This window comes from Grampus griseus, assembly GCF_964374135.1.
Source record: "Grampus griseus genome assembly, chromosome: 5".
NCBI lineage: Eukaryota > Metazoa > Chordata > Mammalia > Artiodactyla > Delphinidae > Grampus > Grampus griseus.
Window position 1 is genome coordinate 50,002,066 of NC_138998.1, and position 72,089 is coordinate 50,074,154.

The 72,089-nt window shown below is 41.7% G+C and overlaps 2 protein-coding genes across 2 annotated transcripts in view; both read right to left on the minus strand.

Moving 5' to 3' along the window:
* GHSR (growth hormone secretagogue receptor) overlaps positions 1–2,495 on the minus strand; it is a gene marked incomplete at both ends in the record, with an annotated part of 3,274 nt that extends 779 nt beyond the window's left edge. The window contains one exon of the mRNA XM_082655054.1: positions 1,700–2,495. Coding sequence (XP_082511180.1) covers positions 1,700–2,495 — 796 coding nt within the window. The remainder of the gene's footprint in view (positions 1–1,699) is intronic.
* A 31,762-nt stretch (positions 2,496–34,257) lies between these two features.
* On the minus strand, positions 34,258–50,506 carry TNFSF10 (TNF superfamily member 10). Its single transcript, XM_082654933.1, has 5 exons — positions 50,356–50,506; positions 43,746–43,883; positions 40,792–40,834; positions 37,173–37,274; positions 34,258–35,561 (listed from the first exon to the last, which is right to left on the minus strand). Exons 1-5 carry the CDS (start codon positions 50,485–50,487, stop codon positions 35,110–35,112), a joined length of 867 nt encoding a protein of 288 aa, XP_082511059.1. The 5' UTR covers positions 50,488–50,506; the 3' UTR covers positions 34,258–35,109.
* Positions 50,507–72,089: the final 21,583 nt, after the last annotated feature.

Genomic DNA, 72,089 nt, shown 5'->3' on the forward strand with positions numbered 1-72,089 from the left:
GTTTTACAGAAGACTGAATATGCAGTCAGGATTGAGAATCACTAAGATGAATGAGCTTTTCCACCTAAAATAGACATAAGTAAGGTAGAAAAGGCCATAAAACCGACTAACATTAATTATCATCCATCCAGGCCTTAATTTTGCCCATGTAAGGTTGCTTTCTTCAAAACCTCTGCATTTTTAGATTAAGTTTTTAAAATTCAGAAATCAGAGGAAAAATAACAGAAAATAATAATTTAGGACTTGTACCACTTTAGTGATTCCCTTCCAACTGTCAAGGCAAAAGAGAGTCACCAGTGAGGATAATTAACAGCTTAAAAATAAAATCAGAGGAAATTATTAAACGTATTCTCAAAACTAATTTGTATAGTAGCAACTGACTGCCCCAGGAGCAACATGAATATTAGAGTCCCCTGGGGGGCACTAGCAGGTTTACAATCTATTAGTCATATTGTGAGAATCAGTGGTCTAAAAAATTTAAAAAACTTGACATTCTTTGAATAAACTCTATCACTTTAATATACAGGATTTCAAGAATTGTAAAATTACAAATCAAAATTATCCTAGAATAACTTCTAAGAAGTACTATATATGCAAATAAGTACAAACTGTTGACTACAATGTCCAGATAATAAAATGTGCAGATTCTGGTTTTGATAAAAGCAAGGAGAATTAATATTTTGCTTGGATGTGAACACAGTTTGTATTACTTCACTTGTACCAAACACATATACTTAAAGAAGCTGAATTTATGCAATAACGATTCAGCGTACTCCAGTGTGACACTGCACCCAGATGTTCTCTGAAGGACCATTTGGGGAGGGATAGTAAGTTCTGTCAGCTCCCACAAATTCTCCTTTTCTCAATTTGGAAGCCTGCCTATCCTAGCTTATCTAGCCTGTCCTACTTGGAGAGAAAAGTAAACATGAAAACAGAGACCCTGACTTGTCACTGATTTCCTTACAAAACTGTATAAACAGCATCAGGGTAAACAGAATTGATGCAATTATCTGGGAAAAAAATGCAAGTCAGAAAGCAAATCACAATGTTGAAAGAAAAATGAATCTTCTCTGATAGAATTATCCACGATGATCACATCTTTGGTTACATTTACCAATGAATACTTCCTAGAATCAATGCCTGCTCTTTTTCACCCTTAACACCAGCTTTTCTTAATGCAACTTAGATATCTACAAATTGAGGCAGGAAGCTTAACATCACCTTTAACACATTTTAACACCACAATATACTCTTTAATGAAAGATCTCATTCTGAAGCAAAGTTTCTGGGCCAAAATAAAACACATTTTAGAGAAATACAAAGGCGGGACATTTTTCCATGAAAGAGAGAAAGGTGAGACCAGGAGAAAGAGACACAAAGAGATAGAAAGAGAACAAAGAGATAGTCAAGGGGTGGGAGGAGGGAAGGAGAAAGGAATGGAGAGAGCGAAACATAGATATAGAGAGAGATAGAGCGAAAATGTAAAACAAAAACAAACAAAAATAGAGAGAGACAAGACAGTGAAACTAGAGACCAAAGACAGAGCTCAAGACGGAAAAAGGAGAGAATAATTGAGAAACTTACAGGGAAACAGAGACCTAGAGAAACTGGGGAGAAAGGCAGACTCAGGAAGAAGGGGAAGGGCAGGGGAAGAGGAGGGGGCCCGGGAGAGAGAGCTCAAAGGCGCACCGAAACCCACCCAGCATCTTCACGGTTTGTTTGTGGTTCTGGTCCCTGAGCGAGGCGCCCACCGCTGCCTCGCCGCGTCTCCTCCTCCACAGCTTCCTGCCGATGAGGCTGTAGAGCACAGTGAGGCAGAAAACAGGGAGGAAGAAGAAGACGCTGGACACCCACACCATGACGGTGAGCAGTCCCGAGCGCACCGCGAACTCCGTGGCGCGGCACTCGTTGGTGTCCCGAGGGTCGGTGCCGTTCTCATGCTCCACCCCGACCAGCACGAAGATGGGCCCGGCGCTGCAGAAGGCCACGGCCCAGATGACCAGGATGACCAGCTTCACCCGGCCCTTGGTGACCACCACCTTGGCCCGCAGCGGGAAGCAGATGGCGAAGTAGCGTTCGACGCTCAGCGCGGTGATGGTGAGCACCGTGGCGTAGGTGCAGCTCTCGCTGACGAACTGGAAGAGTTTGCAGAGCAGGTCACCCAAGTTCCAGGGCCGGTAATGCCAGAGGCGGACGAGGTCGAGGGGCATGCAGAGGAAGATGAGTAGGTCGGAGAAGGCCATGCTGGACAGGTAGAGGTTGGTGGTGGTACGCAGCTCGCGGAAGCGCGACACCACCAGCATGGTGAGCAGGTTGCCCGCGATGCCCACCACGAAGAGCGCCACGCAGGTGGCTGTGACGCCCGCCAGCAGCGGCGCGGGGAAGAGCGGCAGCAGCTCGTCGACCAGCGAGTCGTTGTCAGGCGCAGCGTCCCAGCCCAGGTCCGGCAGCGTGAGGTTGGGCCCCGGCTCCTCGCTCGGCGTCGCGTTCCACATGCTGCCGGCCCTGCTTAAACTGGCTTTGGGATGCGGCTGCACTGAGAGGCTGGATCGGGCGCTGGTCCCGGAAAAGGTCTCCTTAGGCGCAAGAGAGTGCGAGGGAGGAACAGGAGCAAGAGAGTGCGAGGGAGGAACGGGTGCAGGCTCTCAGGGAGGATGCTTGGAGAGGAAAGAGAGGGGAGAGGCAGCAGCTGAGGGAAAAGGTGAGACTGAGAGTCTGGGGCGGGGAGGAGGGGAAGAGAGGGAGGCGGGAAGACACACACACACACACACACACACACACACACACGCACGCACGCACACACACACACACACACACACACTGGTGGAGAGAGGGACCGAGTGACCCACCGCTCTTTCTGGCACCTCCCCTTTTCCCCGTCCTCTCCCCCAAAGTCCTTCTCTCCCAACCCAGCCTTTGGCCGGCCTCCACACAAGTACCAGTCACCGAGGAAGCTCCGCCAGCCCTGCCTCGCCTTTGCATTCTGTCTCCAGATGCATCTCGCACTTCCCAAAGCGTCCCGGCGCGTGGGCACAGAGGAGACCCGGCACTGCGAAGCTGGAGCGCGAGGGGCCTCTCCCTAGCCTTGGGTGCTGCCTGGCTAGGGTGGCCCAGAAGGGCAGATTACACCCGGGGTTGGGGCCGGGCACGGTGGGGAGAACACCTTCAGTTCCCGGGACGTGAGTTCTTCCTCAACAAGGGATAGAGTTGGCTACGGACCTGGTGGGGAGAAGTAAGCGTGCACAACCGGGCTTGGAAAAGGGAGGTAGGGAGTGTTCCGACCTGAAAGGAGACCAGTGCGCACCTGGGAAGAGCCTCACTCAGTCCTAGAACCTATCGCCGTGTTAGCGAGGAGAAGCAGGTTCAGAGAGGTGTGGCCACTTGTCCAAGGTCACACAGCGAGTTGGGGGCTCAAGAGCTAGACTTGGCTATCCCACCCGGTGGACTACTGAGAGCGAAGGGGCAAGATGTGTGAATAAATTGTGTTCGGATTTCCAGCCCTTTGTACTGTTCCCCAACTCGGCGGTGGTAGGGGATATGCTGTGTAGGAGATTACTTTTGCCTGCTGCAAACCTCGGGGGAAGAGGAAGGGCTAAGGAGCGTGTTAGCGTGGCAGGGCGTGGGGGGTAGCTGTCAAACGGGGAGCGGCAGAGGCTGTAAGGCTGGCACGTCGAGGGCGCACAGTAAACATTTTCTGAGGCATGGACGAGAGATCAGCCTTTGGGTAGCTGTGTTCACTTGGGCAAGGCATCAACCTTTTTGTTTTAAATTTCGAGGATGTTGTGATGACCACTGGGAATGGATGCCAAATGCTGGGGACAGAGTTGGAGCTCCAGAAATAAATATAGGCGGCGTTGCTGTTACTAGGGTTGCTATTGAGGAATGGGTCGGAGGCTGCCCCTACGCTCGCAAGGTGACTCCTGGACACGGCCTGTGCGTCCCCTGCCCGGAGCCAGGAATCGACAACCGAAGGCGCGAGACTGGCGGTTACTCGCTAACTCACTCACCAACACGCCGGGCCTCTTCCCGCGGGCCACCCTGGGGGCAGCCCGGGAGCGTGTTCAGCACCGCGGCCAGCGACCGGCCCTTTCTACCTCGCCCCACAGCTCTCCCTAGCTGAGGCTGCCCGCCCTCACCTTTTTCAGTTCTTGCCTCAGCACCACAGTCCTGCTCCACGAGGGAGCCGGGGAGATTCCTCCCAAACACAGACCCGTACTAAGCGGCTGCGCTGGCCGCACCTATTCACGCTTACTTACCTGTGGCCTAAATTCACTGTGTATGAGAGAGGGCTTTCCTGAAGTATTTTAGTAGGTTTGCACATGCCTTTGCCAGACGGTTTATGTCAACTCTGCCAACTAAATTGTTAATGCTCAGAAGTCCACAAAAACCTAAGGATGAATATATGCACACGTGCATGAAAGATTCCACACATAGTGGGAGACTGAATGAGGAAGTTTAATACAGGCAACTTACTGGAAAACACGCTACATAGGTTACCAGGGCTGTGTGACAGAAAGTGTACCAAAAATCTGTTTCAACTACTTTTAAAAAAAAGATTACAACTAAGTCAAGCCACCAGTCGCTAACAAGTTTTTTTTTAATCAATTATTTGACTTTAACACTTCCCATCCTACATTATCAATAGATTTATGTGTGCAGACAAGTCTCTAGGGGGAGAAAACAGACTGGGATAAATAAAAATACCGTAGGAAGCTATTGTTTAAGAATAAGAATCAGGAAAATATTATGGGACATATTTCTAGTCTACTGAGTGCTAAAGCAATAAATAAGATTTAGCAGCAAGCTAAAGCTGATACGTGGGAAAAATCTTCTAAAAAATCTATCATGATACAAATTTGGCATGTTGGCTAAAATAGCCAGATATTTAACTGCATTCAATTATTTTCCAAAATAAACACAAATCTGTATTGTGTCATGAAGAAAAAACAGGGGATAGTATTGAAATTGATTCATTCATTTACAACCCATAATATAAAAATATATAAAACTGTCTATTAGTATGTGTTAGGCACTGGGAATAACAAAATAAATAAAAGTCAGAAAGGTCCTGTATTGCAATTCCAGTACTTTTTTTTTTTTTTTTTTTTTTTTTTTTTTTTGTGGTGGTCTCTCCCGTTGCGGAGCACAGGCTCCGGACGCGCAGGCTCAACGGCCATGGCTCACGGGCCCAGCCGCTCCGCGGCATGTGGGATCTTCCCAGACCGGGGCACGAACCCGTGTCCCCTGCATCGGCAGGCGGACTCTCAACCACTGCGCCACCAGGGAAGCCCTCCATTACATTTTGATATGTGCATTTAAAGAGGCATGTACAATGAGCTCTGTTGAAATATGGAGAAACAATGAATTGCATAGAGGTTCTGCCACCTGAGCTGGATCTTCAAAGTTGCGTTCCAAAAGGTGAAGCAGAACATACTAAACTGTTCAGATGGGCACATAACCACATTGGAGGGCTTCCCTGGTGGCGCAGTGGTTGAGAGTCCGTCTGCCGATTCAGGGGACATGGGTTCGTGCCCCGGTCCGGGAAGATCCCACGTGCCGCGGAGCATCTAGGCCCGTGAGCCATGGCCGCTGACCCTGCGCGTCTGGAGCCTGTGCTCTGCAACGGGAGAGGCCACAACAGTGAGAGGCCCGTGTACCGCAAAAAACAAACAGACAAAAAAAAAAAACACACATTGGAGCCTAAAAGCCCAGCATGCCTTGTCCTATGAATGGTATGAGGAGTGTTATTATGGATTCATGGATTTTTATATATTCAATGAGTACCAACCAAAATTATGGTTATTTTTTCTTTTTGATGCTTAAATTATCCTAGCTTTGTCCAATGAGATCCCCTCCAAGCTGGCTCCAGAGTCTTTTGACATGACTTACTTAGATTTTTTTATTTTTATTTTTTGGTTGTGCCGGGTCTTAGTTGCAGCACATGGGCTCCTTAGTTGCAGCAGGAGGGCTTCTTTGTTGTGGCTTGCCGGCTCTTTAGTTGTGGTATGTGAACTCTTAGTTGCAGCATGCATGTGGGATCTAGTTACCTGGCCAGGGATCAAACCCAGGCCCCCTGCACTGGGAGCGTGGAGTCTTAACCACTGCACCACCAGGGAAGACCTAGACTTGCTTAGATTTTGAGAACTTCCTTGCCAGAATTTGTGGCAGTGTAAGATACCCCTTGCTCACCTTGGAAGTTCCCTACTCTATACCTGGGAGCAGCCATTTCTCCAATAATCCCTGGTACCTTATAGTGGGGAATGGCATTTAGAAACGTAAATTTGGGAAGTAGGGGTGTTTATTGCCCCTGTAGTATTATGGACTAGACCCTGTCAGTGGACAGAGCTAGGGTATATGATTTTTGAAAAAATCATGAGATATTGATGATGATACAGTAGATAAATCAGACACACCCTTAGCAAATGATCAAAATTAACATCACCAGTGTGATACTCTGGGAAGGACACAAAGTCACTTACATGGTATTCCAGCTAGGAATGCACAACCTCAATCTAATTGCAGCAAACATCAGACAGACTCAAAAGGAAGAATATTCTATTTTTAAAATTCTTCCCCCAAATGTCGACGTTATACAAGACAAAAACTGGGAAAAAGTTCCAGACTAAAGGAAACCAAAGAGATGTAACAGCTAACTGTAACTCCTAATCCTAGACTGGATCCTAAACTGGAGGAAAAAGACTTCTATAAAGGACAATATTGGGTTAAGTGACCAACTTAGAATATGGATGGTAGATTAGATAGAAGTATTGAATCAATGTTAAGTTTACTGCAGTTGATAACTGTGTGAAAGAAAATATTATTATTCTTAAAAATACACACTTAACCATGATTTATGCATCTGTTTCAGAAAAATAATTATGTGTGTGTAGATAAACAGAGCCAATGACAAAGCAAATGAGGCAAAATATTAATAATAAATGAATCTAGGAAAGAGGTAGAACGATTTCCTTTGTACTATTCTTGCAACTTTTCTTTGTTTGAAATTATTCCCATACAAAAAATTAGAAGTCATAAGTTTATAGAGGTATTTCAACTCAACTTCCAATTATATACTTAATGTACTTGATTTATTATTTTTTTCTTTTATAAAATTTTTTTCTTCTTTTTTTTTAGAAATTTATTTTATTTATTTATTTATGGTTGCATTGGGTCTTCATTGCTTTGCCCGGGCTTTCTCCAGTTGCAGCGAGCGGGGGCTACTCTTCATTGCAGTGCATGAGTTCTCACCGCGGCGACTTCCCTTGTTGCGGAGCACAGGCTCTACGCACGCGGGTTTCAGTAGTTGTGGCACGTGGGCTCAATAGTTGTGGCTTGTGGGCTCTAGAGCGCAGGCTCAGTAGTTGTGGTGCACGGGCTTAGTTGCTCCATGGCCTGTGGGATATTCCCGAACCAGGGCTCAACCCCGTGTCCCCTGCATTGATGTGGATTTTTAAACACTGTGCCACCAGGGAAGTCCCTGTACTTGATTTTACATTCCTACTGAACATCCTGGCTTCTAACAACATAAAGATAATTATTTATGTTGTAATATGCATTAAGTAATTTCAAACTAATAATGGCATTACCATTAATAGTAAACCTGACAAATAAAGCTTGAGATTTTCTTGCCATTCTCTTTGTCCTTAAAATATACCCCACTGTGTACAACTAGGTGTTCTAAAATTAATTGAAATAATGCTTTTTTATGTGCGATTATGTTATTAATTTGATATATGGTTAGATTTGTTTCAGGTACCTTAAATTTTAGGAATTATTTTAAAATTTAAATTTATTTTTGAATATATAAATCATTCATGTGATTTGACAGTTAAAACTTTAAAATAAAGTATAGTCCTAAAGTTTTTTTTTTTTGTTTGTTTGTTTGTTTTTTGTGGTATGCGGGCCTCTCACTGCCGTGGCGTCTCCCGCTGCGGAGCACAGGCTCCGGATGCACAGGTCCAGCGGCCATGGCTCACGGGCCCAGCCGCTCTGCGGCATGTGGGATCCCCCCGGACCGGAGCACGAACCCGCGTCCCCTGCACTGGCAGGCGGAGTCCTAAATTTAAAATGAGAAACCAAAGAATATTCAGGAAAACCTTACACCTTTTTTATACTCCTCAAATGCATTATTAAAAAAAAATTTAGCCTCTGGTTTCTCTATCCTGTGTGTGTTTCCGTAAATACGTGTGTGTGTGTGTATGTGTGTGTGTGTGTGTAGCCTACATAAAGGGTAATATACTATATACACTGTTTACTATCTTGATTTTTTAATGTAACACTGTATCCTGGAATTCTCTTATATCAATATCCGTTTCTTAAATGTTTCTGTAGTACTCCATCTTGAGAAAGTTACATACTTTTGGAATGTAACTTAGTTTTATTCAACCAATGTTTTACTGTTTTTATTTGTTTGTATGTTTTAATAATCTTTTACTGTTATAAATAATGCTGCATTTTATATGCCTACAGGTATATTACAGAATAACATAAAAATAAAATTACAGTTTAATAAAAGAAGAATGTCCTCTTCCCAGCCCTGGCAACCACCATCTATTTTCTGTCTCTATGAATTTGACTCCTGTAAGTACCCCATGTCAGTATTTGTTCTTTTATGACTGGTTTATTTCATTTAGCATAATGTCCTCAAGGTTCATCTATGTTGTAGCATGTGCCAGAAGTTTCTTCCTTTTTAAGGCTAATATTTCATTGTATGTATGTAGACCACACCTTGCTTATCTGTTCATCCGTCAATAGACACTTCAGTTACTTCCACCTTTTGGCTATTGTGAATAATGCTGCTATGAACATTGGTATACAAACATCTGTTTGTGTCCCTGCTTTCAATTCTTTTATGTATATGCCCAGAATTGGAATTGCTGGGTCATATGGTAATTCTATATTTAATTTTTTGAGGAACTGCCATATGGTTTTCCACAGCAGCTGCACCATTTACATTCCCACCAGCAGTGCACAGGGTTCCAATTTCTTTACATCCTTGCCAACACCTATCCTCTGTTTTTTCTCCTGTTGTTTGTTCTTCTGTTTTGTAATAGTCATCGTAATGGGTGTGAAGTGGTATATCATTGTGGTTTTGATTTGCATGTCCCTAATGATTAGTGACGCTGGGTACATTTTCACAAAGTTATTGGCCATTTGTATATATTCTTTGGAGAAATGTCTATTCAAGTCCTTTGCCCATTTAAAAATCAGTTTTTGGGGGGTTTTTTGGTGGGATTTTTTTTGCTGTTGAGTTGTCCTTTTGACTCTTGAGATTGTTTGTTTTCTTGTCAATTCATCTTCTAATGATTCTGAAAGCATTGGAAAATAAATAGGAAGAAGACAAGTTAGTAAAAAGTAGTATTCCATTTTAATGGATATGATTGTAACATGCAAGGCAGTTTCAAAGCTTCGACAGATGGTGCACAGCAATTGTGCTTTACTGATAGAGTTACAACAAATTCTATTAAATTAAAAATCCCACTTAGCAGATGCCTTCAACAGTTGTTGTCCGCTCTGAAGCTAATCTCTGAAGCAAAGACATTTTTTTGTTGTTGTTTGTTATTTGTAGTGTGTTTGGACCTTTGAAATTCTAAATTTTCTAAAAAATACTCTATTGGTATTTAGGTGGTAGTTTACCTTAGAAGTGTTGAGGGGTAGGAGGATGGAGGGATAAAGAAGACTAATCTCTGACGAAATGTGGGTTATTAATAAACTAGAGAAGATTTGTAAATGAGACATGAGTATATGAGTTTCTTTATAAAGTATATCCTGAACCTGTTTTGCTATAGATTGCAGTGTATATTAATTTTAATGGAGGGACTTCCCTGGTGGCACAGTTCTTAAGAATCCACCTGCCAATGCAGGGGACATGGGTTTGAGGCCTGGTCCAGTAAGATCCCACATGCCGTGGAGCAAAGAAGCCCATGAGCCACAACTACTGAACCTGTGTGCCACAACTACTGAAGCCCGCATGCCTAGAGCCTGAGCTCTGCAACAAGAGAAGCCACTGCAAGGAGAAGCCTGCGTACCACAACGGAGACCCAATGCAGCCAAAAATAAATAAATTTTTAAAAAAATTTAATGGAAGTTAAACACTATAAATTATTTATCTCATGAAGCTCACTAAAATAGGAGTCTACCTCTGGTTCTAATTTCCTAAAAATCCATAATTACTTATTAAAGCTGGTAAAGAATACAGAAAAATCTATGACCGGGCTTCCCTGGTGGTGCAGTGGTTGAGAGTCTGCTTGCTGATGCAGGGGACACGGGTTCGTGCCCCGGTCTGGAAAGATCCCACATGCCGCGGAGCGGCTGGGCCCGTGAGCTATGGATGCTGAGCCTGCGCATCCGGAGCCTGTGCTCCGCAACGGGAGAGGCCACAACAGTGAGAGGGCCACGTACCGCAAAAGAAACAAACAATCTATGACCGTCTGGGCAATTCAATTTTGTTATGGCAAGATATTATTTAATATGCAATTAAGATAATGTATAAAAATATTTCATTTTGTAAAGTCTTGCCAAGTGCTTTAGAAAGGAGAACTTTTCCTTTGTACAAATCATGGAACGTTCCTTTTGAGAACGCTAATGTGGAAAGACAAGCTGGGATTGTAAGCAGTGCAGAAGAATGCAAATAAAACCACCCAGCCTCTATTGCCTACTGGACATTTATTACTGGAGAGCTCATCACCATTTCAAGCTCATTTTATGTCTAAAGCAAATTCATCATCTCCTATCCAGTGAATGTTCCTAATATCTGTCCCTCACCTCCATTCTTTAGTTTTTAATTCTAATACAAGTTTTAAAGGTTACTTTCCCTTTACAGTTATTACAAAATATTGGCTATATTCCCCAGGGTGGTACAATACATCCTTGAGCCTTTTTCACACCCAATAGTTTGAACCTCCCACTCCCCCACCCCTATACTGCCCCCCCACCCCACTGGTGACCACTAGTTTGTTCTCTGTATCTGTGAGTCTGCTTCTTTTTTCTTATATTCACTAGTTTGCTGTATTTTTTAGATTCTACAAATAAGTGATATCATACAGTATTTATCTTTCTCTGATTTATTTCACTTAGCATAATGCTCCCCTAGTCCATCCATGTTGCAGCAAATGGGAAAATTTCATTCTTTTTTATGGCTGAGTAGTATTCCATTGTGTGTGTATATATATATATATATATATATATATATATATATATATATATATATATATACCACATCTTTATCCGTTCATCTGTTGATGGACAATTACATTTCTTCCATATCTTGGCAGTTGTAAGTAATGCTGCTATAAACATTTTGATGCCTGTATCTTTTTGAGTTAGTATTTTTGTTTTATTTCAGTTAGATACCTAGGAGTGGAATTGCTGAGTCATATGATAGTTCTAATTTTAGTTTTTTGGGAAACTTCCATACTGTTTTCCACAGTGGCTGCACCAATTTATATTCCCACCAACAGTGCAAGAGGGTTCCCTTTTCTCCACATCCTCTCCAACATTTGTTTCTTGTATTCTTTTTCATGATAGCCATTCTGACAGGTGTGAGGTGATACCTCATTGTGGTTTTGATTTGCATTTCCCTGACGATTAGCGATGTTGAGCATCCTTCCATGTGCCTGTTGGCCATCTGCATTTCCTCTTTGGAAAAATGCTTATTCAGTTATTCTGCCCATTTTTCAACTGGGTTGCTTGTTTTTTTTTGATGTTGAGTTGCATGAGCTGTTTATGTATGTTGGATATTAATCCCTTTTTGGTCATGTCATTTGCAAATATTTTCTCCCATTCGGTAGGTTGTCTTTTCATTTTGTCGATGGTTTCCTTTGCTGTGCAAAAGCTTTAAGTTTAATTAGGTATCATTTGTTTATATTTGCTTTTATTTTCTTTACTATAGGAGACAGATCCAAAAAACTATTTCTGCGATTTACGTCAAAGAGTGTTCTGCCCATGTTTTCCTCTAGGCCTCACCTCCTTTCTTAATTGTCAACAGCTAAGTCCAATCCCCTACTCAACAACCATGCAGGCAGCAAGTTCTTCTCCGCCTAATTAACCACAAGAATTTGGTAAAACTAAACTTCTTTAAAGCTTACTTTCGTTTGGTTTCCTTCTTATGTAAAATACCTTTAGTGGCTCATTCTCATCTCACATCAAGTCTTTCAAATTCTGACCTTCTCAAGTTCTCATAATTTGGCCTTACCCTGCATATCCAGCAAGATTTGTTCTTCATCCCATTGTGCCATCTCTGCTCCTCCCCTCACTGCCCTGCCTCTTGCCACCTCTTTCCTCTGGCCTCTCTCTCTCCAAATCCTAACCATTGGAGTCCTGGCCCATTTCTTGCTCTCAATTCCTATGTCCCTCAGTTGATCTCCTCAGTTTACTTCCTAATTATACACTGTTGCTGTGACTTTATACCCATGAATTGCCTCTTCAACTACATTATAAGCTCCTTGAAGGCAGCTGAAGTGTTTTGTGGGGAGCTCAGTGAGTTCAGATGTGTTTCAGCCACTTCTCACCACATCCTCCATGAATGCCCTGGTCTGAGCCTCCCTAAACCCCACCAGAACTGCTGCAATAGCCAAAGGACTGCTCTCCCTCTGCTTATTCTCCCCATGCCAAGATCCTTGTGCCTCTGCAGCCACAGATCTTTTGAAAATACATATTTAATCCTGACACTCCTGTGCTTAAAACCCTTCAAATGGTCCCCCATTGTTCTTGAGCCCACAATGGCTGGCAAGTTTTTTCAGGATCTCTTGGAAAATATTAGGTTGGCCAAAAAGCTCATTCAGGTTTTTCCAAAAACCCAAATGAACTTTTTGGCCAACCCAGTAGATTTCCCTGGAATATAGATTTCAACTTGGAACTCTTTCCCTCTTACTCTCTGCAACACAGATGGGTCAGTTCCCCATGCTTACAAAGATTTACATTTCTTTCCTACTGTTCCGCTGTTAATTTTGTACTCATTTATGTGATTATTTGTTTAACATTTATCTTCCTCATTAGATTGTAAGGCTTATGTGAGCAGAGCCCAGGTCTTTTGCAAGTCATTGTTGCCTGGGATTTAATAGATGCTTAATAAATGCTTGTTTAAATGAATGAGTGCACTTTTTATTAAGGCAAGTCTCTCCAAACCTAGGGCTTCCCTTCGGATCCCAGTGAACACTACACTCACTCCAGAACAAAGTGAGAATTCAGAACACTTGATCCTTGTACACTGATAGCTATATTCCTCTTTATTCACACACAAGTGGTTTACATAAATTATAAAATATAAATATGCTTGTAATTTCAGATAGTTTAAGGGGAAGATATTTTGCTTTCATTTATTTCATCTGTATGTTTCATCTAAGAGAAATATTTACTTAGAAAAAAACCTATACAAATCAAAAGCTATGTAACACTTAAAACACAGGCTACATTATCTCATTGCAAGAGGGATTTAACTGATTACTTCAGATTACAAATCATTTGAAGCTGAATGTATTGGTAAAGCCCCGATCACCATTGGCATTCTCTGTTATGCAGTTATAGAGCAGAGACAGGTGTGTGTAATGGCTGGAGCCATGGTGTGCTGGTAAATATTTAACAACCAGATCTTCAGGAAAAAAAAAAGAAGAACAGCGAACAATCTCAATTTAAGTGTCTGCCAATTTCTGTGGTGTACCTACTCCCCACCATGGTCAATTTCACACCACCAAGGTCGCTGAAGGCAGAGTTTGAAAGTCATGCTAGCAAATAGCTCTTACAAGTCAGTACAAACTGGGTCCAACACGCCACTGACTGGATCCTGTATAAACAGCATAAACCTGTTGGGAGAGTCATTGACTTGACTTTATGTAGGTATCTTATGTAGACTAGGTGTCTTCAATTTAAAAACTCACAAAGGAAATCGATAAAATATATCTAATCATACAACTATGGATAAGATGAACATAGGTTTCACTCTGTAATAGGGTTCTCCAGAGAAACAGAACCAATAGGGATAGATAGATAGACAAATAGATAGATACAGTATATATAAATGAGAGAGAGAGTGAGAGAGTGAGAGAGAGAGAGAGAGAGACAGAGAGACAGAGAGAGACAGAGAGAGACAGAGAGAGAGACAGAGAGAGAGACTTATTATGAGGAAGTGGCTTATGTTATTATGGAGGCTGAGAAGTCCCACAGTCTGCCATCTGCAAGCTGGAGACCCAGGAAAGTCAGTGGTATAATTCAGTTTGAGTCTGAAGACCAGGGAACCAGGGGAGTCAGTGGTATAAACCTCAGTTTGAGTGGAAGGAAAGGATGAGATGAGATGTCCCAGCTCAACAGTGAGGCAGGAAAAGGGGGTAAATTCCTCCTTCCTCTGCCTTTTGTTCTATTCACACCCTCCCTCAATGGACTGGATGATGCCCACCAACACTGGGGAGGGCAGTCTTCTTTACTGATACCACAAATACAAATGCTAATCTCATGTGCAAACACCCTCACAGACACCCGCAGAAATAGTATTTAATCTGGGCACTCCATAGCCAGTCAAGGTGACATAAAATTAACCATCACACACTCCTTCCTAGAATAATAAAATTAAAAGTTGCCACTTTCAGAAGGTAGGATAAAGCAAATAAAAGAAAGTACTGCAGTTAACTTTAGATCAGGGTAGGCAAACTTCTGTAAAGAATCACATAGAAAATATTTTAGGCTTTGTAAGTCATATGGTCTCTGTCACAACTGAAATGTCATTGTGGCATAAAAGCAGCCATCAACAATACATGGAAAACAAGGGATGGGGCTGTGCTCCAATAAAACTTTAAAACTTCAAATATGTGCTGGGCCGATTAGTTTGCTGACTGCTGATATAGATTAATTAGATTAATTAGAGCTATAGAGGTAAGGAATATTGATTATTCCAACTACAGTGAAAACCAACTTGCAGTTGGAATCCTCACAGCCTAGATGTTTATTTAGTCAGCTCTCCAAGCAGTGATGGACTCAGGAATGGACATGTGACCTAACTCTGGCCAGTGAAACAGGAGAGGAAGTATGCTGAGGGGCATCTGGGGAAAGTCTTCCCATTCCTCATGGGCAGCTGTCATTCTGCCCCTTTTGGACTTTATCTTGACTAGCTGTGACACCTAGAATCACTCCAACCACCAACCTGAGGATGAAGCCAACACTGAGGAAGGCAGGGCCAAGAGGTGGAACGAGCCAGATCAACCGACCCTGGAGCCTTCCCTACCTCTGGACTTCCTGTGATGAAAGATGAAGTTTCCTATTGCGTATGTCTGTCACAGATGGGTTTCTGTAAATTGAACTAAAAGATTCAGTTTTGTTCCTCCTTCCCCCCAAATTTCTTTTAGTTACAAATGTAATACTGAACCACTGACTCCTCCATGTAGGGAATTTCTTGTCTCTTTTAAAAGGCATAATCACAACATTTTCTCTTTCCCTGAAAGTCATCAGGGGTTGAGACTGCCATGTCAAATCAGAAAAAAAGGGATAATATTATCTGGTTATTCTTCAGTATGTATTCTCCTTCCACAAGGCAAATACCTGGAAGGTCCCAGCCCTGCTTTGGGAGCCATTCCTTCTAGGGTCTTCCTGACTCAACATGGCGGACACTGTCGACCACTTACTTTGCAGCAGTTCCACACACTCATCCTCCCTGAGATCAAAACTTTGACATTGTTCAGTTGTCGGGAGATTGCATACTTTAGAAAAGGCTGGACCTTTCCCCACCCCTAGGGAGGATAATCTTAGTTTATCTCAGCCAATCATGGAAATCCCATTTTCCTTGCCAGTGGATGATTTAGGAATGGGCATGTCTATAATTCTGAACAGTGAGTGTGGAAGAGTTTTTCTTACTCTTAAAAAGGGATACAAGGGAGCCTTTAATGTTGTGAAGTACTTACTTAAACTTGCTGCAGTCATCCTGCAAGCCCGTGGTCAAAAGTCTATATTATGAGCAAAGCACAGCAGAAGAATGAAGAGACCTGGCTCCTCAGTGATGGCAATGAGCCACTGACTTAACCACGCCTGGAATCACCCTACCTCAGGCTTTTTATTCTATTGGTGCCAACTGAGTTGATCTCTTAAAAGCTACTGAAAACACACCGACTGGAACCCTCACTAAAAAGTTGCTTTGGGCAGATTTCATCTGGTTTCCTCCACTTGCCTAAACAGTTTAAGAAGGAAGAGCATGATGTTACTTCTGCACTGATCTCTCTCTGAGAGATGCACTGGCAAGTGATTTTAGGGAATCTATGAAGACTGTATGGCTGCAGACTTATTTTAAAATATTAGGCTAGGGACTTCCCTGGTGGCGCAGTGGTTAGGAATCCACCTGCCAAAGCAGGGGACATGTGTTTAAGCCCTGCTCCTGGAAGATCGCACATGCCGCGGAACAACAAAGCCCATGCGCCACAACTATCGAGCCTGCTCACCACAACTGAAGCCCAAGCGCCTAGAGCCCGTGCTCCACAACAGGAGAAGCCACCGCAATGAGAAGCCCACGCACTGCAATGAAGACCCAACCCAGCCATAAATAAATAAATAAATAAAATATTAGGCCAGCCTAATAAATAAGCCAGAATGTTTTATACTTCCAGGACAAATCCACATTTGTATATACTTTAGAGTACAGGCTGTTAAATCAATCACTTTAAAATTTGCACCAGAGATTATATTAAAATAATGATGTCTCTTAATAAATTTAGAAAATTTATTACGAGATAATTTTGTCATTGCTTCACTCACATTTTCAGGTGATTTGTTGTTACTTAATTCAGCATTCCTTAACTGTCAAGTCAAAATATGAGAACCAGTTTTTGGTAAAGTAGTTTTGTGTTTATTGTCCCATCTATACCAGCAGGAAATGTTTTCAGTTTGTTACAAAGCCTCTTCTCTCATGCTGTAGATGTCAAATACTTGCTTTTATTCTTTTTTGTTTGGACACGTTTTAGAGTCCTTAGAATGTGGTGATTATGACTTCATATTTCATTGTCACAAAGAATAGTAAAAATAATTATTATCTCATTAGTATAAAGAATATGGAAAATCAGATCTATCTGATGCCAATGTATATGCTAGCCCATTGCACTAAACAGCCTATTTTCTAAGAGATAATATTAAAGGACTTTGTTTTTGACTGGGGGCAAGTGTCACAGAAGTAGGTTATGCTCATCGTCGAGTTGGTGGAGCTTTGCTAACACTGCTTTTTGTGTGTTTCCCAGAATTACATTGAGACGCTCATCTTCACCTAACCCCCTGCTTCTGTTCTAACATATTCCAGCCCAGTGGCAGTTCAACACTTGAGCTACGGAATCAGACCAACCTAAGGTCAAGACTTGGCTCTTTCACGTACTAGTTCTGTGCCCTCAGTTTCTTCATATGTAAATGAATAATTATCCCCATCCTTCCATCACAAGGTTTCTGTGGGAAATAAGTGAACATGCAAACAAGAGTACCCAGAATAGAGAAAATGTTTAATAAATGGTTCCTCATCCTCTTCCACATTATTATCTCCCTAGAGTGAAAGCTGCCCCCAGTGAGAAGGCTGCCCAAGTGTAAACAGCTTTTGCTTTTGTACTGTATTTCCTCCAGGGCTTTTGTACTGTATTTCCTCCCAATCTTCGTCTACTGTCTGCACCTCTCCTGAGGGAATCGGGAGACAGAAGCATGGGAAGCGTATAGGAAAGGAGAAAATCTACAGAAGGGGAAGCAAAGGATGCAGAAGGCAAATGACCAACTTCACAATTGATTCTGAGGATACGTTCAGTTCACAGAGCAGTCAGGAGCAAATTAAATTTAGTAAATTGAATCAAATTCTTAAGGTAGAAAGGAAACTTATCTTTTAAGGAAGTTTGTGATGAGTCTCTTTTTAAAATAAAGACCCTTTTGCAATCTCTTGAATTTATCCATTTTGTAAATTTGGGGGTTTTGTACATTGATTGATTTTCACTCAAAAGAGGAAGTATTTGAACCCCGTTTTCTAGTTACATATCTATTTTAACTAGGTCATTTTTAATTTTGACATAGATATGACTTTGTAGAGGATTTTAAGAAAAAACAGGAACTGAAACGGAACTCAGCATAAAAACAATTAAGATGAGGTTATAATACTAGAGGTTTTCTTTCACTTTTCATATTTTAAAAGAAGCTTACTGAGTCCTTAAAACCAGCTAGGCAGGGTCTCAGCACTTCACATGTATTAAGCATTTCCTCACAACTCCCCCTGCAAGGTGGGTGCTCTCATCTGAGACACTGAGAGTCTGCCATTTGCATCCTTGCCCCCTTCACTTTTGGTTTTATCCAAGTTGAGATTTGAAGTCATTTATTCTCTCCCACCCTTAAACACTTTAGGCTTTGAGGAAAATAAGAGAACCTCGCCACCTGGTGGCTGCTCCTGGTTTGTGGCAATAAGGCAGCCCCTTTCTGGTCTCAAGGAGAGAAGAGAGAATGACTCCGCCTTTGCTACTCAAGTCTCTCAAGGCACCTCTCAAACAACTGTGCTGGCCTCTCCTTCAGAGTCACTGTCTTTAACAATCCCTTGCCTTGCTCTGCCCAGATACATCCTAATAAAAACTGAAGTAGCAGGGTTTTTTCTCTATTCTTCAAGTGAGGAAGTTCCATGAGACAGAGTTCAGCAATGATGGGCCAGAACACCCCTAATTTTCTTTCATTTTCAAAAAGATCAGACATTCAGTATTCATGCTCTTTAAGAAGGGATTCACAGCTGGCCAGGAAATTGTCATTCTAAAATGTCCAATTCATAGCTGCCTCCTATCTTGGGCTTTAATCTCTAAAGCAAAGAAAGGTACATGTAGGTATCCCTTGTTTTAAACAATTCATGGAATTAAAATGTTGTATGTAAATTGAATTTTTGAATTTCTAACCATAATGATTACCTGGGTACATTGTTTTCTTAAACACTTAACTAATAAATTGCAGCTTTTGAAGTTTAGGTTTCTCAGTTCTAGATAGAGGTTCTATTCATGATTTCCAATTGCCTGTCGATGGATATGTGCCCAGCTATATCAGAGTCACTTGGGGAAATTAAAACACAAATACAAAAAGATTCCTGGGCTACTCTCCAAAGATGTTGATTCAGTAGGTCTGTGGTGAAGCCCAGGCATCAGCATTTCTAAATGCTCCCCAGGAAGTACTGATAAACCTTGAACTCTGCTTCGCTGACCATAATAAAGAGCGTTGGTGCTTTACACACAAATTAGATAGTTTTCACTCACCAGGTCGGCAAACAAGAGGAGAAGTAGTAAATATCCCCTTCTAATGATGACGTGGGGAACAGAGCATTCTCGTTCCTGCTGCCCAGACTGTGAACTGCAGCAAAAGATTAAGAAAGTAATCAGACAGTTATTTTTAATATCTAAAATGTTAAATCAGCCTAGTAATCCCAATTTAGGACCCCGAATATAAGGACCAAGGACAAAGAAGTTCATTGTACCATTAGGTGTAGTGAGAAACAACTGGGAACAAACTGATGGCGGACTAAATTAGGATCTAGTCATTCAATGAGGTATTATGCAGTATTTAAGAAGAATCGACTAGACCTGAATGTTTTTACATAGAAAGGGGTCCAAATACTGTTAAATCAATGAGTAGCTGAGTTTTATACACACACACACACACATACACACACGCACACGTGTGCACATATATATAATTATATATATTCCCATTTATAAAATAAAAGAAAAAATTAATAAAGCTGGAATATTGACTATATATGCTTGTGTCAGCAGAAAGATGTAAAAGGACACATCATTTTATCATTGGAATCTTCATGGTGGGAGGAGAGAGGGAAGATTTTTAAACTCTCCTTCATACATTTCTACATTTCACTCATCACAACCAACATGTTTTTTTTTGCTTTTGCAATTCAAAAGGCCCAATAAAGTGTGTATTTTAAAAACACATTGGGAGGCTTCCGGGAAGATGGCAGAAGAGTAAGATGTGGAGATCACCTTCCTCCCCATAGATACACCAGAAATACATCTACACGTGGAACAAGTCCTACAGAACACATACTGAGCGCTGGCAGAAGACCTCAGACCTCCCAAAAGGCAAGAAACCCCCCACGTACCTGGGTAGGGCAAAAGAAAAAAGAATAAACAGAGACGAAAGGATAGGGACGGGACCTGCACCAGTGGGAGGGAGCCGTGAAGGAGGAAAGGTTTCCACACAGTAGGAAGCCCCTTTGCGGGCGGAGACTGCGGGTGGCGGAGGGGGAAGCTTCGAAGCCGCGGAGGAGGGCACAGCAACAGGGGTGCGGAGGGCAAGGAAGAGAGATTCCCGCACAGAGGATCGGTGCCGACCAGCACTTACCAGCTCGAGAGGCTTGTCTGCTCACCCGCCGGGGCGGGCGGGGCTGGGAGCTAAGGCTCGGGCTTCGGTCTGAGCGCCGGGAGAGGACTGGGGTTGGCGGCGTGAACACAGCCTGCAGCAGGTTAGTGCACCACGGCTAGCCAGGAGAGAGCACGGGGAAAAGTCTGGACCTGCCGAAGAAGCAAGAGACTTTTTCATCCCTCCTTGTTTCCTGGTGCACGAGGAGAGGGGATTAAGAGCGCTGCTTAAAGGAGCTCCAGAGACGGGCGCGAGCCGCGGCTAAAAGCGCGGACCCCAGAGACGGGCATGAGACGCTAAGGCTGCTGCTGCTGCCACCAAGAGACCTATGTGCGAGCACAGGTCACTATCCACACCCACCTTCCGGGGAGCCTGTGCAGCTCGCCACTGCCAGGGTCCCGGGATCCAGGGACAACTTCCCCGGGAGAACACACGGCGCGCCTCGGGCTGGTGCAACGTCACGCCGGCCTCTGCCACCGCAGGCCCGCCGCGCACTCCGTGCCCCTCCCTCCCCCCGGCCTGGGTGGGCCAGAGCCCCCGAATCAGCGGCTCTTTTAGCCCTGTCCTGTCTAAGAGAAGAACAGACGCCCTCCGGCGACCTACAGGCAGAGGCCGGGCCAAATCCAAAGCTGAACCCCTGGGAGCTGTGAGAACAAAGAAGAGAAAGGGAAATCTCTCCCAGCAGCCTCAGAAGCAGCGGATTAAAGCTCCACAATCAACTCGATGTACCCTGCATCTGTGGAATACATGAATAGACAACGAATCACCGCAAACTGAGGAGGTGGACTTTGAGAGCAAGATTTATGATTTTTACCCCTTTCCCTCTTTTTGTGAGTGTGTATGTGTATGCTTCTGTGTGAGCTTTTGTCTGTATAGCTTTGCATCCACCATTTGTCCAAGGGCTCTATCCGTCCGTTTTTTTCTTAATAATTATTTTTTTATTTGAATAACTTTATTATATTTTATCTTAGTTTATTTTATTTTACTTTATCTTCTTTCTTTCTTTTTTCCTTCCTTCCCTCCTTCCTCCCTCTCTCCCTCCATCCGTCCCTCCCTCCCTCCTTTCTTAATTTCCTTCTTTCTTTCTTTCTTTCTTTCTTTCTTTCTTTCTTTCTTTCTTTCTTTCTTTCCTTCTTTTCTTTCTTTCTTTCTTTCTTTCTTTCTTTCTTTCTTTCTACTTCTACTAATTCTTTCTTTCTACTTATTCTCCCTTTTATTCTGAGCCGTGTGGGTGAACTGCTCTTGGTGCTGCAGCCAGGAGTCAGTGCTGTGCCTCTGAGGTGGGAGAGCCAACTTCAGGATACTGGTCCACAAAGGACCTCCCAGCTCCACATAACATAAAACGGCGAAAATCTCCCAGAGATCTCCATCTCAACACCAGCACCCAGCTTCACTCAACAACAAGCAAGCTACTGTGCTGGACACCTATGCCAAACAACTAGCAAGACAGGAACACAACCCCACCCATTAGCAGAGAGGCTGCCTAAAATCATAATAAGCCCACAGACACCCCAAAACACACCACCAGACGTGGAACTCCCCACCAGAAAGACAACATCCAGCCTCATCCACCAGAACACAGGCACTAGTCCCCTCCACCAGGAAGCCTACACAACCCACTGAACCAACCTTAGCCACGGGGGACAGACACCAAAAAAACGGGAACTACAAACCTGCAGCCTGCAAAAAGGAGACCCCAAACACAGGAATATAAGCAAAATGAGAAGACAGAAAAACACACAGCAGATGAAGGAGCAAGATAAAAACCCACCAGACCTAACAAATGAAGAGGAAATAGGCAGTCTACCTGAAAATGAATTCAGAATAATGATAGTAAAGATTATCCAAAACCTTGGAAATAGAATAGACAAAATGCAAGAAACATTTAACAAAGACCTAGAAGAACTAAAGATGAAACAAGCAACAATGAACAACACAATAAATGAAATTACAAATACTCTAGATGGGATCAATAGCAGAATAACTGAGGCAGAAGAACGGATAAGTGACCTGGAAGATAAAATAGTGGAAATAACTACTGCAGAGCAGAATAAAGAAAAAAGAATGAAAAGAACTGAGGACAGTCTCAGAGACCTCTGGGACAACATTAAACGCACCAACATTCGAATTATAGGGGTTCCAGAAGAAGAAGAGAAAAAGAAAGGGACTGAGAAAATATTTGAAGAGATTATAGTTGAAAACTTCCCTAATATGGTAAAGGAAATAGTTAATCAAGTCCAGGAAGCACAGAGAGTCCCATACAAGATAAATCCAAGGAGAAATACGCCAAGACACATATTAATCAAACTGTCAAAAATTAAATACAAAGAAAACATATTAAAAGCAGCAGGGGAAAAATAACACACAAGGAAATCCCCGTAAGGTTAACAACTGATCTTTCAGCAGAAACTCTGCAAGCCAGAAGGGAGTGGCAGGACATATTTAAAGTGATGAAGGAGAAAAACCTGCAACCAAGATTACTCTACCCAGCAAGGATCTCATTCAGATTTGATGGAGAAATTAAAACCTTTACAGACAAGCAAAAGCTGAGAGCGTTCACCACCACCAAACCAGCTTTACAACAAATGCTAAAGGAACTTCTCTAGGCAAGAAACACAAGAGAAGGAAAAAATCTACAATAACAAACCCAAAACAATTAAGAAAATGGTAATAGGAACATACATATCGGTAATTACCCTAAATGTAAATGGATTAAATGCTCCCACCAAAGACACAGATTGGCTGAATGGATACAAAAACAAGACCTATATAAATGCTGTCTACAAGAGACCCACTTCAGACCTAGAGACACATACAGACTGAAAGAAAGGGGATGGAAAAAGATATTTCATGCAAATGGAAATCAAAAGAAAGCTGGACTAGCAATTCTCATATCAGACAAAATAGACTTTAAAATAAAGACTATTAGAAGAGACAAAGAAGGACACTACATAATGATCAAGAGATCAATCCAAGAAGAGGATATAAAAATTATAAATATTTATGCACCCAACATAGGAGCACCTCAATACATAAGGCAAATACTAACAGCCATAAAAGGGGAAATGGACAGTAACACATTCATAGCAGGGGACTTTAACACCCCACTTTCACAGATGGACAGCTCATCCAAAATGAAAATAAATAAGGAAACACAAGCTTTAAATGATACATTAAACAAGATGGACTTCATTGATATTTATAGGACATTCCATCCAAAAACAACAGAATACACATTTTTCTCAAGTGCTCATGGAACATTCTCCAGGATAGATCATATATTGGGTCACAAGTCAAGCCTTGGTAAATTTAAGAAAATTGAAATTGTATCAAGTATCTTTTCCGATCACAATGCTATGAGACTAGATATCAATTACAGGAAAAGATCTGTAAAAAATACAAACACATGGGGGCTAAACAATACACTACTTAAAAATGAAGTGATCACTGAAGAAATCAAAGAGGAAATAAAAAAATACCTGGACACAAATGACAATGGAGACACGATGACCCAAAATCTATGGGTTGCAACAAAAGCATTTCTAAGAGGGAAGTTTATAGCAATACAATCCTACCTTAAGAAACAGGAAACATCTCGAATAAACAACCTAACCTTGTACCTAAAGCAATTAGAGAAAGAACAAGAGAACCCCAAAGTAGCAGAAGGAAAGAAATCATAAAAATCAGATTAGAAACAAATGAAAAAGAAATGAAGGAAACGATAGCAAAGACCCATAAAACTAAAAGCTGGTTCTTTGAGAAGATAAACAAAATTGATAAACCATTAGCCAGACTGTTCAAGAAAAAAAGGGAGAAGACTCAAATCAATAGAAATAGAAATGAAAAAGGAGAAGTAACAACTGACACTGCAGAAATACAAGAGATCATGAGAGATTACTACAAGCAACTCTATGCCAATAAAATGGACAACCTGGAGGAAATGGACAAATTCTTAGAAATGCACAACTTGCCAAGACTGAATCAGGAAGAAATAGAAAATATGAACAGACCAATCACAGCACTGAAATTGAAACTGTGATTAAAAATCTTCCAACAAACAAAAGCCCAGGACCAGATGGCTTCACAGGAGAATTCTATCAAACATTTAGAGAAGAGCTAACACCTATCCTTCTCAAACTCTTTCAAAATATAGCAGAGAGAGGAACACTCCCAAACTCATTCTATGAGGCCACCATCACCTTGATACCAAAACCAGACAAGGATGTCACAAAGAAAGAAAACTACGGGCCAATATCACTGATGAACATAGATGCAAAAATCCTCAACAAAATACTAGCAAACAGAGTCCAACAGCACATTAAAAGGATCATACACCATGATCTAGTGGGGTTTATTCCAGGAATGCAAGGATTCTTCAATGTACACAAAACAATCAATGTGATAATCCATATTAACAAATTGAAGGAGAAAAACCATATGATCATCTCAATAGATGCAGAGAAAGCTTTCGACAAAATTTAACACCCATTTATGATAAAAACCCTGCAGAAAGTAGGCATAGAGGGAACTTTCCTCAACATAATAAAGGCCATATATGACAAACCCACAGCCAACATCGTCCTCAATGATGAAAAACTGAAAGCATTTCCACTAAGATCAGGAGCAAGACAAGGTTGCCCACTCTCACCACTCTTATTCAACATAGTTTTGGAAGTTTTAGCCACAGCAATCAGAGAAGAAAAGGAATTAAAAGGAATCCAAATTGGAAAAGAAGAAGTAAAGCTGTCACTGTTTGCAGATGACATGATACTATACATAGAGAATCCTAAAGATGCCACCAGAAAACTACTAGAGCTAATCAATTAATTTGGTAAATTAGCAGGATACAAAATTAATGCACAGAAATCTCTTGCATTCCTATACACTAAGGATGAAAAATCTGAAAGTGAAATCAAGAAAACACTCCCATTTACCATTGCCACAAAAAGAATAAAATATCTAGGAATAAACCTACCTAAGGAGACAAAAGACCTGTATGCAGGAAATTATAAGACCCTGATGAAAGAAATTAAAGATGATAGAAATAGATGGAGAGATATACCATGTTCTTGGATTGGAAGAATCAACATTGTGAAAATGACTCTACTATGCAAAGCAATCTACAGATTCAATGCAATCCCTATCAAACTACTACTGGTATTTTTCACAGAAGTAGAACAAAAATTTCACAATTTGTATGGAAACACAAAAGACTCCAGATAGCCAAAGCAATCTTGAGAACAAAAAACGGAGCTGGAGGAATCAGGCTCTCTGACTTCAGACTATACTACAAAGCTACAGTAATCAAGACATTATGGTACTGGCACAAAAATAGAAAGATAGATCAATGGAACAGTATAGAAAGCCCAGAGATAAACCCACGCACATATGGTCACTTATCTTTGATAAAAGAGGCAGAATGTACAGTGGAGAAAGGACAGCCTCTTCAATAAGTGGTGCTGGGAAAACTGGACAGGTACAAGTAAAAGTATGAGATTAGATCACTCCCTAACACCATACACAAAAATAAGCTCAAAATGGATTAAAGACCTAAATGTAAGGCCAGAAACTATCAAACTCTTAGAGGAAAACATAGGCAGAACACTCTATGATATAAATCACAGCACGATCCTTTCTGACCCACCTCCCAGAGAAATGGAAATAAAACCAAAAATAAACAAATGGGACATAATGAAACTTCAAAACTTTTGCACAGCAAAGGAAACCATAAACAAGACCAAAAGACAACCCTCAGAATGGGAGAAAATATTTGCCAATGAAGCAACTGACAAAGGATTAATCTCCAAAATTTATAAGCAGCTACTGCAGCTCAATAACAAAAAAACAAACAACCCAATCCAAAAATGGGCAGAAGACCTAAATAGACATTTCTCCAAAGAAGATATACAGACTGCCAACAAACACATGAAAGAATGATCAACTTCATTAATGATTAGAGAAATGCAAATCAAAACTACAATGAGATATCATCTCACACCAGTCAGAATGGCCATCATCAAAAAATCTAGAAACAATAAATGCTGGAGAGGGTGTGGAGAAAAGGGAACCCTCTTGCACTGTTGGTGGGAATGTATATTGATACAGCCACTGTGGAGAACAGTATGGAGGTTCCTTAAAAAACTACAAATAGAACTACCATATGACCCAGCAATCCCACTACTTGGCATATATCCTGAGAAAAACCATAATTCAAAAAGTCATGTACCAAAATGTTCATTGCAGCTCTATTTACAATAGCCCAGAGACGGAAACAACCTAAGTGTCCATCATCGGATGAATGGATAAAGAAGATGTGGCACATATATACAATGGAATATTACTCAGCCATAAAAAGAAACGAAATTGAGCTATTTGTAATGAGGTGGATAGACCTAGAGTCTGTCATACAGAATGAAGTAAGTCAGAAAGAGAAAGACAAATACTGTATGCTAACACATATATATGGAATTTAAGAAAAAAAAATGTCATGAAGACCCTAGGGGTAAGACAGGAATAAAGACACAGACCTACTAGAGAATGGACTTGAGGATATGGGGAGGGGGAGGTGTAAGCTATGTCAAAGCGAGAGAGAGGCATGGACATATATACACTACCATACGTAAGGTAGATAGCTACTGGGAAGCAGCCGCATAGCACAGGGAGATCAGCTCGGTGCTTTGTGACCGCCTGGAGGGGTGGGATGGGGAGGGTGGGAGGGAGGGAGACGCAAGAGGGAAGAGATATGGGAACATATGTATATGTATAACTGATTCACTTTGTTATAAAGCAGAAACTAACACACCATTGTAAAGCAATTATACTCCAATAAAGATGTAAAAAAAAAAAACAAAACACATTGGTAGATCAAAGAGTAGTGTATTCTCCCCCCAGATCTCTGGTTTGGCATGATTAACAATACCATTCAGATAAATTATACTTAAATTATAAAATATTAGTAATATATGCAATAGGTATGAAAAATTATGCTAAAGAGAACCCACACAGTGAACGCACGTCCAGATTAAGAAACAAAGCATTATTGTTACCTCTGATGCTCCCTTGAGATCCTCCGCACTTCCATCCCCTCCCTTCACTCTGAAATTATGTCTTTTTCATACTGGTAATTTTCTTTATGGATTCATACATATGCACCTTAAACAATATATATCTAGCTGAGTAATATTTCATTGTATGTATATATCACATTTTGTTTATTCATTCATCTAAATAAAAATGTGTATTTGGATTTTTTCTTCCTTTGATCTATTGTAAATAGTGCTTCTATGAACATTCACGTCCAAGTATTCGTTTAAGTATCTATTTTCATTTCTCCTGGAAATACACTCAGGAGTGGAATTGCTTGGTAATATGGTAATTTTATGTTTAACTTTCTGAGAAACCACCAATTTTTTCACAGCAGCTGCACCATTTTTAATTCCCAACAGCAATGTATGGTGCCAATTTATTCATATCTTCACCAACACTTGTTATTATCTGTTGCTGTTGTTTTTCAATAGTAGCCATTTTAATGGGTATAAATTGATGTCTCATTGTGGTTTTGATCTTTGTCCAATTTTTAATTGTGTTGTTTGTTTTTTTGTTGTTAAGTTGTAAGAGTTCTTTATGTGGTCCTGCTGTTAAGCCCCCAATCAGATATGTGAATTGCAAATATTTTCTCACATTCTATAGGTTGGCTTTTCACTTTCTTGATAATGTTCTTTTTATGTACAAAAGTTTTTAATTTGATGAAGTCCAGTTTGTCTATTTGTTTCTTCTGTTGCTCTTACTTTTGGTGTCATATCTGAAATCCATTGCCAAATACAAGAGAAGAATTACCTCTATGTTTTCTAGAATTTTATAGTTTTTGATCTTATATTTAGGTCTATAATCATTTTTGAGTTAATTTTTTATATGGGTTAAGGTAGAAGTCCAAGTTCATCCTTTTGCATATGGATATTCAGTTGTACTAGTACCATTTATTAAAGAGGCTATTCTTTCCCTCCTTGAAGGGCATTGACACCCTTGTCAAAAATCACCTGGACAAAGATGTATGCATTTATTACTGGACTCTCAGTTATCTTTTTGTTATTTTGTTTTGTTTTGGTTTTTTTGCAGTACGCTGGCCTCTCACTGTTGTGACCTCTCCTGTTGCAGAGCACAGGCTCCGGACGCACAGGCTCAGTGGCCATGGCTCACGGGCCTAGCTGCTCCGCGGCATGTGGGATCTTCCCAGACCGGGGCACGAACCCGTGTCCCCTGCATCGGCAGGCGGACTCTCAACCTCTGTGCCACCAGGGAAGCCCTGGACTCTCAGTTTTATTCTATTGGTCCACCTGTCTATCCTTATGCCAGTACCACAGTGTTCTTGGTTATTGTAATATATTTTGAAATCAAGAAGTGTGATGCCTCCAGCATGGTTCTTCTTGCTCAAGATTGCTTTGGCTATTCAGCGTCTTTTATGGTTCTGCATAAAATTTAAAAAATATTTTTCTATTTCTGTAAAAAATGATATTAGGATTTTGATAGAGATTACACTGAATCTGTAGATCACTTAGCATAAAATTGACATTTTAACAATATTAAATATTTCATCTCTTTGGTTAATTCCTAAGTATTTTATTCTTTTTGTTACTATTGGGAATGTAATTGTTTTCTTAATTTCCACTTTGGATAGTTTGTTGTTTTTGTATAGAAATGTGACTTACTTTTTTATGTTGATTTTGTATTCTGCAAATTTGCTGAACTCTTTTATTAGTTCTAAAAGTTTTGTTGTTGTTGTTGAGTATTTAAGATTTTCTACGTATATGACCATGTCATCTGCAAACAGAGAAAATTTTACTTCTTCCTTTCTAGTTTGGTTGCTTTTTAATGTTTCTTTTTCTTGTTTAATTGCTCTGGATAGGACTTCCTGTACTATGTTGAATAGAAGCATTGACAGGTGTGAGGTGCTATCTCATTGTGGTTTTGATTTGCATATCTCTGATGATTAGGAATGTTGAACATTTTTTCATGTACCTGTTGGCCATCTGTATATCTTCTTTGGAAAAACATCTATTCAGGTCTTCTGCCCATTTTTAACCAGGTTGTTTAGTTTTTTTAAAATATTGAGTTGTATGAGTTGTTTATATAATTTTGGATATTAACCCCTTTTTGGTCATATCATTTGCAAATATTTTCTCCCATTCAATAGGCTGTCTTTTCGTTTCATCATGGTTTCCTTTGCTGTGCAAAAGCTTTTAAATTGAATTAGGTTCCATTTGTTTATTTTTGCCTTTGTTTCTTTGCCTTAGGAGACATAACCAAAAAAATATTGCTGTGATTTATGTCAAAGAGTGTTCTGCCTATGTTCTCTTCTAGGAGTTTTATGGTTTCAGGTCTTACATTTAGGTCTTTAATCCATTTTTGAGTTTATTTTTGTATATGGTATGAGGAAATACTCTAATTTTGTTCTTTTATATGTAGATGTCCAATTTTCCCAGCACCCTTTATTGAAGAGACTGTCTTTTCTCCATTATATATTCTTGCCTCCTTTATTATATATTAATTGCTCATAGATGTGTGGGTTTTTTTCTGGGCTCTCTATTCTGTTCCATTGATCTATGTTTCTGCTTTTGTGCCAGTACCATACTGTTTTGATTACTGTGGCTTGGTAGTATAGTCTAAAGTCAGGAGTGTGATACTGACAGCTTTCTTCTTTTTCTCAAGATCTTTTTGGCAATTTGGGGTCTTTTATGGACATTTACATTTTAGGATTATTCTAGTTCTGTGAAAAATGTCATGGGTATTTTGATAGGGATTGCATTAAATCTGTAGATTGCTTTGGGTAGTGTGGGCATTTTATCAATATTAATTCTCCAATCCAAGAACATGGGACAACTTTCCATTTCTTTGTATCATCTTCAATTTCCTTCATCAGTGTTTTGTCAAACAACAGTCAGTTGTTTCTTTATTGATTTTCTGTCTAGGTGTTCTGTCCATTATTGTAAGTGGGATATTGAAGTCTCTACTATTATTGTATTGTTGTCAATTTCCCCCTTCAGATCTGTTGGTATTTGCTTTATACATTTAGGTGTTCTGATGTTGGATATGTACATATAATTGCTATATCTTCCTGTTAAATTGACCTTCTATCATTATATAATGACCTTCCTTGTCTATAGAGACAGTTTTTGACTTAAAGTCTATTTTGCCTAATATAAGTGTAGCCAACCCTGCTGTTTTTGGTCACCATTTGCATAGGATATCTTTTTCCGTTCCTTCACTGTCAGCCTACATATATCTTTAAATCTAAAGTGAGTCCCTTGTAGAGAGCATATTGCTGGATTTTATTTTTTAATTCATTCAACCACTTTTTGTTTTCTGACTGGAGAATGTCTTAGTCCATCTGGTCTCTTATAACAAAGTGCCACAGATTGGGTGGTTTATAAACAAAAGAAATTAATTTCTCACAGTTCTGGAGGCTAGAAGTTAAGATCAGGGAGCCAGCATGGTCATGTGGGGACCCTCTTCTGGGTGACAGACTTCTCGTTGTATCCTCACATGACAGAAGGGATAAGGTACCTATCTCAGGCTTTTTTTTATATAAGGACATTAATTTCATTCATGAGGGTGGACCCATCATGACCTAATCACTTTCCAAAAGCCCCAGCTCTAATACCATCACATAAGGCATCAGGATTTCAACATATGAATTTTGGAGGGAAATAAACATTCAGACCACAGCATTATGTCTCTGGCTCCCCCAAATTCATGTCCATTTTGCTTACAAAATATGCTCATTCCATCTCAACAGTCCCCATAGTCTTAATGTCTTCTAACATTAACTCAAAAGTCCAAGTTTAAAGTCTCATATACATATCCCCTGAATCAGATGTGCATGAGACTCAAGGTACGATTCACTCTGAGGTAAATTGCTCTCCAGCTATGAACCCATGAAATGAAACAAGTTATGTGCTTCCAAAATACAATGGCAGGACAGGCAATAGGGTAAACTCTCCCAGTCCTAAATGGAGAAATAGGAAAGAAGGGGGTGGCAGGGCCCAAGCAAGTCCAAACCCAACGAGGCAAACATCAAATCTTAAGGCTTGAGAATAATCTTTCACCCAATACTCTGCCTGCCAGAGCCCCTGGGGTATGGGAATGACCTCTCGTGCACACTGGGGCATCCCTGCCCCACAGCTTTGCTGGGGGCCGTCCAGGGAGCAATTCTCACTGCCTTGATTTACATGCTTGCAGCTCTCCCTGTCTGGAATTGCATACCAGTGGCTCTACTGATTTGGGGTCATGGGAGCAGCCACACCCTCATGGCTCCATTGGGCATTTCCCTGGCAGGGGCTCTCTGCAGTAACCTCATCCACTCTGTGGTCTTCTGCCTAGGCTGGATGCCCACGGCTCTAGACGGCTCCATTCTTTGACATCTAGGCAGAGGCAGCCTTGCCCAAGGGCTCTGCTGGGCAGGGGTCTGGCCTCCATAGCTTTGGTAGCATTGCTCCCATGGCTTTGGGTGGCACCACTCACACAGCAATGGGCAAGAATTGGTCTGTTAAAACTGAAGTGATAGATTCCCACCTTTTGATACCAAGGAAGAAGGCTTAATGAGCTCTAAATCGTCTTTGGGGTCCTTCCTCCCTTGTCTTAAAGAATATCACATATCCATAGCTCAATAGCTCTATGAGCCCGTCCTATAAAGTCTAAGAAGTCTGACTGCTTTCCTTCATTCCTTCCTATCTCCTTCCCCGTTAGTTCAAACGGGCTGTTTTCCTTCTGGGTGGCAATAGTCATTATTCAGACTGTTCAAAAAGCTTACACGTAGGGACTTCCCTGGTGGCGCAGTGGTTAAGAATCCGCCTGCTAATGCAGGGGACACAGGTTCAAGCCCTGGTCTGGGAAGATCCCACATGCCGCAGAGCAACTAAGCCCGTGCGCCACAATTACTGAACCTGTGCTCTAGAGCTCACGAGCCACAACTACTGAGCCTGCGTGCCACAACTACTGAAGTCCGTGCGCCTAGAGCCCGTGCTCCACAACAAGAGAAGCCACTGCAATGAGAAGCCCACGCACCACAATGAAGAGTAGTCCCTGCTTGGCGCAACTAGAGAAAGCCTGCGTACAGCAACGAAGACCCAATGCAGCCAAAAATAAATAAACAAAATAAATTTATATTAAAAAAAAGTTTACATGTAGTTCTGACACTGTATCAACTGTATTTGGAATGTAATTTGAGGCTTTTCCCAGAATATTTAAATTGCCAGATGTAACTTTTTTCCTTCTAAACTTTGCCTGAAAATGTCATAATGAAAGATACTTATGTTGCACAAAGTTTGTGAGTTAAAAACCAAAATGCCCATGCTATTTTGAAACAGAGGACTAAAGAAGAACATACATACAAGACATCAAGATTTATAGAAAAGCAAATAGCAACCACTAAAGCCAGAGTATGATCAACAGATAAATGAATAAACAGGATGTGGTATGTATTTTCCAACAATGCAATATTATTCAGACTTAAAAAGAAATGAACTGCAGAAATTAACATAACATTGTAAATTAACTATACTTAAATTAAAAAAATTTAAAAAAAGAAATGAAATTCTGATACATACTTCAACATGGATTGAACCTTGAAGACATTATGCTAAGTCAAATAAGCCAGACATAAAAGAACAGATATTGCATAATTCTATTTACATGAGGTACATAGGACAGTCAAATTCATAAAGAAAGTAGTATGGTGATTACCAGGGGCGGGAGGAAGGGAAAATGAGGAATTATTGTTTAATGGTTATAAAGTTTTAGTTTGGGATAATGAAATGCTCTGGACATGAATAGGGGTGATGTTTGCACAAGAGTGTGAATGTACTTAATGCCACTGAACTGTACACTCAGAAATGGTTAAATGGTAAATCTTATGTTATTTATATTTTATCACAGTTTTTAAAAATGGATGGTATGGGTGCAAGGACGGACAACCAGGCCAATAGGAAAAGAAAGTGAGCACAGAAACAGACCCCCTGGGATGTTGGTATATGATATTAAACCTTAAAATCAGTGGGGAAAGAGTGGACTAGCCAATGAACAGTGCCGGACAACTGGTCCCTGATATGGTAAAAGATAAAATTCCATCCCTAGCTCATCACACATGAATTAAATTACAGTTGAATCCCACTATCAAACTATGAAAGGCCAAATTTAAAGATTTCAGAAAAAAATATAGATGGTGATATCTGTGCGCATCGGTAAAAATAGATCTCTTGAACATAGCGTACAAAGCTGTATTAGCTTCCTCGGGCTGCTGAACCAAAGTGCCACAGACTGGGTGGCTTTCAACAACAGAAATTTATTCTCTCACAGTTCTTGAGGCCAGGAGTCCAAAATCAAGGTGTCGGTAGATTTCTGAGGCTATGGGTAGAATATTTTCTTGTCTTCTGAACTTCTGATGATGGCCGTCAATCCTTGGAGCTCCTTGCTTGCAACTCCCTCACTCCAATCTCTGCCTCTGTTGCCACATGGAGTTTTCCCTGTGTGTCTCTGTTCCTGTTTCCAAATTTCCTTCTTTAAATAATGAGGACACCAGTCACATTATACAATATTAAGGACCCAGCCTATTCCACTATGACCTCATCTTTACTAATTATATCTGCAACCAACTTCTTTCCAAATAAGGTCACATTCTGTGGTACTGGGGAGGAGGACTTCTACATACCTTTTGTGGGGACACAATTCAACCTATAACAAAAGCATTAACTATAAAGGAAAGGACTGATATATTTTTATCACATTATATAAAAAGTGAGCAGTTTCTTTCTTTCTTCAGTAACACATGTCAGATAAACGATACCATGAAAAAGAGATTAGAATTCCTTTTCCCCATCATTAGTAATCTTGTTACTATAAAACATAAGTACGAGATACACAAAAACTACATATTTTAACGTCATTTTTATTGAAAAAGAAACATGTATTTTTAAATTTTAGTATAAAAATATAGAGTCATAATTAATTCTTGCCCATCCTTAAGTTACACTATCAAACAGTTCTTTTTTTTTTTTTTTCCCACTTTCCCAGTTCTCCTGCTCACAAGGGGCCAAATTCCCGATTTCTGATTAGCTTATCATTCATTTTAGAGTCTTTTATCAAAAATACCTTCAGTGCTTTCGGTCAGCCTGACTTCTGGGAATGAAAAGCACAAGCCATTCAGAAATATCGGGTTGGCCAAAAAGTTCGTTCGGATTTTTACATATGATTACAGAAAACCCGAACGAACTTTTTGGCCAACTGAAAATAGTTCCTTGTTCACTGAACATAACTTTAATTTGTTTAGTGAAATGATACGATTTCGAATGGAATTTTCTTACTTCCAAGAGTACGAGGGTACAGGACAACTCCCACAAGGCCCCACACTGCACCAACTCCCCTGGCACACTGCATACCCTGACCGTGAACTTTCAGTCTTCTGGTATCTTCGCAAGAGTAGACGGTTAAGGCGGAAGACGTTAATTGCTACGCAAATGTTTGTAAACTGAGAACCTTCTAGATTTCTGCTAGCAAGCTGATATCAGGTAGAGTCTCAGAAGGTCTTTTGTCAGTTTCTCTGTCTTGGAGTACGTTGGTCACTTTTCAGAGATACCAAAAAAGCTTGTGTTGTAGAGTCTCGTGATTGAGGCTGCTCTGCTCAGGCTGCCTTATTTTGTCAGCTCTTTTGCAGTCTTTTCACAGTGTATCACTCTGAAAAGTGAAAGGTCTCTCTGGGGGCACTGTTTTTTCTTTGCAGATCATTTAGCCAATTAAAAAGGCCCCGAAAAAACTGGCTTCTTGGTCCATGTCAATCAATTGCTCATTAGTGACAGAGACAAAAATTCGATCATTTTCCTTAAGCTCAAATATTCCACCTTGATAGATGGAATAGAGTCCATATTCTGAATCTTTAGACCAACAACTATTTCTAGCACTTTTCATCAGCAGTATGGGGTCAGGATAGCTCGTGCATTTGTAAATATATTGTACCATTTGTTTGTTTTTCTTTCTGTTCTCTTCTGTTGAAACTGTTCCCAAAACCTCCTCAGTTTCCTGAAATCGAAAGTATGTTTGGGAATAGATGTAATAAAACCCTGTTTGGTGGATAACCAGCTCTCCATTCCTCAAGTGCAAATTATTCAAGAATGAATGTCCTTTTCTTGACGACTCCCAGGAATTTATTTTCTGGCCCAAAGCTTTTTGATTCTTGGAGCCTGGGATGAAGTTTAGAGAAAAATAAAGTTAGCTTGTAGCAAAACAAGAAGTTTCCCAATAGCTGTGGCTAGCCAATTCTCGGTTGGGATTGTAAAGAATTTTAATCTATTATAAAACTTCTTGCTCCTTCGATCTTCCAAGGATTCTAAATTCTAGTCATATAGAAATCTGGAGGCTCCCATATCACTGTGATCTGTTGGAAGTCCCATACTTTTTTGTACCTCATCTACTTTGAATAGTAGCACGGGAATGGTTCACTAAGATGGCAATCTTTACTCCTGCGAAGAATTTCTGTCCAGAACCCCTGCCTCCTTTCCTGTGCTGGTGAGCTCAGATCAACGATGTAGAAGGAAACCAAAAGAAACATATCTATTTCCTCAAGTCTAGAGCTCATAAATTCCTGCTATTCTTTTAGGTCTTTTTGGATTCCTCCTTGGTCTTTCTCTAACCCAGTGTCAAAAGCACCATCCAAGCAGAAGGCTAGAAATGACTGTCCAATAAGACAGGGTACAAGGTTTGGCAAAAAGAGCCCAGATTTAAAGATCTTCAGATCCCAAAGACTTTGAATGAAGATGGGCCTTACTAAGATATGATACTTTTTTAAACTTTGGGCTCATCTCCATGATTGACGCAAAATTGAGTTTTTCAAGAGTTGAAAACAACTATCATATTAATTGATGAATAGTAAACAGGAATAGTGAAATAACGATCTCACTCATAGGCAGAACATGTCAATGATTTACAAAACATGAGTTCAGGAATACCATGAAGGTAACTGCCCAGAAAAAAGGAAACAAAAACCAACCAAGCAACAAAAACCCCCAACAACCTTTCATTCATTAACTGATGACTGAAATTTCTTTAACCTGGGACAAAACTTTTTACAAAAATAAAAGCACTACTTATTGAGTACTTACAGTGCAACAGCATTTTGCATTAATCTTCACTCTTTTATGAGTTAAAGATTATCTCTACTTTGAATATGAAGAAGATGAAGCTTGATTGTGTTAAGTAATTTGCTCAAAACAAAGAACTAGGTAGGGAGTAGCTGGGATTCCAATGTGGGTATTTAGATTACAAGACCCATGCACTAACCACAGCAGTATATGGACACCTGTTCTACACCTAATAATTAGGCATAACCTATTTGGTTAAACCATATGAAACTGACATTTCTGTAAATGCAAAGTGGTCAAATATTGGCCAACTTTTTATAGTTCAACCTAATACAAATGCCGCTGGGAGGCCTTGGTGACTCATGGGGAAAGTAGATGACTGATTTAGAACCTTTGAAGTGGAGAAAGATTTGAGGAAAAAGAGAAAAATTACTTTTAAAAAAAAAGAAGAAAAGCAAAGATGGGGGCATGGGAAACTCAAAGTTCTCCCACTTCCACTTCAGAATTTTCCTGAAGCCAGTTATGCCAGGGCGGTAACTAAGCTATTCATCTTGTAATCTTGCTTCTGAAAAGAGTCAATCTGAGACTTGATTACTACTGAGCATTTTGTAGATAGCCATATAAACATTTCCGATACAAGTTCAAAGAATAAATTATCTGGAACAAATTCTTCCATTCCCTTCTTTTAAACCATATATTCATTTTTTCTCTTACTTAGAACTGAGAATGTGCTTTTCCGATTGGTCCCAGTTATGTGAGCAGCTACCCTCTGAGGACCTTTTTCTCTTTCTAGGTGAGGAATATTTTGTTGCTTTTCTAAAAGAGAAATGACAAAGAATCATCAGCACTTGTCAAACACATCTCAGATACATTGCTGTTCACAGCTCTTATCAATCTTATCATTGTAAGCACACTGGGCTCCCAAAGTTGATTATATGGGTTTTCATAAAACCAATTTACATTTTAGTATTATAATCAGTCCACTTCAGCCTATGTTGAATTTGAAAAGTACTTTAGATGGGAAGGATAAGCAGTAACTTGGGCTAAAGTTTATCGGCATCTCAGCGGTAAGGTTCAACTAGAATATAACAAAGTGAAGATTCTGACCCTTTTCCTAAACTACAATAATAACAACAAAACTGTGGACTTATAATATTCCTGCTAAGGCATTTACAATGAACTAATGGCAAATTTCCACTTTGAGTTATATATAGAAACAGAGTGATACCAATTTTTATCATCTCAATTATTTTTTCCTCCTGCTAGATACTACCTACCCTAAAGGAGTAGCCGTGATAACAATTGTCCAGAGATGCTACAAACTGGTATCCAACAGTCATTTCCCTCACCTCCCAAAGGGAATATGAAATGACATAATTGTCATGATAACCAGTATATGAGCATAAAAATCACTGATTCACTAGATCATAACAAATAAATAACATTTATTGACCACCATCCGAAGTACTTTGGAGCAGACTGAAAGACTAAAAATTCAGCAAACTACTCTTTAAAAAAATCAGCTCAAACTTCCCAGGATGTTTACATTGGTTGTTGAGATAAACTATACATCTTCATCAAGCAAATACGTCCAGGGACAAGGCAGTGCTCCGCAGGAACTTCAAAGATTAATCACTAATTACACTGACTGAGCCCTCAAGGGACTTACAGTTTTTAGGGAAGACACAAATTAGAAAGTGAAAATTAACCTATAAGAAATAGAAATGAAGGGTGATGGGTGTTCAGGGGAGGGAAAAATTCCTATTTGTTGGAGAGCTGAGGTCAGGGGAGGGGGTTTGGACTAAGGCCCTTTCATTCACATACTCCAGCAAACCAAAGTGCCCATCACATCTATACCTGACACTCTTCTAGGAAGATGGAGAAAGAACTATAAACAAAGGAATGCAAGAAAGCATTTGAGGGGCAGGACAATTCTCTGAAATGGGTGGGGCTGGGGAGGCTTGGGACCCACAGCAATGGGAAAAGGGCATTCCCAGAGATCTAGAATAGTGTCCCCAAGGCAGGATGCACAAAGCATTCCTGGGATACAGGCATCAGATGAGTTCAGTTTCAGGCTTGAATGAGGATTTAAACTATAGAGGATTTGAATGTTAGACTAAGAGATTTGAATTTTTACAGACATGGGAAGACTCTGGAAGGTTTTGACCAGGGAAGCAAAAAGATATGTGTTGTGCTTTAGGCTAAACTACCTCATAGTAAGGTTTGATGGGTAGAAAGTGAGAGGGCTGGAGACTGGCAAGTTAGCAGATAGCTGTAATTGATCAGGTCTGAGAACAGGAAGCTTTAATCTAGGCTAGTAGTAGAAGAAACTGAAAGGAGGTGATAAAATTTCATAGGCAAGGAAGGAATGCTAACGAGTCTCTCCATCTATCTGGTGTTGTTACTTATTCAGGATAGGTTGGTGTGTGCAGGATACTGAAAACCAAACACAGTTCGGAAGTACATGTTACTCTCAGAATGCTCAGCTTTCAAGGTTTACTTTTAACCACCATTGATGAATAATTCATAATGCCTTGACTGCCCCTAGACCATAACACTTTATTTTAAAATATTCAGTAATGGAATCCAGTGACAAATATCTTGCATTTGAGATCATTGCAAGTATATGGGAAAGCCTAGCTTTAAAAGCAAATTCTGAAGAGAGGACATTTCCTACTGGCTATAGCAAACAGCTCCTGGAAAAGAAGTCTGTGAATATGTATATTTGGGTGTCATGGATACATCTTGGTATACTGAGGAGTATATGATTTCTATGCCCCACTGGGATGAATAAAAAAGAGTATTTTTCTTCCAACAGTGAAAATAGTACATGCATCTACTGTAGACCACGGATCTGGTGTTCCTCATTAGAAGAGAAGTAGTGTTCAACATTCCTAATACTGTTTTTGCCTTCGGGGAAATGACCAGAAAGAATGCTTAGACCCTGGGACCAGGTCTTGCCTTCATATTTAATAAAGCCCATTTAATAAAGGACGGTGGGTATTGTCAAGTGATGAGGAAGCTTATTGTAATGGAAAAGGATAGCTGAAAATTAGGAAGACATCATTAATAAAATATTTATTAAAAAACTGATTCTTCTCTGCCAGGCTGGTGTACCCCAGGACTGTAAGTCTCTGGTACACGTATGCAAGCTGGTATGATTATTAACAGGGGAAAATGGGGCTATGGTGAGCCAAATGCAAAGCAGCAGTAAATTTAATTCATCAGTTGTATTTACTTATGTATTGATTTAAAAAATATGTATTAAGAACTTTCTGTGTAGAGAGGGATGGTGGCACAACAATGTGAATGTACTAAAGGCCACCAAATTGTGCGCTTCAAAATGGCTAGTTGTATGTTATGTGAATTTCATCTCAGTCAAAATACACACACACACATGCACATGAACACACACACCAAAGGCAGTGCAGGTAAGGACCAGGGGCATAAGAGAGAATCTACTAGGCTTGAGGTGTACAGTTAAGTCTAGGAATAGAGAGGTAAGAGAAAGAGGCATGTTTTCTGTCTTTGTGGATCTTTAATCTAGTAGGGAATCAGACAGAACAAACAGAATATTTATATATTTTCCTTTGATTGATATATATATCAATCAAAGGAAATGAACAAGGTAAGTGTGATAGAAAAAACAGGATGTGGGTGAACTTACTTAGAAAGTTGGTCAGGGAACTTCTCTCTGAGAGGTGATGAGTAGGTGATGAGGATGGAGGATGAGAAGGAGGTGTTTACGTGAAAATCCAGGAATGGAAGAAGCCAGTTGCAGGACTAGAGAAGCCGGCCTGGGCAATAACAATGAAGGGCGTTGTGGGTCAAGAGCAGGCTGGTGACCATCAGTGGAGATAGCCAAGGTGTGAGGACTACAGGATGAGGATTTCGGGGGCGTAGAAGGATTGCTGGGAAAGAGATGATGGAGCAAGAGGCTTTTGCATAAAGAAAGCCTTCGAGCCTAGGGGCGGTCTGAAGCAGAGAAGATGGGTAACTTTGGAGCCCTTTTTTTCCAGCTATGCTCCAGAAAGCTACCCACATTAGAAGGTAAAAATAAATAATCGAAGAAGTTGAGGTGAAAGGAAAATCCACATTGGAAGAATAAAATTCAGATGAAACGAAGTTCAGACCATAGGTGGGTCACAGATTTGCTTCTGAGCTTTCTAGCTGCCAATGCAAAGAGGGAAATAGAATCAAGCAGCTTGAGACACTGAGCAGTGGTCAGAGGTGGGATGTGTGGATGGGAGCAGAGAGAAAGAGGATGGAGAGCTATTCACCCTATCACAAGGCTGACAGTAGAAAATTAAAATAACAACAAAAAGAATACTACCTGGAATTGAAGGAATGGTTTCCTCATAGGTTCTCAAAATGATCTGCAAATAGTATTGAATAAAGCTTGTTAATTTCCCTAAGCATTTAGACTGACTATAGAATGTCTGTGGCTCTTCTTGCTGATGTCTAACAGAAAATTTCCACCTAAGATATCAACCTAGGCAGCTTTAAGTTGTCCAAGCATAGTGTGTGGGGCAGGGTGGGAGCTGGGATGAATATGGAGGCAGCTGTCCCTACTGTGGATGGAAGGATGGTCCTCTGTCTGGGAGACTTCTGTTTCTGGATGAAGTCTTTGAAAGGCCACACCTGGAGCAGCACAGGAGCAATGAGTTATCCTTCTCCAAGTTAGGTCAGCCTAATGTTCTCCAGGTCTCCTTCTGGCTGACGGATGCGGTAGCCATGTCACCGCACTTTCTGAGTGTGTGTGTCTGCATGCACGCATGTGTATAAGTGCATTGTCTGTGTGTGTCTGCATGTATGTGTGTGTATAGTGCATTGTGTGTGTAGCTGCATGCATACGTGTATAAAGGCACTGTGTCGGAGTCCAGGAGCTTTAAATTATCGGACATACCCAAGACTCAAGGTGTAAGGCACACTCCCTCTCTCTCATGGTGCCCACAGACGCGCACAGCCCATCCAGCGGTGACCTGGTAGCACCATGTCACTCTCTCATTTCTGAGAATGTGGCTGAGACATTCTCAACATAAAGATATTTTACCAAATTCCCATATCTTACTAAACACTTCATATCACTTTCTTTGTGCTAACCAGTGGGGAAAACCAGTAATAAAGAACGAAATCTAGCATTTCTGTTAAATGAGCCGACCCTGACGTGACCCATCCATGACTCATCTTTAAATGCCTCTCCACTCAGTTCTGTCACCCCTGGGGGTTTTGCCCATCATTGCCCACCTTTCCCGTCACTGTTGTTAATTATACAACCGTCAGAAACTCCCTTCCTCTGCACTCCTGCTCCAAATCAGAAGCTCTCTTCTTTTTCCTCTGTCGAAAGCTCTGACCCCAGATAATGGGGGGCTGCCTGTAGGGCAACGGACACTGGCGTGTGGGAAGGGAAGCAAGGGGTGGCCTCAACACATTAGCTCTCTCACTCTCATTCTGGGCCAGAAAGGAAGGAAGGAAGGAAAAAGGAGGAGGAGGAAAGGGAACAGGGTAAGTCCTACAGTGTGGTCCTTAACACAGTGCCACCAAGAAAAAAAAAAAAAGATTGTAGTACAATCAGATGGACTGGATTCAAATCTGTTCATTAGCAGCCCTGGGAAACTTTACTCAAGTTACTTAACTGATATGAACTACTTTAATTTCTTCATCTATTTGTTTAAAAAAAGAAGATAATAATGATTCCTTCCTCACAGAGCTGTTTGAGGATTAAGGGAGATAATACACATAACGGGCATAGGATGTTTATGGGAAATTGTCTGTTCACTTCACAGTGCCTGGAAAAATGGGGAACTCTTTTCCCCTCCTACACTCTCATCCACCGCTGTGCGCCCTCTCTTTTCTAGTCAGTGGCAGGATGTGAGAATGGGGGGGACGGAGGAAGAGCAGGAAAGAGACCTGTAAAACCCACCCACACGGCTTCTCTCATCTCCCCACTCCCAGGCCCAGCATCCAGCCCCCTCCTCGGTCTCCAGATTTCTACTCTAGTTCTGAGTTTCTCTCCTCTGCCACCAGTGGGTTCGCCATCCTCCCTCTAGTCCTAGGAACCATGGGGACCCATTCCTCAGGTTCCTCAGGACACTTCCCCAACCCTGGGTCTTTCCTGGTGTTTTTCACTTGGGGCAGTGGAGTCCCAGCTGCTCCAGGACAGCTTGTGCGCAGCAGGTATCCTGCCCACGATTCCAGGGCAGCCGTGAGGCACATGTGTTTCTAGGACAACCAGCTGGAAGTCTGATTTCATTTCTCATAGGAATAGCATCGCAGGTGATGCTGGGCTTTACTGCGAGGACTGCTTAGGGTTATAAATCAGAGCCTAACCACCGACACAACACTGTTTCTATGGAAGGGCACACTGAGTACCAGACAATAGACTTACAATCATTTCTTTAAAACACATCCTCCTCCTACCCTGGGAATGTCCCCAGTAATTTTTTTAAACAATGAAGTTTACAGTTTTCATGTTTGTGTTCACAGCTGGCCTTTCCGGATACGCAGAAGGTAAATGTTATTAATGCCATCTTACAAATAAGGAAGCAGCCTGAGAGAAGAAACTATATTTGACATGTCCTGTCACTGAAAGTATAATTAAGTAATCATATTTAGTGAAATAAACTGTTAGCTAACAAAGTTTCTGCTGGAGATCCTATTTAAGCAACTTTCACAAACAGAAAATAATATTTCGTAATGTGTCATTTATTAACTGTAAATTGAGATGTCATCACCTTCAATTTCTCAAAGTATCTCTTTCTTCCCTCTTCCTTTCCTCTTTCTTCATCTCTATATGCACAAAAATAAATAGACTTAATTCCAGAGAACAACAATGTGGCGACACAAGGGTTTGTAAAAAAAAAAAAAAGAAGAGAAAAAACAAAAATAACAGAGAACAACAATGTGGGAAGAATATAAAACACCATTGTTTGGTTTCTTTTGTCTTCTGAATAAAAAAAGAAATCACACACGTCCTTTATCGTCGTGTGACCTTGAACACATTGCTCTGTCCGTGCCTCAGTTTCCACAAGGTGAGATAAAAAGTTTAGACTAGATGAAGGAGGTCTCTGGAGGAGAGGAATAAACTCTAGACCACGAGTTGATCAGGACCCACTGTTTGGTGCTGTCCCATCTTTTCCTAGTTCAGTGAATTTGGGGACAATCACTTAAACACTCTGGGCCCCCGTTTCCTCCCTTACAAAATAAGGACTCTAGACTTTATCTAAAATAGTCCTTCTCCTCTGACCTTCTATGCCTGCTGGTAAAGCGACCCCGTGGTTCACTTACCTTTCTAACAAACTGACGGAGTTGCCACTTCACATGCCAGCAGGGGTTGATCATACTCTCGTCATCACTGGCATCCCAAGAACTGTCATCGTCCTTTAAGAAGCAAGCTATGCCACTTTTGGAGTACTTGTCCTGCATCTGGGTTGAGATGAATATAACACAATATTATGCACAAGTGGTTTTTCTTTTTGTTCATTTACAAGTTAAAACAACAGAAGCTGGTGACGGGTTCAGAGAAGTCTTAGCACCTTGGAAAAGCTCATTGCCTGAAGTAAAAGTAAGCATGCCGTCCTTTGTCCTTTGAATAAAAGTAAGCAGTTCGATGTGGTGGAAGGGAAACAGGTGTGGGCCAGGCATCCAGGGTCACAATGCCCTTTGCTGCCCCTGCCCTTGAGCACTCGTATGTCCCTCAACAAATTGCTTCTACTCTTCGACATCTCTTCTTCATCTGCATTTGAGCTGGCTCACTGTGGTGATCTTTGAGGTTTCTTCCAGCTCTGACATAGCGTGACTCCCATCCTACAGCTAGAAACCCACCAGGTACAAAGTAAGCAGTGGAGTTTGTTTACATTCCAGGATCCTAAATAAAAAATTAGCCAAAGCCTTTAGGGTGCAGGTAATGTTCTGTTTCTTCATCTGAGCTTTGATTGTCTTAGTAGATTCTAGTTATTGTTGTGATTTCTACTCCTCTGGACGGCAGAAGCCAGACTACGTTACCACTAGACGTTTGAATGTCCACACCAGCTAGGGATTTACCTGCAGAGACTCGAAACACCATTTGAAGGTTTGCTCCCTTCTGATTGAGGGTAAACATTTACAATGGCTAGATCCTTGCCAACAAAGTCTGTGCTTGATGTTACACACACACACACACACACACACACACCCCAAACCACCCAGAGCACTCTAGAATGACAACTGATTAATCTTACGAAGAAAAACAGGATGTTCATGCAAGGTCAGATTTTTTTTTTTTTTTCCTGTTTTCATTTTTAACAACTGGGATTCAGGAGATGTTATTTCTCTCTACAAGTCCATTGAATTGCCTTTCTCTGGGGAAATAAATGGGAAAATAGCCATTTTCTTCTGTTATTTGAACTTAGGGGACTTCAAAGCTTGAAGGAAAGATCAAACTTAACGATGATCTGCTCCCTCCTATAGAAAGATGATCTCATTCCAAATCAAAATAACTTAAATATTTACGAGAGCTTTCAGCCAGAATCATGCAGGTCTGTACTGTCAGCCATGTACTCCCTGGACGTTTGATCAGGTCTCTCAAGCATAAAAGTGACAAACCTGAGATAATTAATTCCTTCCCCACACTCTGGCATAGAACATTCATTTACTTTTAGGTAAATGTTTCTTTTCTTTCTTCCTTTTTAAAATTCCAAGAGTAAAACATTCGCCTCGTAGATGTAGTGGGGGTGACAGCTGGGACCACCTGAGTTATGACTGGCGATGAAATTAGACACCATTCCTTTGATCCTACCCACCTCCATGTTCTTCTACTGTAGACATTAATTTTCATCTGCAATTTATGTGAGCTTAAAAAGCCTTTCCAAGGAAGGAACTCAATTTAGAAATAGAAGAGCATGTCTAGCAAACTGAGGGGAGGATCAGGGAAGAAGAGCTGGATTCACCAACGAGGCCTGAGGGTAGTTCCAGGAAGAACAGTTGTATTTGCCATTTCCCAGCCCAGCAGGACTGGGTGTGCCTTGGCCGGGCGTTGACTGATGAAACTGAATAAACAGGCTTAACTGATTTTCGTAACCTGTTGGGACCAAACAATGTGCATGACACAGAAGGGAGGGAGCAACTTGTCATCTTACTTCACAGCAGTTGGACGCTGTCTCAGCATGAAAGGGCTGAGGCCCTGGAGGCTGAGGCTGGGGACAGGACAGGGCAGAGTTGAGAGGTGCTGGGATCAGGCGGTCAGGGTAGCTGCCAGCCCCTGTGAAGTCAAGTGGAGTTTGAGAGAGTGGAAGAGAGCAGGAGCCAGCCCAGGTCAGGACCAACTGCTGGCCTCTGGAGACCCTCTGGAGATTTTCCAGAAACACTTTCAGGAGGTGGGGAGGGAGAACCTTGAAAACTAAGGTCCTAACTAGACGTGGGAGGGAGTCTGACAAGCTAGTGAGACTCCAGTGTTAACCCAGATTGAATGAAGCCTAAAGACGCTGAGGATACACAGGCAGCCTGGAAAATATAGAAAATTATAGAATACTTTTCTAAAAGTAAAACAAATAAAACCCTCCAATGCACCCTCATTCCACCTCCTAGTTAACCTTTGGATGATCTCTCTTTTTTTTTTTTTTTTTTTGCGGTATGCGGGCCTCTCACTGTTGTGGCCTCTCCCGCTGTGGAGCACAGGCTCCGGACGCGCAGGCTCAGCGGCCATGGCTCACGGGCCCAGCCGCTCCGCGGCATGTGGGATCTTCCCAGACCGGGGCACGAACCCGTGTCCCCTGCAGGCGGACTTTCAACCACTGCGCCACCAGGGAAGCCCTGATCTCTTTTTTTACAGGGTTGAGATTAGACTGGGTGTGGGCAATTTTGTATATGGTTGTTTTCTCTTAAGACTATTCAAAAATGGCATGCTCTTTAGATCTGTATGAAAATCATATGGATAGCATACATGTTTTTACAACATTAGCTGTAGAAATTTGATAAAATATAGAAAAATTAAAAAGAGGCACCCATAATTCTACCCTCTAAAGATCACAACTTATTTCTCCTTCTAGATATTTTTATGCTTCTATTGGGTTGGCCAAAAAGTTCGTTCGGGGTTTTCCACAGCAAACCCTGAACGAAATTTTTGGCCAACCCATATTGACTTCTGAACAACAGAAAGCCCCAGCCACTCTGCATCCCATCCCACATGTTTCATATTTAGCAGTTTCTTCTACAGACCTAGGCCAACACAAGTAACTGACACATGGGCAAGGTGGTGCTATGGTTATTCCAAGAATGAGTAATGATGATTAATATGATGTCTCTCTCCCCCTTTCATTTTCACATCCTTTCACACTTTGAGGCTGAATTTCCTACAGCACTTCTCAGGCTGGGGCTGTTCTCTTGCTAACCACATCTGGGTGTTGGGTGCAGGGGGATGAGTGTGCTGTTTTTATCTGGACAATTCTAGAAGGAGAGAGATGGCTATTGCCCTTGGTTCTGAGAAGTGGATTCCACTCAACTGCTGCTGTTGCCATCACAAACAGTGGGACTGTCTAGGCCAGGGCCAACCAGTCCTTGGCAGGGCTTGAAGTCAGCAGGGTGGACTCCTTTGCTGGTTGGCTGGCTCAGAGACTTCAAGGTGGCAGCCCTGACCCTCTCTGCTGCCCAGACATTAGCCTCTGACAATCAGTTTCTGCAAACACAAATAGCATAAAGGATCATTTATGGACATCAGTGGATTAGGGTCTCCTTCTCCTTTGTCTTCCCCGTCTATAATGCCACAGCAATAGGTAGTCCCCTTGTCATAAAACTTTCTCAGAGTCATAGACTTTAGAGGCTAAGCCCATATTTATTGTTCATGCTCGCAGATCTACAGGCTTAACTGTGAGGGTCCAATCCAACATCCCTCAGCCCAGCTCAACCCACACTCCCTATAACCCTTGCCCACTGTTATCTTCTGCAAATTTTTGCTTGCCAGAGTGAAACCTGTGATCTGATTTAGAAAATTAATACTTGTGTTGAATATGCTTTTCCAAACTCTACACAGTCACCCAAAGGATTCAGATTCATTTTCCCTTGCATAAATTCCTGATGAAGAGGGTGACAACTCCAAGAGACTTCTCAATGCTGATTACAATGGTTACCATTTACTGAGCCCCTATTTAATGCCTGGGTTCAAAATTTTACCTAACTTCCCTGAGTCTTGGTTTGTTCATCTATAAAATGGGATAATTGTATTTACTTTACAGAATTGTTATGAGGATTAAATAGGGCAGTATTTTGAAAGTTTCTGGAACAGTTTTTGCTCAGTATCTCTTAATTCTCTTCTTTCTGATACTCTTAATAAATTCTTCTGCATGTCTATACAGAAGTGTACACATATAAACATGCAATCAGGAAAAATGGGTGCAAGTGGGGAGATGTTAAACTTTGAAATTTTCATTTTTATAGAATTCAAAGAAACTTGATCATGTACACAGACAATTGCATAACTCAGATCAGTAAATAATGAGTTGCTTCAGTCTTAAAATGAGGCCAACTTGTGACGTTAGCAAATTGAGGGAACCTCTTGTATATGGAGACACAGACTCACTATTTATACTGCAAAGTTAACAAAGCTTAGGACATGCTGGCTCCAAACTGGGAAACACAGCAGCATTCCAGTCTCTCGGGCAGACGTAGAACTAAAAGGCATGATTATAATCACGTTGATTTTTTTTTCTTACAAATACAGGCTCTTTGAAATTGCCCTGTAACAAAGCTGACTTTACTGGCCATCTAATGGTAGTGATCATTTGTATAATTACTTGTTGACTCTTGTTTTATTCACTTCATTTCCAAAGGAAATTCCCAACCAGTTGAGAGCAAAGTTTATACTCCACAGGATATGCAAACTGCATTTATTTCCTTAACAGATAAACACTATTTTATATTTGTCCAAGACCCTTAGCCTTTCATTTCCTGCCCAGCTGACAGATCTGATGTTTCACCATGCAGCAGGGTGCTGTTCAGCACAAGGGGGAGATAGGTTAACCCTGCTGACACCCTGCTGTGATGGGAGAAGCATTCCCTATGAGCTGAGCTGGGTCCAGCTCTGCTTCCAAATTTCTGCCTGAGCTCGGATAAGTCATTTCTCTGGCAGTTTCTAGTCTCATTTATACAACGAGGGGTATCCAAAATTCCTTCCAGCTCGAAGTTCCCTACTATACAATATACAGTTAGTCAAAATATACACCGAAACTCCTATACTGTTGGTGAGAAAAAATTGATACAGCCACTATGGAGAACAGTACGGATGTTCCTTAAAAAATTGAAAATAAAGCTACCATATGATCCAGCAATCCCACTCCTGGGCATATATCTGGAGAAAACAATTATTTGAAAGGATACATGCATCCCAGTGTTCATTGCAGCACTATTTACAATAGTCAGGACATGCAAGCAACCTAAATGTCCATCGGTGGAGGAATAGATAAAGAAGATGTGGTACTGTATACAATGGAATATTACTCAGCCATAAAAAATAACAAAATAATGCCATTTGCAGTGACATGGATGGACCTAGAGATTGTCTTACTGAGTGAAGTCAGACAGAGAAAGACAAATATCATATGATATTGCTTATATGTTGAATCTAAAGAAATGGTACAAATGAACCTACTTACAAAACAGAAGTTGAGTCACAGATGTAGAAAACAACCCAGGGGGGAATGGGGGGGAGGGATAAACTGGGAGACTGGGATTGACATATACACACTACTGTATATAAAATAGATAACTAATAAGAACTTACTGAATAGCACAGGGAATGCTATTCTATACTCTGTAATCACCTATATGGGAATAGAAATCTAAAAGAGTGGATAGGGACTTCCCTGGCAGTCCACTGGTTAAGATTCTGCCTTCCAATGCAGGGGGTGAGGGTTCAATCCCTGGTCAGGGAGCTAAGATCCCACATGCCTTGTGGCCAAAAAACCAAAACATAAAACAGAAGCAATATTGTAACAAGTTCAATAAAGACATTAAAAATGGTCCACATCAAAAAAAATCTTTAAAAGAAAATAAAAATTAAAAAAAATTTTAAGAGTGGATATCATTCTATTTGAGTAGAACCAGTTTTGCTAATTTTTAAAGAGTCATTAAAGAAAGATTTGTAAACCCTAAAAAAGAAAAAAAGAGTGGATATATGTCTATGTGTAACTGACTCACTTTGCCATACAGCGGAAACGAACACAACATTGTAAATCAACTATGCGCCAATAAAAAAAATTAAATGAAAAAAATATGTACACAGAAAGCCAAAACCTGGGGTTGGCTTATTTTCAGTCATTTTGCATTCAAAATCCACTGGAATTAGCCACATTTGGAACACAAAACAGCATTATTACAAGTGGTTTAGAGCCTGGCTTTGGGTTAAGCCTCAACTCTACCCTACTCCCTGTATCCTGGCAGTACATTGGTGTAGGCTGGTTATTCATTCAACAGGTGTTTAGTGAACACCTACTATGTGGGAGCTCTGTGCTAGCACCTAGACGTGTCACAGAAAGCAAAAGCAGATACAGTCCTGCCCTGATGCAGTTACTCTCACTCCCAAGAATTTGAGTCAAGAACTATAAAGCATTAAGCAGAAAGCACTCAGTGAACGGCAGCTGTTAATATTATAACATTCTGTTGAAGACAAAACTACCTCAGGAGTTTTGTTGCCCGCATCTTCTCGTAACTGGTGGAGCCAGTTCTGTAACTGCACTTTGTGCACAGAGTCCCTTCAATTCGCTTTTGCAAAGTCCTCAGTAATGATATGCATTAGCAGTTGGGGTCCCCAGACAGAGAAAGAGAGGATTCTCTTCCTCTGTAAAGTCTTCCCAGAGGAGCCAATAAAGGCAGTTAACCGGAGGGTTGCCCAGAGCCTCTGTTCAGAGAGCGTGCGCATCGTACTGACCTGCTTCAGCTCGTTGGTGAAGTACACGTAAGTCACGGCCACACAGAGGGCCTGCAGGAGCACGGTGAAGATCAGGATCAGTGCGCAGGTCTGCCCAGGGCTGGGGCCCCCTGGAGCCTGCATCAGGGCCATGGTTCTGTTAGAGTCTGACTGCCACAGAGTGAACGAGGCAGCAACTTATGGTTGGCGCGAGAGGAGAGGTGGGTGGGGCGTGGAGTCTGAGCTTTGCTTACTGGAAAAAGAATCAAAACGAAACTGAAAGTTAAGACAAACGGAGGAAACAATACATGTGAGGATTACACAACTGCAAGCCTAGGAATCCCAAACCACTAGAAGTTAGCAAGAGGCAAGGAATGTCCAAGTACAGGCTTCAGGGGGTGCATGGCCCTGCTGACTCCTTGGTTTTTGACTTCTAGCCTCCCGAACTTCAAGACAACACATTTCTATTTGTGCTGCTTCATTGTGGCAGCCCTAGTAAATGAATACAGCTTCTATTTGATTAGAAAGGTGAAAAAAATCTAAGCGTTGCAATCACAATAACTACAATCCATTAATCAAAATAAGATTTGGGGGACCTGCCTGGTGGCGCAGTGGTTAAGAATCCACCGGCCAATGCAGGGGACACGGGTTCGATCCCTGATCCGGGAAGATCCCACATGCTGTGGAGCAACTAAGTCTGCGTGCCACAACTACTGAACCTGTGTTCTGGAGCCCGCGAGCCACAACTACTGAGCCCGCGTGCCTAGAGCCCGTGCTCCGCAACAAGAGAAGCCACCTCAATGAGAAGCCCGCGCACCACAACCAAGAGCAGCCCCCACGTGCCGCAACTGGAGAAACCCCGCACGCAGCAACCAAGACCCAACACAGCCAAAAATAAATAAATAAATTTATTTTTTTTAAAAAAAGGCCGAGATCTCCATTTAAAAAAATAAAATTGCTTTGAAAGGGTCACTGTCAACAAGGTCATCAGCTCATCAGAAGTGAATCCATGTTTCTATGAACTACCCCATTCATTCACTACCTAGGCTAGAGGGCTATCTAGGTCACCAGGTTTTATAAATACGTGTCTTTACATCATTTTCTAATTGCACAGTCATCATGTTCTTAGTTTACGTCTTATTTATTCTGACTAAGTAGTTATTGGGCTGCACCCTACAGGTCTGCAAGCCTTGTAGTTGCCCAGCCTCCAAACTGAAGAAAGAGGCTGGATACAGCAACAGGGACATCAATGGTTTATTGGACAGGGGATCCTACATATCTGAAGCAAAAAGTCCTGGAGTGACATCCCACCATGTGCAGCAGACGGCTGGCAGGACATGACAGCAGACTTTACTACTCAGCGGAGGAGGCTATCATTTATGGGGGAGGGGGACTTGATGTCAGGTGGGCTCATCAGTTGCCAGGGAACCAGGGGCTGGGGCAGGGGGCAAGCATGCAGGCAGTTACTAATTAAGCCCTATAATTAAGAGGATTGGAGAGTCATGTGAGTGAAGCAGGGCCTGGTGGAGCAGGGGATGGACAGAGAGCAAGAGAACAGCCATGTTGAGTGGCCTGACCATACCCTCCACCCCTACAGACCCTGCACCACCCTTGCAATATTGGCCCACCTCTCTTCCGTGATACCCCTGGGGTCAGGTACAGAGAGGGCGCTGCAACCAAATACCACAAATGCGATACAGGCAATAGCAGCTAAGGAGTATCGAGAGTCCAAGAAGTGGGCAAACTTTGGAGCCCGCTGCTTCTAAGGTCAGTTTTTCATGAAAGTCCAGAGGAGAATGACAATGGCATCTCGCTGTCAACCCAGCACTCAGACTCGTTTTGCAGTGAGGCCACCACTGTGCCCAGTTCGTGAACAGATTCCCTCCACTCAGATCAGGGACAAAATGTAAGATGTTCATAACAGGCACAGTGCAGGGAAGATCATGACCATTAAACAAAATACAAGCAGTAACAGCAGCCTGAGATAGTACCACCCCTGTCTGTGGCTCCTGTCCCGGGGGGCAGTACCATCCCGCCTCTCCACCCTCAGTCCCTACAGCCAGTGCCGAATCCTGGAGAGGCCCACGGGGTTAATATGATGGTGCCTTCCTTCAGTCAGGGCCTGGATTCATTACCTCAGTGGTCTTAGGTGGGGCCGGGCAGGAGACAGGTGAGATCTGTAAATCCCTTTCTAATCCTATTCCCGACGAGGCAGCAAACCCAAACCCGCGGGGACTTACCTGCCAGTCTCAGGGCCGGTTTTATAATGTGTTCCCTGGGGGTAGATGCCGTGGCCAGGGCGAAAGCGACTTATCGTCCTGACCGATAGTTGGCAACATCCCTCGGTGGTCAACAGCTGAACTCGGCTGACGTGGACTAGCGGCCTCTGGGTTCACGTGGCATGGGCACTGGGCCCATTGCTCCTGGGCTGTGTCCACACGTTGAGAGCGGCTTTCCCATCTCACCTGCTGCTGACGCGGCCCACTCACCCTCTGCATTAGCCCGGCAGCAGTGGGGCTGTAAGGCACGTGGAAACGCCAGCACGTTTCATTTGCATCGGCCCTTTCCTGAACCTCACGGCCAGTAATGTGGGTTCCTTGGTCACTATCGACGTCCGTGGGTCCCGTAGGTCCCACACACAGCTGTTCTCAACCCCGAAGAGTGGTGTTTCGCGTTGCTCCCTGACTCGGGTGGGCCTTTTGGTATCTTCCTCTGCCTGTTGCCCGGCATTGTAGATACACGTCGCTACTGTTCCATCACACTGTGTCAGGGCTCTGCCTCCTTCCTTAGGTGGGACCAGAAGCCCAAGGGCACCTTATGATTACGCCGTTGCCACAGGCCCAAGCAGACCCTCCGGGTAACTGGCCACTCCAGTTCCCGATCCTGTCCCTCAGTTAACATCCCTAAAGCCTGTGCCTGTAGTCGTTGAGCGGGGGTGGGTCGGGGGTATGCTGCCATTTTGTAGATAATCCAGGTCCTTGCGTTCTGTCTGCATTCACCAGCCATCCCCGTGTAGTCAGATGAGCCACAAGTGCGGGGCTGCTACTTTTAAAGTGCAAGGAGACTCTGAGGTTAACAGGATATCGTCACTCTAATGGAAGAGAAAGACATCTGTCACGGTAGACAGCTGCCACAGGGCCTCACAGGCTAGTGGGCGGCCACCCCAGGATCACATCTGCAATTTTCCGTCCCCTGTCCTCATTTCTTCACATCTCTGCACTCACGAGAGTTTCCTTGGCCTCCTGGCTGGCTCATCAGTTGCTGGGCTGCACCCTGCAGGCCCGAAAGCCTGGTAGTTGTCCAGCCTTGAGACCAAAGAAGGAACCAGGAGACAGTGATAGAGACAACAACAGTTTATGGGACAGGGGATCTTACGTGTCTGAATCAAAAAGTCCTGGAGCGACATCCCCACTGTGTACAGCCGACAGCAGGCAGGTCATGGCAATAGTCTCTGCTACTCAGGGGGAGAAAAAAGCTACCATTTATAGGGGAATTGATGTCAGATGGGCTCATCAGTTTCCTGGGACTAATTAAGCCCTATAATTAAGAGGATTGGGTAGTCATGTGAGTGAAGCAGGGCTTGGTCAAGCAGACGATGGACCCAGAGCAAGAGAACAGCCATCTTGAATGGCCTGACCATACAGTAGTACATATACATAGTAATGGGATACAAAGTATTTCACCCTCACCTGTCCATGAATCATCCTGTTCTCCACTCCAAAGACAGCCATTACTAACAGTTTTTTATGTATGTTTCCACTGATTCCATGCATTTATAAAAATATTATGTGTGTATATATATATCATGTATATGATAGACGTAAATGGAAGCATACTCTATATATCAGTGGTCCCCAACTTTTTGGCACCAGGGATCAGTTTTGTGGAAGACAATTTTTCCACGAACCGGGGGAACGTGGGGGGATGGTTTCGGGATGATTCAAACACATTGCATTTATTGTGTGCTTTATTTCTATTATCATTACATTGTAATATATAAGGAAATAATTATACAACTCACCATGATGCTGACAGGAGGCGGAGTTCAGGTGGTAATGTGCCCGAAGGGGGCCGGCTGTAAATACAGATGAAGCTTTGCTCACTCGCCCGCTTCTCACCTCCTGCTGTGCACCCCGGTTCCTAACAAGCCACAGAGCAGTACCGGTTTGTGGCCTGGGGGTTGGGGACCCCTGCTATACATCATTCTGCACCTTGTTTTTATCACTTCATATATCTTGGGAGTTCATTTTGTATTTGTAGGACCTTTTTTGTTTGCTATATAGTATTCTACTATATAGATGCATCATAAAATATTTAACCAATCTCCTATAGACAGATATCTAGGTTGCTGGCAATATTTATCTTTATCACAAATGATGCTCTAATGACTATATTTTTATTGTCTTTTCATCCAGCCCTTTCTTTGCCATCCTATGTATAACTGCAGTCTGCTGTTCCCTGCCCTGGCAGTCCCCATCTTGCTTCCATGCTTTACTTTTCCTCACAGCACTTTAAGTTTTCTGTCATTCGATATATTTTACTCATTGATTGCTTGTCTCCACCAACTAGAGTTTAGGCTCTATGAAGACACATATTTTTGTCTCTTTATTTTGCAGCTGAACCCCTAGTACCTGAGTGCCTGGTGCATAGCTAGTGCTCAGGAAGTATTTATTGAGTAACTGAATGTTTTCATTAAATCTCACAAAAGAAAAGCATACATGGTAACTAAAAGGTACATATCTTCTCTTCAAAGCAAAATAAGTCATAGTGTAACAGAGCAGGACCCTATGGGGCCTTCCCAGAACAGACCTCTCCACCCATATGTCCTCCGTCTGCCTTTTGTCTGTAGAAAAACTTTGGTTAAAGAATAAATTTAATCAGAAAAGTGAGAAAATGCAGAAAGGAAAACAGTCAAGCAAGACAAGATAATAATACTTTAGCCATTAAACAAAGTCAAGGACATTCAGTTGCTTTTCAAGGGCTATAGATAATATTCTGAGCCAGGTCCTTTAGCTGTTTTGCAGATACTGAAAAAAACACCAGGAGGAAGAAGTTAACTGTATGCTGTCCACAAGCACCTAGATCCCAGACTGGTTGGAAGCAGAAGGTTGATGACGTTGACTCCCAATTATCTCACCACCAACCAATCAGAAGAATGTCCATGAGCGGATCACACACCTCAAACCCTCCCTCCCTCACCCTATCTTTAAAAACCTTTCTCTGAAAGCCTCGGTTGGGGTGGGTTGGGGGGTAGGTTCAGGCCTTTTAAGCACTAGCTGCCTGGACTCCTTGCTTGGTTCTCTGCAATAAATGCTGCACTTTTCTTCGCCACAAGCCGGTGTCAGTAGATTGGCTTTACTGCATGTAGGGTAAGCGGACCCAAGTCTGGTTCAGTAACACTAATTCCCTGACTGATCAGTCATTTGTCCTCTTTGTCTTGTATTAATCTTTTACATTGTGTCAAATGAGACTGCTTTAGTTTGATCCGGAGTTGATATACTCTGTGAACCCAGGAAGGTGTCAATTAAATTCAGCCTATTTGACCAGGGATAATGTTTCCTGATCTTTCTGAATTATTAAGCCGAATAATGGGTATTTAATTGAGTCTCTGCATTCTTGTATATGGTGGCCCTCCTGCACTGATAATATCATATATTAACATGCAATTTCTTCTGCAGCTGTGCATTTTCAATTACCAGAAGACTGAGTCACTGTAGTATTATTTCTGGTAATTGCAAAGGGTGCAGAAATCTCAGGTTATCTTGAGAAAGTCAATACATGTTTAATTTGTCCCAATTACCTTCATAAGGAGTTAAGATGTGGTAACTTGCATTCTTCTCTTGCAGAGGGATTGGTCTGCATTTCAATCAGTGCTTCAACTCTACAGAAAAATAAAGAAAAAGAGACTGAAACAACATGCTGGGTTGGCCAGAGGAGCACTAGTGAAATTCCTGGAGGTTCTCTCCAGTCTACAGCAATGTCAGGGACCAAGGAGGTGAACACACCTCAAAAACTTCTTCAATATCGGAAGGGCTATGTGAGGCTTACGCCAAACAGCCCCTTCCCCAACGCTCAGGGCCTTTTGGGTCCTGCGGATGGGCCTTTGCCCAGTGGCGGTGCGAATTCCTAGGCTCTCACGTCGCATCTCACCCCAGCAGCCTGTTGCGGGGAACATACCACAGCTCTGACCGCTGTCTGAGGCCACACTGGTCCGGAGATGCCCGCTGCATCGGAAAATCATCTTTTGTCATCTCTGCAAGGGTCACACCCTGGCCCCCACACACCAGCTCAGCAGCGTGCCCGGGGTCACTGGTTGGGAGGCCACCTGGTGTGGGGATTAAGCAAACAACCTCAGGGGCTCCCACTGCTTGGGATCAGATCTTCGCTCTGCTGCTTCCTGCTGCGTCACTCTGGCTGGTGGCACATCAGGGCTCTATTCTGACTTTAGCATCTGGGAAGTGGGAATGATAATAACACCTATTTCACAGGTCATTGGTAGGATGACTGGCTTCCTGGGTGCAATTAATAAATGCATGCTGTAACCTTTCTAGTCATAGGCAGTGGGCAAGAAGGTGGAACCACAGCCTACTCATCCACTTAAAAATGAAATCCTAGTTAGTCCTAAGTAAGATTTTACTGCCAGTGATAGATATGGAGTTCCAGAATGTGTCACCCAGAAAGACTAAAGAAATGCACCTGAGCGGTTTAGACAAACTACACTCATACCCAAGGATTAATGAGATAAGGAATGTAAAGCATTCAGCACGTCCCTGACATGTAGAAACCCCCCAGAATGGCAGCAATTACTAAGGTCAGGAAAAAATAACAGGAAGTGGGTGAAATTAATTTTAATTATATATGTATATTAGCTTCATCTTCTTTGTCTATTTAGGTTATCATTTACATACATAAAAATGTATCAATTCTAAATGAACAGTTTGATTGATTTTGGTAATTATATACAATGTGTAACCATCACCATCATGATATAGAATGGTTACTGTGCCTTAAAAGTTTTCCATCCCCTTTGCCTGAGTTCTTTTTTTTGGGGGTGTTTAGGACTATTTATTCTCCCCTTAAATGTTTATTTAACACCTGTTACATGGTAGGCAGGGTTCGGGGTGCTATGGGAGACATCACTGAACAAACCAGACAAAAATCCCTGCCCTCCTAGAGCTTATCTTCTAGGGAGAGGGGGCAGGCAATAAACAAAATACAATGTCATCAACACCCCCATCCCAATTCGACAGGTGAAGATTCCGGCTTACAGGGAGGGGAAGGGACTTAGCCAAGGACACACAGATAATTAAAGTTCAGTAACACAAAAACGGGGGGCAGCTCGGGGCTGTAGTGGACCGGGCATGCATGTGTCAACTAAGAAAGGATCACTCCCTCTCAGCCCTGGACATTTATTGCCAGAACTCTGCAGAGGAAACCAAAGCACACCTAGATTCAGCTTGTGGGCCATTAGTTGGGGACCCCTGGAAGAATGGTGAGGGTTATAAAAAACCACTTTACCTTTAATGCATTTAGACACACTTGAATATCATATTTATAGATTTTTGAAAAGGAATTCTCCTCTCCCCCCCCAGCCCCCATTTTTGGTTCCAAGGAAAAAATTTGATTGCTATGTTTTTCTTTCTTTTCATGTGCCGTGGAAGATCCAGGCCGTGAATGGCCCTTTCCTGAGTTCTGTTTGGAGACACTTGATTGCCTTTCGTGGCCTTTCGAACATTGACTCTCTGGGTGGTTTTAGGAAAGTCACATTACTTCTCTGGATGTGTTTCTGCTCTTGTACATGAAGAATACTGGAACAGATTTGTTTCTAGGGGCTCTTCCAATACTTCAGAAAATGAGGTGCTGTGTTGTGGGCAGGAATATTAGCCTTGAGTCCCCATTCTTGATGTAGCACATGAATGTGGCAGACCCTAGTGGGTAAGAGCCTGTAGTCGCATCGGACAGACTTAGGTTTCCAGCTCCTCTCTTGGAAATGTGTAACATTTTCTATGCATCAGTTTCCTCATCTGCAATATCAGGCTTATTTTTTTTTAAATTGAGATAGAATTGACATATAACATGGTATTTGTTTTAGGTATTTAAACATGATGATTCAATATTTGTACATCATGCGAGATGATCACTGCAATAAGTCTAGTTAACATCCATACTACACATAGTTATAGAACCTTTAAGATCTACTCTCTCAGCAACTTTCAAATACACAATACAGCATCGTTACCTATAATCACCACGCTGTACACTATCTACCCAGGACTATTGACCTTATCACTAGAAGGTTGTTTCTTTTGACCACTTTCAACTGTTTCACACCCTCCTCCCCTACTTCTGACTTCTGGCAACCACCAGTCTGTTCTCTCTATCTGTGAGTTTGGGTTTTTAAAAAATTATTCACATGTAAGTGAGATCATACAGTATTTGTCTTCATCTGGTTGACTCATTTCACTTAGCATAATGCCCTTGAGGTCCATCCATGTTGTTGCAAATGGCAGAATTTCCTTTCTTTTTATGGTTGAATAATATTCCATTGTGTATATACACCACATTTTCTTTATCCATGCATCTGCGTTTCCATGTCTTGGCTATTGTAAATAATGCTGCAATAAACATGAGGGTGCAGATATCTTTTCAAGACAGTCATTTTGTTCTTTTGGATAAATACCCAGATGTAGAACTGCTGGGTCATGTGGTAGTTCTATTTTACATTTTTTGAGGAAACGCCATACTTTTTTCCATAGTAGCTGCACGAATTTACAGGCCTATTAGCAGTGTACAGGGATTCCCTTATCTCCACATTCTCACTAACACATGTTATCTCTTTTCTTTTTGAGAATAGCCATTCTAACAGGTGTGAGGTGGTAGCTCATTGTGGCTTTGATTTGCATTACCCTGATGATTAGTGATATTGAGCATCTTTTCATGTACCTGTTGGACACTTGGCATGTCTCCCTTGGAAAAATGTCTAATTATTTCTTTTGCTTTTTTTCTTTTTTGTAGTATGCGGGCCTCTCAGTATTGTGGCCTCTCCCATTGCGGAGCACAGCCTCCGGATGCGCAGGCTCAGCGGCCATGGCTCACGGGCCTAGCTGCTCTGCGGCATGTGGGATCTTCCCAGACCGGGGCACAAACCCGTGTCCCCTGCATCGGCAGGCGGACTCTCAACCACTGCGCCACCAGGGAAGCCCTCTTTTGCTTATTTTTTAATTGCACTGCTTTTTTCTTTAATTGAGTTGTATGAGTATAAATTTTGGATATTAACCCCTCATTAGATATATAATTTGCAAATATTTTCTCCCGTCCCATAGGTTGCCTTTTCATTTTTTTTATTGAAGTATAGTTGGTTTACAATGCTGTGCCGATCTCTGCTGTACAGCAAAGTGACTCAGTTGTACACACATACACATTCTTTTTTTAAATATCCTTTTCCATTATGGTTTATCCCAAGAGACTGGATATAGTTCCCTGTGCTCCACAGTAGCAACTTGTTGTTTATCCATTCTAAATGTAAATAGTTTGCATCTACCAACCCCAAATTCCCAGTCCATCCCTCTCCCTTCCCCACTCACCCTTGGCAACCACAAGTTTGATCTCTATGTCTGTGTGTCTGTTTCTGTTTTGTAGGTAGGTTCTGTTTTATAGACAGGTTCTGTAGGTAGGCGCCATATTTTAGCTTCCACATATAAGTGAAATCATATGGTGTTTGTCTTTCTCTTTCTGACTTACTTCACTTAGTGTGATAATCTCTAGTTGCATCCATGTTGCTGCAAACGGCATTATTTTGTTCTTTTTTATGGCTGAGTAGTATTCCATTGCATATATGTACCACATCTTCTTTATCCATTCATTTGTTGTTGGACATTTAGGTTGTTTCCATGTTTTGGCTATTGTGAATAGTGCTGCTATGGACATAGGGGTGCATGTATCTTTTTGAATTATGGTTTTGTCCGGATATATGCCCAGGAGTGGGATTGCTGGATCATATGGTAATTCTATTTTTAGTTTTCTGAGGAACTTCCATACTGTTTTCCATAGTGGCTGCACCAACTTACTTGCCCACCAACAGTGTAGGAGGGTTTGCTTTTCTCCACACCCTCTCCAGGATTTGTTATTTGTAGACCTTTTAATGATGGCCATTCTGACTGGTGTAAGGTGGTACCTCATTATAGTTTTGATTTGCATTTCTCTAATAATTAGTGATGTTAAGCATCTTTTCATGTGCCTACTGCCCATCTGTATGTCTTCTTTGGAGAAATGTCTATTAAGGTCTTCTGCCCATTTTTCGATTGGGTTGTTTGTTTTGTTGTTGTTGAGTTGTATGAGGTGTTTGTGTATTTCGAAGATTAAGCCCTTGTCGGTCACATCATTTACAAATATTTTCTCCATAGGTCGTCGCCTTTTCATTTTTTGATGGCTTCCTTTGCTGTGGACGAGTTTTGCGTGTATGTTAGCTACTCCTCTAGAAGCCTCGTCATCCTAATGCAATGAAAGCAAGGCTCAGACCAATTTCTCCCACACATGGAAGTATTACTAAACAAACATTTATTAACAAACAGAAATAACCATATTACCTGTTCTGCAGCTTGATGAAGCCCAGTTCTTTGTTCCTCTTGAGAAAAGTGCTCTCAGCCTTATTTGCCCATTGAAATCACCTGAGGAGATTTAAAGACTACTGATCTCTGGGTCCCACCCCAGAGTTTCTGATGTAATTGCTTTCGGTGTGGGAGGTTTTTATCTCCTCAGATGATTCCAATGTACAACAAAAGTTGAGAACAACTGACCTCTAAAAGTTTTAGATTCACAGACTGTCACCCTACACGAAAGGTTTATTGAAAGCAGCAGTGACTATATTTTATTGGCTGGATTCTGTTATCTTTTTAGTTGGCACCAGGCAATCACAGCTAGACATAGAACATGGAGTTAGGAATTTAGCCTAGGATGTTGTCCTTAAGGATTTAGTCTAGAACATGGGTTGGCAAACTACTGCCTGCCGGTCAAGTTTGACCCAGCACTTCTTTTTGTATGACCCACACGTTTAGAATGATTTTACTTTTTTTTGTTGTTAACTTTTACATTTTTTAATGGTTGAAAAGAAATCAAAAGATGAATATCCTTTTGTGACACATGACAATGATAAAAACCCAAGTAGCTTTGCTCATTTGTTTGTGTATTGCTTAGGGCTGTTTTGCATTATGGGAATAAGCATCACGCAGAAACCATGGGACAGAATCGTTGGGCTGAGACGGTACATGGTGCTTTCACGGTTTCCCCCTGCTGCTCGGAGCACTACACATCTCTGTGGTGCAGCTATAACTCGATTTGCTGGTTGCCCCACAAAGCCTAAAAGATTTATTATCCAGAACTTTACAGAAAGAGTGCTAACCCCTGGCCTAGATGTTTCACTAGAGTCTTATACTTTCTTCGTGGGAGCAAGGTGAATGCTTCTAAAATATGTTACCCCATTTACATACTTTGAATATCACTCATTCCAACAAAGAGACACCATTTCTAACATTCACTGTTAAAAAGTCACTACTTTTCCCAATGAACACCAACCTCTGGCCTCCGTTCTGTGGAGAGCAGAGCCTATGTTGTGCGTGTGGCACGGAGAAGAGAAAGTTGGTGGCTCCATGTCTGGTGGGCAAGCTCTCTGATGAGGATGCCAGAGGCCACCAGTGGCTGTCAATTCGTAGTTAGGGTAACAGGACCTAGGAGATAATTTAACTAGTACACACTCTGTCTACGATTTTCAATCCTGGTTGCATAGTGGAATCATCTAGAAGGTTTTAAAAACATCAGTGCCTAGGTCCCATCCCACACCCTTTGAATCAGAAGTTCCAGAGATAGGACCCAGGTATTTTTTTTAAAGTCCCCCCAGGTGACTTATGTGTAAGTGTTGAGACCCACTATTCTGTGATGAAGCCCTCTGAAGTAAATTATTGACATCATAACAGGTAGATAAGCTAATATTAGACATGAAAATAAAGTAAAATGGAGTAGATGGTATAATCAATGATAATCTTTTAACGTTTTATTAAAATTTCAGAGCCAAGTGGTCCCTACTCACTCTAAGAATGTGTACATTTACAAATAGAACAAGAGCAAGATTTGCAAAAACACAAGATTTGAAGGACACACACAGTCCTGACCAAACCTTACCCTTTATCAAGCCCTGATTAATTTAATCTAACTCTGGGAATTTTCCACGGCAAACTTGTTCCCCCAGATTACCTGGGCTCTAGAACAGGGGTTGGGAAAAGTCTGTAAAGGACTGGATGGTAAATATTTTAAACGTCATGGTCTCTGTTGCAGTGACAACTCCACCATGGCAGCACAAAAGCAACCACAGATGAAACAACAACAAACAAATGTGGCTGTGTACCAATAAAGCTGTATTTCCCCAAACAGGAAGTGGGCCAGACTTGTGCTGAGAGCCTAGTTGGCTGACCTCTAATCTAGAGCCGTAACCCCCAGCAGGATCTGTGTCACCTGGGAACATGCTAGAAATGCACATTCTCAGGCCCTCCCCCCAGTCCTGCTAAATCACAAACTCCAGGGGAAGGCCCAGCAAGCCCTCCAGGCGATGCTGATGCATGCTGGAATCTGAGGCCCACTGTGCCACAGTAATCCTCTGCGTGCGCAGGAACGTCCTGCGTAGCTGTTAGAAGCATACCTCTGGGCCTCCTTATTCAGTGCCGAGGTCTCTCTGCTTTTAAGAATTACAGCAGAATTCTTAGATAAAGGGACTCCTAACAGCCCCACCCTAGCAGCAGACATGTGATACAGATTGTCTTCCCTCATAACAACCCTGTGAAGAGAGACTGTGTAATAAGGCCCATTTTACCCACTAAAACGCTGAGGCTTAGAGGAGTTAGGTAGAATTGCCAACATCACACAGTTAGTAAGGGCAGATCCAGGATTCTAACCCCACTCATTCTGACTCCAGAGTAGCCAGCTACTTACAAAAGTGCTTTTGGTGAATTGGCTCATCTCACTTTGATTTGTGGGGAAAGCCACTTTACTTTATTACAGAGAGAACACGCACCACTTCTGTAGTCATTTTAGCTAAAACCTTCATCTAGTTTCCTTTCCCAGGCTCCTGGAACCTTAACTAGAGCGCTGTTTTTCTACTCTCTGCTGCAACTTGGCCACAACAACGAAAGTTTTCAGAGGAGAGCTCCTTATGACATATAGAGTATTTTCATTTGTATGCTGATGTGACAAATGAACCCGCACTACGCTCGGGTGTTCTGAGGAATATGAACGTCTTTATTTTGCCTCAATTTAACCTGTTTATTCTCATGAGGGCTTCACGTGAAGAAGCAGGGCAGGGGAACCTAAATGTTCACTCTGTTTAATTCTTAGTCCCGTGGTTCTCAACCAAATGCACATTTAAAACCACTGGGAAGTCTATTGAAAAGTGTTGCTGCCTGGGCAGCATTAATTGATTAATCAGGCCTTCATCTGTTGTCTCAGTTACTGGAATTGTGGGGAGGGGTTATTGGAAATTGAGGGGACACAAGGCCCCCTCGGCATTTATGCAGCCCCTTCTCCTCACTCACCAAAGTCCTCCTTGTTCTCTCTCCTTCTTTCTATCATTCTATCATCCCCTCAGCCAAAGAAGGGTGGGACTTCTATTTTCCCTACCAGAGCCTCATTCTACCATAGAACTCCAAGCCTCATGGCCCAGCTGCCATAGGCAGAAGGGCTATTTTCTAAATAAGAGAACTTTTGAGGCTTGAAACTTCCGTACTCGATTTTTCTTATGCTACTTTGAGGTGTGGGGAGAGAATGGGGTGGGAGTGGAGAAAAGAAAGTAGAAATACTCTCTCATAGCTATTGTCTTGCTGCACAATCTTATTTCGAATGTGAGTGTCTGAATATAAATTCTTTTGTTCCTTTTGCTTTCTGGAACAAATAATAATCTCCTCCCCTTCCGCCCCTATCCCCACTCCTATTCCACCTCCACCAAAGAGATTAGATATAGATATAGACAGATATAGACATATAGATAGATATAGACACTTGGGTCAGTCCAGAGAGGTAGGCAGTAATTAACACTCAGAAATGCAGAAGAGAAAAACACAGGTGTTTTCCAAAATATTAACCCCAACACATTCTATGTCTCATGGTTCCTACGTTTCCTTTACAGACTAGGAAATAAGGGCTCAGGGAAGTTAATTTGCCCTGCTGAGGTCACACAGTTAATTACCCTCGGAATCTGGATCCAGTCCAAGATCCCGGCTATTAAGAGTCACACATGTACCCAGCTGTAGGTAGGGTCCCTATATCTTGTTCAGCATTTCCTGACTATTCCAGATCCACTGAATTAGAGTTTCTGGCTGTAGGCTTAGGAATCTGTATTTTTAGCAAGAACAGATCCCTCAGAACCTAAAGTTGAGATGCCTGCTCTTGGGTGAACCCCAGCTACTGCCCTCAGGTCAGTCACCACCAAACCATCACTTCCTACCTGGCCTTCTAGCTGTAGATGAATCAACCATCTACATTTAAGAGAATATTTTTCAAATCTTAATTGTGCCTCTGTCGTAATGACAGATTTTAAAATGGAAGCTTCTTTTGGACACAGGTGAATTGCCAAGGTAGCATTTTTTTCCCCCTAAAAGTTTTAGACATTATGTGAATCTGACACGTTTTAAACATGCTTACAAACTCTAGGTCCTGGAGTGAATGAGTTTTTAGAATCAGGGGAAAGATGAGTGGGATAACTAAAATGGACAGGACAAAGCCAGGCAGGGAAGAGAGAAGAGATGGGAGACAGCAAAGAAAGAGGTGAGACATTCAAAGAAAAACTGTGTTAACTACTTTGTTACAAACCAGGAATAGAATTATGGTTATGATACACGTTAAAGGCAGGATATACCAAGAAAGGGAGGTTAAACGTGCTGGAAGTCAGCATCTATATCTTGGGCGCAAGAGGAACATAAGGATGAGAGGCCCAGTGAGGTCAGGTCAGGAGAGAAGGTAAGGGGTGGAGGTGTTTAGAGGGTTACAAGAGGCAGGGGAGGTGCAGCCCCTCTATCTTTTGAGGCTCCAAATTGTATTCAAATATGAAGAAAAGGCTAAATGGGGTTTCACAAATTATGGTATATTTTAAATAATAATTTTAGTAAGTTAATGCTTTTAACATGGAAGAGAATTGATGGATTGCATGTCTAAGTTTATAGGAACATAACATCGAAATTTCCACTGGAACTTCTTTGTGAATGTGAAGTGTAAGGCAAACAGCCCCCCGGGATGCACAGCCGCAGGGGCCTGCGAAGGAGGAATCTGTTCCCCAGTGCTAGAGAGAGCTGGACAAGCCCGAAGGGGATGTGAATAAGACCGTGACCCTCCCCTGCTTAAAACACACCAAAATCTTCCCCTTGTCCTCAAATTCTCAGTCCTTTAGCACAATCTATATTGCCTTACCTGCCCATCTGGGGAATTTCTTTAAAAGGTCCATTGTTTCCCACACTTAATTTTTTTTTAACATCTTTTTGGAGTATAATTGCTTTACAATGGTGTGTTAGTTTCTGCTTTATAACAAAGTGAATCAGCTATACGTATACATATATCCCCATATCTCCTCCCTCTTTCGTCTCCCTCCCATCCTCCCTATCCCACCCCTGTAGGTGGACACAAACCATCGAGCTGATCTCCCTGTGCTATGCAGCTGCTTCCCACTAGCTATCTATTTTACATTTGGTAGTGTATATATGTCCATGCCACTCTCACTTAATTTTGCAAAGCGTTGGCTCTGTACAATTTTAATTAGGAAGGAGAAACAGAAGCTGTTGCTACTGCGAGTGTCCTGTGAAGATATGTAAAGATTTTTAAAAATTTCTCTCTCACATAGGATTTTATTATAAGAGCTATAATTTTCAACTCATTTGTAAATAGGGCACAGACACCTTGTGTTGCTTAAGAAGACTCACCTGGGAGCAGTTTGCATAAGAGCTATAATTCCCCAAGTATTTGTAAGTAGGCCACAGACACCTTGTATTGCTCAAGAGGACTCACCTGGCAGAATTCTGCCACATCAGTTTGGGTCCTCAGCTGTCCTGACACCTATTAGATTTCTAACCTGAATCAGCAACTTTGAGTGCTGGCGTGTAGGCAGTTGGACAGAGGTGTCCAAAAACACATATCCTATCTTATATCTGGTATGTTATGGAGGGAGGAATAAATGATTTGAGGACTACAGAAAGCTTTCTGCCCCAATATAATGTAAGTAAAATAGCTAAGGGTCAGAGGCATGTATCTGGGAGTCAATCAATGTGCATTCTATTGTTATATTGATGTATATCTATAATATATTGATTATATTCATTCTTCTGCCATTTTCAATCTGTACAACCTTGACCAAGTCACTCACACTTTGGTCCTTTAGTCTCCTTATCAGTCAAGCAATAGGATTTACTAAGGGGCATTAACCAAGAATTCCAAGAATGGAGAAACGGTTGAGGCAAAAAAGAAAAAGTGTTTATCTGGGGATTGTTAGGTCCGCAGCTCTGGAAACACAGATCCCAGAAAGCACTTGAATTGTGTTCAGCTGGACTACAAAATGGGGGAGGTTTATAAAGGCAAAACCCCACAAGGTTACATACATTTTTTGTCTAGAATTAGGATTAGAGCTGGCAAGATGTAAGGGTTCTCGGTAAGCAAGGATTAGTGGCGCTGGTGGGGCAGAGGGGTGTGTGGGTGTGGTTGTGTGCATTTGCCAGCAGATATTGTTTTCAAAATGGCTGGTGGTGTCCTTGAGTTTGATACTGTTCAGAAGATTCAAGTTCTCAGTGATGCAGGAATGTGTCTGAAACCACATCCACAATGGCCACCCAGCTCCATTTTAGATGCCTGAACCACAGTGACTCCATTCTGACTTTTAAATGATCTTAAATATGTCATCAGGGGCCTTTAAGATCCCTAACAACCTGATCACTTTATGATTCTATCATTGCCTCATCATGCAGACATAATAGAGATTCATTTCTTTACCTGAAGGCAGTGTGTCTAAGATATCTTCTGACAAGACTTCAACAGCTATAGAGCAGAAACTATTAAACCACCACCAGCCGCTAGCTGACACTTTGGTTTGGGGGCAGGGCGGGGAGTAGGGATGGGGTGTAGGTTGATGTAGATTTCATTATTGTTCCCAATTCCTTATTCCACCTTCTATTCATGCCCTTTGCCGTGTGCTTTGCAGTTCATTTCAGTAGAGACTATACTTCCCTGCTTTATTGATGTTGGGCTTGGTTGTGGACCTTGGCCATTGGGATATTAGTAGACCTAACATGAGAAGGCTTGAATTAGAATTGCACAGTTGGTCTTGCCATCTTGACCACCGTCACTTCCATAAGACGACAAGCCCTGGGTAGTCCAAGGAGAACAAGAGATGTATGGAGCTGAGTTAGGCTCAATCTACATTTTGGAGTTAAGGTCAGCTGAACACAGCCTGGATCAGTTGATTCTCAGGCAACTCACAGACAAGTGAGCAAGAATAAATAATTGTTTTAATCCACTGGGTTGTTGGCCACAGAGCATTGTAGCAATAGATAATTAATAGAATATAGGAATGGGCATCATTTATCAATAGAATACTTTTAACCGCAATTAATAGAGAATGTGACTTACGAGAGCTTCACCAAAATTTCAGCTGGGGTTTTAGTACCAAGCAACTGAAGCCAATTGAGACAAGCTGAAATAGAAAAAGCAGTTTATTAAAAGGATATTGGATAGCTAGACTCCTGGTGGAGGTGGGGTAGCCAGAAATGGATCTGGAGATGTCAGACAGGATCACCAAAATCTAACCACACAGCCCTTCTGGTTGCAGTGTAACTGCTGGTGCTACAGGATACATACACCACAGATGCCACGTGCACTAGACATCAGATGCCAGTGATACTGCTGTTTCTGGAAATTGAACGCAGTGGCCACTGACCAAAACCCACAGAACGGAAATGCTCAGCCTCTGCTTTAGCTCCGTGCAACTCCGTGATTCACCATTAGATTCTGATTCTTGTGTGTGTTTATGCATCTGTTTGGTGCATGTTACACCCTAACTTCAAGGGAGAATAACAAGGTGAGTATCTGATATTTACAGCTTCTCTGGTGAGAGGTGAGCTGCTCATAAAGTGGGAAACTCCTAACATAGGAAAGAGGAGGTGGCATGCTGGGTAGCCAACGTAAAAGATAAACGTCCACTTCAAACAACAGAAGTTATCAGCTCATCTAACAGTACATCTAAGATGTAGGGCAGGTTTCCGCAATGCTTGGCCCTGGAAATTCACAGTGTCATTCAGACTCAGTTTCTTTTCTCCTCACATTCTTCCATAGTCTGGCTTCACCCTAAGGCTGCTCCCCTCAAAGTTATGCCTATGGTCTGAATGTTTGTTTCCCCCCCCACACCGTCCAATTTATTTGTTGAAATCCTAACCGCCAAAGATGATGGTATTTGAAGATAAGGTCTTTGGGAGGGGATTAGGTCATGAGGATGGAGCCCTCATGAATGGGATTAGTGCTCTCATAAAGGAGACCCCACAGAGCTCCCTAGCCCCTTCCATCATGTGAGGACACAGAGAAATTGCCAACTCTGAACCAGGAAGAGGGTCTTTACCAAAATATGACCATGCTGGCGTTTTGATCTTGGACTTCCCTGCCTCCAGAACTGTGACCAGTAAATTTCTGTTGTGGACAAGCTACCCAGTGTGTGGCATTTTGTTATAGCAGCCCAAATGGACGAGAACAGTTATATAATGGATGCCACAGAAACTGGAGCTTGTTAACCAAAATTTTAGACAGAGAACTGATTGAAATGAGAAGGTGTTTATTTGGGATTTGTTAGGACTGCAGCCCGGGAGACATAGATTCAAGAAGCACCTGAATTGTGTTCCACTGGACTACAAAATGGGGGAAGCTTATAAAGGCAAAAACTTCAAGGTTGCAGTTAGTTACATGAGCTGTTTATTAAGAATTATAATCGGAGCTGACAAAAAGTAAGAGTGCTTGTTAAGTAAGGACTGGTTGGGTCCGTAATAGTTGCATAGTTCCAAGGGGAGACCTTGAGACCAGAAGTTTGCAACTGGCAGGTGTTGTTCTGAATATCGCTGGTGGCATTCTTGGGTGTCGGACAGCTCAGAGAAAGTTCAAGTTTCAATGTTGCAGAGCTCTGTCTGAGACCAGATCCTCAATGGCCACCAGACTTCATTTTTGTATACCCGAACTGTGATGACGCTATTATAATTTCAATTTGTCATCAGGCTATATGCTATTTTGTTCATCTCTAAAAGTGAGAAAGACATGCTTTTCCTGCACACTCTGAATATTCCCTGATCTTTTTACAATTATAATAAAATGTGTAGATTTTCAGTGTAAGAGTTGTATTAGTCAGGGTTCTCTGGAGAAACAGAATCAAAAGGATGTGTATATATATTTATTTTAAGGAATTGGCTTTCATGTGATTATGGAGGAAGTCCGGCAAGTCCAAAGTCTGCAGGGTGGGCTGGCAGGCTGGAGACCCAGGAAAGAGCTGTTGTTGCAGTTTGAGTCTGAAGGCCATCAACTGGCAGAATTCCTTCTTGCTTAGGGAGATCAGTCTTTGTTCTATTAAGGACTTCAACTGATTGGATGAGGCCCACCCACATTATGGAGGGCAATCTGCTTTACTCAAAGTCCACCAATCTAAATGTTAATTTCATCCCCAAAACACGTTGACAGAAACATCTAGAATAATGTTTGACCAAATATCTCGGCACTGTGGCCCAGCCAAGTTGACACACAAAGGACAATGAGTTTGGCATATGAAATTTTGTAACCATCACTCCAATCACGATATAAACGAATGTGATAGCCCCAGAAAATTATCCTTATCCTTTTCCAGTCACTCTTTACCCCACCCCCATAGCAGCTATTTCTGAATTCTATCACCACACATTAATTTCCAGCTTAGAATTTTATATAAATTGAATCATACAATATGTATTCTTCTTGTGTCTGGCTTGTTTTAGACAGCAAAATGAACAGAATGTGTGTGTGTGTGTGTGTGTGTGTGTGTGCACGTGTGCTTGTGTGTATGGTGTAATTAGCATTAAAATAAACGCACAGATCCAGATGTTCAGTTAGGTAAGTTTTGAAAGACTTGTATACATCTGTGTAACCACTACTCCAAACAATGGAATATTTTCATTGCTCCAGAAAGTCCCTTTATACACTTTTCCAGTTAAACCCCACCCACCCAAGGCAGCTGCTTTCTGGGTTTATTTCTTTCGTTTTTTTGTTTTTAAGTTGAAATATCTTTAATACGGAAAACATATTTTCTTTGAGGGGGAGTGTACTTCTAGGGATGAGCATAGTAGAGGTGAAAACACTTCAAAGAGCTTCAGGAAACAATTCTCCACAGAAGACAGGATCGTAACACCACATTTGCAATTTAGGTCCATAATTGGCTTGTAAGAGTGTTCAGTAATTATATGAAGGTAAATTTAATTTTCACATTTCTTACTCCTTAGCTGTTAAAGGAAGAAAGACAAATCAGAGGGAACCACTACACCTATATCACTGTCGTTTCATTAACTAAATGTCTCCTATATCTTCATAGTTACATGGAGCACTATTTCTAAAGTCACTGTATTTTTTTTATACATTGTGAAATGATCACCATAATAAGTCCAGTTTACATCTGTCATCACTTTATATTTTTTATTTTTTAAGACTTTCTTTTTTTTTTAACATCTTTATTGGAGTATAATTGCTTTGCAATGGTGTGTTAGTTTCTGCTTTATAACAAAGTGAATCAGTTATACATATACATATGTTCCCATATCTCTTCCCTCTTGCATCTCCCTCCCTCCCACCCTCCCTATCCCACCCCTCTAGGTGGTCACAAACCACTGAGCTGATCTCCCTGTGCTATGCGGATGCTTCCCACTAGCTATCAATTTTACGTTTGGTAGTGTGTATATGTCCATGCCACTCTCTCACTTTGTCACAGCTTACCCTTCCCCCTCTCCTTGTCCTCAAGTCCATGCTCTAGTAGGTCTGTGTCTTTATTCCTGTCTTACCCCTAGGTTCTTCATGACTTTTTTTTTTTCTTAGATTCCATATATATGTGTTAGCATACGGTATTTGTCTTTCTCTTTCTGACTTACTTCACTCTGTATGTTTTTTTCTTAGTATAATGTTTTTAAGATTTATCCTGTTTTGCATGTGTTAGTAGATCCCTTTTATTGATGAGCACTATTCCATAATTTGCTTATCCTTTCTCCTGTTGATGGCCATTAGGACTGTTTTCAGCTTGGGGTAATAATGAATAAAGCTCCTTTGAATCTTTTCATACAAGCCTTTTTGCACAAAAGCTTTTCCTTGGGTAAGTGCCTAAGAATATAATTTCCAGTCACAGCATATGTGTTTAATTTTTTAAGAAACAGTCAGAAGTTTTCCCAGTGGTTGTAGCATTTCTCACTCTAATAAGCAATGTATGAGAGTTCCAGTTGCCCCATATCTTCACCTACATTTGATATTGCCAGTTTTTATGATTATAGCCCCTCAAGTGGATGTGAAGTGGTGTCTCATTATGGTTTTATTTTGTATTTCCCTAGTGACTAATGATGTTGAGCATCTTTTTATGCTGACCTTTGTGTGTGTATGCATATATATATTTGTGTGTGTATTTATTATTTTGGCCACATGTTCTTTCCTCAAGATTCTGAGATTTCTTATAACAAAAAGCATTAATTAACAACAAG

Excerpts from the sequence above, each read along its gene's own strand:
- TNFSF10 (XM_082654933.1), bottom strand. The coding sequence starts at position 50,487 with ATGGCCCTGATGCAGGCTCCAGGGGGCCCCAGCCCTGGGCAGACCTGC. Across the intron at positions 43,884-50,355 it reads TCACCAACGAGCTGAAGCAG|ATGCAGGACAAGTACTCCAA; the intron begins GTCAGTACGATG and ends ATCTCAACCCAG. Across the intron at positions 37,275-40,791 it reads AACCATTCCTTCAATTCCAG|AAAAGCAACAAAATATTCCT; the intron begins GTAGTATTCTTT and ends TTTCTCTTTTAG.